The sequence below is a fragment of the Capsicum annuum genome, chromosome 9 (genome assembly GCF_002878395.1).
Source record: "Capsicum annuum cultivar UCD-10X-F1 chromosome 9, UCD10Xv1.1, whole genome shotgun sequence".
NCBI classification, from domain to species: domain Eukaryota; kingdom Viridiplantae; phylum Streptophyta; class Magnoliopsida; order Solanales; family Solanaceae; genus Capsicum; species Capsicum annuum.
Window position 1 is genome coordinate 213,793,374 of NC_061119.1, and position 56,853 is coordinate 213,850,226.

A 56,853-nucleotide genomic window follows, 5' to 3' on the forward strand; every position below is an offset into this window, starting at 1 on the left:
AAAAAAAAAAGGTTTTGTCCGCCCCTCCAAACCAACACGATCTACTTAATAGGTAGAAGCGCTCTCAAGAAGTTTCTCCCAGAATTCATTCGGATGGTCACACCCACTTATCAATCCATAGGCTAACACATGCGGAATATCACAAAAAATCTTGAATTTTTGGTATTTCACTCATATGTTTTTAAAAAAACCTCCATCCGCCCCTACAAACCAACACAATCCATTAAATAGCTCGTCAGAGCGTTCCCAAGAAGTTTCTCCCAAAATTCATTCGGACGCTCACACCTACCCATCAATCCATAGGCTAACACACGCGAAAAATTGCAAAAAATTCTCAATTTTTAGTATTTCGCTCATATATCTTTAAAAAAACCTTTGTCTACTTCTCCAAACCAACACAAATCATTTAATAGTTCGACAGGGGAGTGCCCAAGAAGTTTCATGCAAAACCCATTCGTACGCCCAAACCCACCCATCAATCCGTACACTCACATACTGAAAATCACAATAATTTCTCAACATTTAGTATTTCGCTCATATATCTTTATAAAAACCTCTGTTCGCCCATTCAAACCAACATGATTCATTTAATTGATCGATAAGGGTACGCCCAATAAGTTTTGCCCAAAACCTATTCGGACATCCACCCATCAGTCCATAGGCTAACACAAACGAAAAATTACAAAAAAATCCTTAATCTTTAGTATTTTGTTCATACCGCCTCTCCAAACCAACATGATCTATCTAATAGGTCATCAGGGGGGCCGCCCAAGAAATTTTGCCCAAAATCCATTGGAATGTCCACAGTCACCCATCAATTTATAGACTAACACACACGAAAAATCGTAAAATATCCTTAATTTTGAGTATTTCACTCATATGTTTTTCTAAAAAACTTCCGCTCGCCCCTCCAAATCAACATAATCCTTTCTAAAGGTCATCAGGGCGCTCCCAAAAGGTTTCAACAAAAACCCATTCGAACACTCATACCCACTCATCAATCCGTAGGCTAATAAAATATGTTTCCTAAGTCGAGAGTCTTTTTTAGGATGACTCTTGGGCAATATTTGGCTTTAAGAAAGTTCGCAAAAGAGTAGGTTGAGTCCTAAATCTGCACCATCTCTGAATAACCATAGTATTAGCAAATATGTAACAACCTCGATATACGAACGCTCATAATAATAGAAGAAGAATGATTATTGAATTAATAGCCGAAATATTAGTGCAGAAGCCATGATGAGGGAAGTGAAGTTGAGATGGTTTGGACATGTGGGGAACGGATGTCCCAGTGCGGAGGTGTGAGAGGTTAGTTAGGGATAGTTTCAATCGAGGTAGAGGTAGACCAAAGAAATATTAGAGGAAGGTGATTAGACATGACATGGCGCAACTTCAACATCGAGAACATGACCCTAGATAGGAAGTTTTGTGGAGGCGGATTAGGGTAAAAGGTTAGTATTATATTAGGATGTTGTATCAATTATTGTATTATTTGGTGAATCTTGTATATGGTATTATTAGATATGGTGATTTCTATTGTATCTCGTCCTTTTAGAGCAAATGCACTGTTTTCATCCTGAACTATAAACGAAATTGTTGAGACACACCCGAACTTAAAAGGGGTCCTATTACCCCCTTAGTCTAATTAAAACTGTATTTTTGACAACCTTAGTGCCTACGTGGCACATTTATTTATGTGCTTTTGGTCATTACTCGCTTAGTACTTTGTGATATTAACCTATTTGTACTTTATCATACTACATTGTCCCTCTTACTTTGGGTTTTTCCTAACAATGTTTTCAATTTATTTTTTCTTAATGATATTAGAAGTATTTAAAAAGTCATCTCCATAACTCAAACTATTTTATTTTTATAATTTTTATTTAATAATATTCATCAATCTTTGACTTCACATTCCTCATATTCATAACTCCTACTCTTAATAATCTTCATTACTTCTATGTCTCTTCAAGTTCATAACTCCTAAATAATAATTTACTTATAAATTTTAAAACAATAATTTTGTTTAAAGTTTTTTTTTCTTAATTATATTAGGAGTAATTAAAAAGTCATGTCCATAATTCACATCACTTCATTTTCATAACTTTTATTTTAATAATATTCATTAATCTTTAACTCCACTTTCCTCATATTCATAACTCCTACTCCTGATGATCTTCATTTACTTCTATTCTCTTCGAGTTCACAACCCCTAAAAAATAATTTATTTATTATTTTAAAAATATTTCATGCATTTTTATTTGATCACAAGTGTCTCTCCCTCCGCATCTTCATCAGAAACGACACTTGATTCAAAGGCATGTTTCATTTTTTGTTTTCCTTCATACTCTTTAAAATACTCATTAATTTATTTTTATATTTATTTTTATAATATAATAGATAATGTACTTTTACCACATTATTTAGAAACGACTGATCATTATTTCCTAAGTACTTTGTGATATTAACCTGCTTGTACTTTTTCATATTACATTGTCTCTCTTACGTCAGATTTTTCCCAACATTGTTTCAGTTTGTTTTTCTTAATTATATTAGAAATATTTAAAAAGTAATCTCCATAACTCGCACCACTTTATTTTATAACTTTTATTTAATAATATGCATTAATCTTTGATCCACATTCCTCATAGTCATAACTCCTACTCTTAATAATTTTCATTACTTCTATGTCTCTCAAGTTCATAGCTCTTAAATAATAATATTCTATAAATTTTAATACAATAAGTTTATTTAAAGTATTTTTGTTTTTCTTAATTATATTTGGAGCATTTAAAAAGTCATCTCCATAATTCACTCTATTTCATTTTCATAACTTTTTAATAATATTCATTAATCTTTAACTCTACATTCTTCATATTCATTACCCCTACTCCTAATAATCTTCATTTGCTTCTATATCTCTTCAAGTTCATAAACCCTACAAAATAATTTACTTATAAATTTTAATATTTTAACAAAATTTCATACATTTTTATTCGGTCACAAGTGTGTCTCTCTCCGCTTCTTCATTTGAAACGACACGTGATTCAAAGGCATGTTTCACTTTTTGTTCTCCTTCATACACTTTAATATACTCTTTAATTTATTTTTAGATTTATTTTAATAATATGATAGATAATTTATTTTTATCACATTATTTTGAAACGACTGATTTATGAACTTAATTTTTTTCAATGTTTGTGAAAAATAGATCAACGATTGTTATTGTCTGAGAAATTAAGTTGTCAATCTAGCATCCAAAAAATAACAAAATGAAAACGCTGAATATAAGAATTTCAGCAGAAGTACTTTTTTTAGAAAAAAAATGTTAAAAGCTTCAAAGAGAAAGGAAAAAAGAAAACAGGAAAAACAACTACAATTTGAAACATTAGAACTTTAAATGATTGATTACTTGACGTACATAAATACAATATTTTAAAATTAAGAAAGCACGTCCAAATACATAATAATTAAAAAAATGAAAAATAAAATATTTACCTTTATATACTTCTTTTCGTTCACATGTTAGTTAATTTGTAAATCAAAATGATGGGGAACGGAGAATAACTTTGAATGAGAGTCTCCATGAACTACACATAAATTTATATAGGAAAAAAATAAAAACTTTAAACAATAGTTAATTATAAATTAAGAGAAGAAGAATCTTATTATCAACATAAGACAATTAAATTCTTCCTAAACTACGAAGAGAATTAAAGAAAATAAAATAATTAAATTCTCTAAAAACTATAAAGAGAAGCATAGAGAAAAGATCAAATCATTTTTTAAGAAACTATATCATCAAAAACATGAGTCGGAGAGGAAAGAAAAACCTTGTTGTCAACATAACATAATCAAATTTTTTCAAAACTACCCAAAAAAAAAAACAATATTAGTCAAAATCTCTAAAAACTACAAAGAGAAACAAAGAGAAAAATTAATCTATTTTTTAAGAAATCATATCATAACAAATTTAAATATATAATACAACAACGAAAGAGTTGTAATTATATTACGCATATCAATTCATTTTACCTCATAAAATGGAATCATGCAAAAATATCTAGCCATTTTCATTATAAAATCTCCTTGTAATCTGCAAAATCAAATAAAAAAAATTAAAAAGATAATCAACCAAAGAGACAAAAGATTAAGACTACGGAGCAGTGAAAATAGAGTGACCATTATATATAGCTTAAAATATATTTTTATTAGTGTAATTTTAATTTGTCATAAACTTGTATAATAAATAATTGAATGTTATGAATATGAAAGGATTGAAGTGATGAATATCAATTAAGGAAATGACTTTATAAAATTAAATAATTAAAACAAATAAGAAAAATTCAAAAAAAGGAGAAAAAAGATAAATAAGAATGGAGGTCACGGAGAGGCACCACATCACCTCACCTTCCTTTATATTATATACTAGCCAGCTTACGTCATGCTACGCACGACCCAATGTTGATCCTTAAAAATTTTACGTTATGTATAATTCTATCATTTAATTAAAAGTTTTATTTGTTTGGTTGATAAATTCTAAGCTAAACATATAATATTATATTTAGATTGATGAAATTTGCATAGCGATATTTTAAGTTGTTCAAACTTTTGTGACATTGATAGTCAATTATATTTTTTAAATAATTTAAGTTCTTAATTATTGTGATTTATAATTTTTTTTTCTATTCTTTTAATTAAAAGTGACATAGTAAATTATTATAAAAAATACTTGTGATTTTTTTTAAAGTGGCTCCATATAAGACGTCATTTTAATTTGAAACATCAAAAAACAATTTATCATTTTACGTCTATTTTACCCTTTTTATTAAATATTATTAATTTTTTAATACTTAAATTACTTATAATAATTAAATATGGGTAATTTAGTAAAATTACGATTGAAGTAGTTGAAACAGTCAGATCATAAATATAAATTTTAGTTTTTTAATTAAATATTATTAATTTTTTAATATGTAAATGACTTATAATAATTACTTAGGGCGAATATAGTAAATCACGATTGAAACAGCCGAGGCAGACATGTCGAACATGAGCAGCTTGCTTCTGCTTATTGTGACTTCTTATACAGGATACTAATAATATAATTTTTTTAATGCTTAAATAACTATAATAAGTAATTAAGGATGATATAGTAAAATTACGATTGAAGCCGCAAAACAGACATGTATTAAAAGTGATATAACATAATAACTATAAAAAATTACTTGTGAAATTAACCTGAGTGAGCTTCGTATAAGATATCAAGCTAATTTAAAATATCAAGATTTAATTTATTATTTTATATCTATTTTTATTAAATACTATTAATTTTTGAGTACTTAGATGATTTATAATACTTAATTAATTAGGAGTAATATGATAAAATTACGGTTGAAGCAGCTGAAGTAAACAGGTCAGAAATATTTATTTTACTTATTTATAATAAATATTATTAATTTTTTAATGCCATAAATAACTTATACTAACACGATTTATTTATATTAAATATTATTAATTTTTTAATACGTAAATAACTTATAGTAACACGGTTGAAGCAGCTTCAGCACTCAAACTCCCTAAAAAATAAAACATATAGATTATGTTCACTAGCATAATAAAGAGTTTGTTGTTTGTGAGTTAAATTTTCTTTCTACTTAGTTATAATTTACTTCTTTTAGTTCCAGATTTAATTTTGTATTTATACTTAAATTAGGGGCTCTAATAGCATAATGGCTGAACTTGTTATGATTTCCTTGGATTTATTTCCTACGAATTCTCTTTTAATTACTTGTTTGTGGTATTCCAATTGTTTAAGAACATTACATGATGCCTTTAATATTGAACTTATACATGTTATGTGGTCATATCTCATGTGCTTTCTTTAGAAATTTAACTTCCTTTGCGTGTATAGTATTTTACTAATGAAATACCATGATTATCTCAACGATTTCCATGAAAGATTGAGATTTGATTCCAAGGTTAATACATGATTTGTTGGAGTCCCACGTCCGTGGGTTAAAGGATATTTGGTCTCCTTATATGGTTATGGGCGATCCTCCTCTCGCTTTTGAGTTTGAGTTGGCCCAAGGTACATTTCTTTATTATGGTATCAAAGTCAGGTTCACATGCTCCAGATGTTCAATTCCGAGCGTGCGGGGGTGTTGGAGTCGGTCTTGGTCTCCTTATATGGTCTTGGGCATTCCTCCAGATGTCCAGCGGGGTGTTGGAGAAGGCTCCTTGATCTCCTTATATGGTCTTGACCCAGATGTCCAGTCCTGGGTGTGCGAGGGGTGTTGGAGTTCCACATCGGTGGGTTAAAGGTTCCTTGGTTTTTTGAGGCTGAGTTAGGCCTAGGTCCATTTCTTTATCATGATTACCTTTGTGGACTTCTTTTAGCATTCGCTTAAAGTTGTATGTTGCCCTTTTTGAATCAATACTCATTAATAACTAATAGTTCGTTGATCTGTAGCAAATCCGTGGTTTGTTCAATTTCGTTTTAAATGTGAAACTTTGCACTATCTCGCGACTGTTTCATTGCGTTAGATTGAAGCCATTGTTGCATCTTCTTGTTTGTCTCCTTGTTCAAAGGCGATAAATTTTGTAATAGCTGCAAAAAACATGAGTCCCTTAAAGCCTCCTTTCTGCCTGTTGTTTTTGATCTGTGTTTATGAATACTGTTGTCAGTTTTATTTCTCACTTAGAATAATTATGCTCCTTCTCCCCAAATAAATGTTACACCTGCAAGTTCTGTTTTCTTCTATTAAAGGTTAAAATATTGATATCCTTCTCTTTTATGTACTTTTGCCGTGTATAAAGGCCTCGTAATGTTTTTCCAGATTCTTCTCGGAATCATGCATTCTTGAGATTAGATGTCCTATATTTAGAAAATATTACCATCTATAACGATAGAATTTTTTCTTCCAGATCTAACAATTATAATACATGGGCCGAAGCCCAATCCTCGTGATTACCAGTGCCCATCCTTGATAACATCGTTTGAGAGTATACACTTGACTCCATGCAGTTTCAGTGAACCATAGAGATTGTGATGATGCTTCTATTGCCACAAGTATGATAATGGCTGGAGTACCTCTCACTGAACCATATCTTTGGTGTTATTTATCTTCCCTGGCAAAGGAAGAAAGAAATGGGTTAGAATCAGGAAGACTTCCTATCTCTGATACTTTCTATCTGATGGGGACATCTCGTCTGACGGATACTTTAAATCCTCAGGAAGTTTTTGTTGTTCTGTGAGTATACTCTTTAGATGTATTGTATATGATCCTTGTTGTCTATTAGATATGTCCAATAATGGTTAAAGGATAGACTGTTGTCATAAGGTTTCGGATGATCATTATCTCATGAACTAGTTTTTCGGTTGAGTTAGCCCCAAGGTTCATTTTCTTTACACGGTATCAACACTCCTGTAAACCAGGCCGAGGCGTGCAAGGGGTGTTAATTGCCCCACATTGGTTGAGAGAATGAGCCGTTGTCTCCTTATGTGCTGTTTTGGGGTTGAGTTAGGCGCAAGGTCTATTTTCTTTACATTGTCCTATCCCTAGGAAGGATTGGATGCGTTATCTCATTGTGGAAAATCTGGCATTAGATCCCATAACACGACTCTAAAGAAGTTTCGTGAAAGCGGATGCAGGTGCTTGTACCATGCACTAAAAATTTGCACTTTGGTCAAAGATACACTAGCCTCTTTCTGTTGGAATCCATTTCATCAATGCTCATTTGGACAGTAGTCTAGTGAAGAAGTTCAATTAGCCTAAGAATTGTATTGATATGTTTCAGCATGGACACGTTTGTCACTTGTGCATCTTTTTGATACTATGCCTGTATTTTCAACAGTCAAACTGGAAATTTACTATGTAAAACTCCCCCGTTATATGCAGTGAACATGGACAAATATACGGAGAGGTACTAGCATACAGGAATCCTGGGCTTCAGTTTGGTGACATCCACAGACTACTTGCTGTCCCTGTGAAGAACCTCGGAGACATAATTGGAAATGCTAAATATGGTATTTTCTTCTCTACCAAAGATCCAAGATCCGCGGCTAGCCGGCCACTGAAATTGCTAATGGCGATTTTGATTGAGATAAATATTTTGTCTCTCAGAACCCCCTGGTCAACTTTTTCTCTACTACTGGCTAACTTCTCTAGTTTCTTTTCCTAACAATTTAATTGAACTGCCTCAAATTGGTTCTTCATTTGCATTTTGCACTCTACATGTCCAATTAGACTTGATATTGAAACACAAATAAATGAAAAGAAAAACGAACATATTGTGATGTCGTTTCATTTCTTGAATGAATGAAAATACTCAAGGAGTTCCAGCCAATTTAAGCATGTTATGTTGAATGCTTCAGCTGTTAAAATATTACACTGCAAGTACACCATGGAGCCAAATCTATTCAACACCAATGACATTGCATAGGGAGCCCAACAACTTCTCTGCGGAGGAAAGGGATCATGAACTATTTCAGACATTTCTAGAAACTAGGATGCCAAAGTGTGTATTATAATATACTTATCACAGTCTTTATTATAATATCACCTCAGTCTAGAATGCCCTTTTTTGCCTTCCAAAATTAGAATGTCTCTCTGATATTGTCTGAAACATGTCTCCTCGGCTCCATGAAGAGTGCAACATACAGTCCGACTGTCAAAGTTGCTCATACTCAGGAAGTCCTCGAGCTGATGAGCAATGGGTGACTGTGGAATATCTTTTCTGAAAGGCAAGATCCTTGTTGATAAGTTACTTTCATTTGACATGGCTAAACTTCCTGTAATGTCTGTAGATACTGAAATAAATGCTCACGTTGGACAAGAGTTGGTTTACACTTTCAGTATAGCATGACTGACGCTTCTGCTAACTGATACACACTCATGGATAGACTTCTGATATTGACAAAAAACAACTCCTCTGAGAATGAAGAGACGAAGTCCATGAAAGAAAGTTGTTAGAGTTGATTGATTTGTATTATGATGCTACAGATGCCCCAAAAAGTGGGAATAAGGTTATTTTCTTTAACCAGATCTCTAGTTTGACCTCACTTATTAACAATCCTATACTTAATCACTGTGCTCTTTAAGTGAGTGTTTCTACTTTTCTGTTCTCTAAATCTTTTCTATTAGTTTGATGACTCTCTTGCCTGAAAACTTAAGATTCACTATCATGTTGTAAAGAAAAATATGCACATCTAGACCATAAGCGATTGACAATCTACTCTTGATTCCAAAGCTAGCATAGGATTGATAAAATATTTTGTTGTTAAACGGTTTTAATCTTGTATAGCCTCCACGGGGTAGGGGTAAGGTCTGCGTACACTCTACCCTGCCCAGACCCCACTTGTGGGATTACAGTGGGTATGTTTTTGTTGTTTTAATCTTGTTGAGTTATCAAGTTCTTGTCTTACATCTCTTCTAACCACAGGTATTCATCCCAAAGAGATTGAAAGTAGACAGGTTTCCGCATTTCTTACAAAATAAAGAAAGCAATCACTCTACCTCAGTCTTAAGAGAAATTTATGACCGGGTTGATAAATTTAAAGCTGAAGAACCAGCTGTCATAGGCAAGTGTTTGATCCATATACTGATTGAAAATTTTCCATTGCTTAGCTGACCAGGTTATTAAAAAGTACAAACAGGTAAAACCTTCTTCTATCAATCCTAATAAATTTACTTCAATAATATCATTGCAGACAAACACTCAAACTTGGCCTCAGCTGGCAAGTAAGCACTACATCTTTGAAAGTGCACATCTAGACACCTCTACTTGATCTCAACTAGCAACTAAACACTCCAACTCATCTCTATAGTGTCTCGTGGACACCTGACACTGACGTAACACATAAATTTTGGAGTGTTTAACTGACACAGTGGAGATGAGCTGATGTCTCTAGATGTACATGCTCAAAGTTGGAGTTTTAAGTTGTCAGTTGAGGCCAAGTTGAAGTGTCTATTTATACATTATGCCTTCATTGTAAGAGGGTAAAAAGATGAAAAATATCCTGTACTATATGGAATATCCTTGTTATACTTTAGGGGTAATTCATATCGTTATTGTTAGCAGATTGTCTCATATGCCTTGACTCTAAACGGAACTCCAACGTGAATCCTAACTAAAGTATAACTGAAGATAACTCTGTTCACTCTCTCCTTTAATAACGAGAGTGTGAGTATCACAATATACTGGTATCTGTGGGAGCTAACAAGAAAATAATTGTGAGTTCAGTTCTCACTGTCCCTACTCCTCCTTCCTCTCCTCGATTCCCCAGTGTAACAAATTTATTCTTTGAAGCCACCATGAGTGCTCATTCATACCTTGAATTTCAAATTTTCGTGCTGCTACTATATGAAGCGCCGAATATGGAGGAGAGCATATGGAGTAAATCGGACATACTTAACGAAGCACTTGCTATTTATCGCGTGACTTATGTTTATGCAAAAGCTATAGATGACGTCAGAACGTGTGGTTTTGCATGGAAAGTTGTAGGTTCAGCTCTTTGTAGGCTTCATGCTAAAGAACATAACCAAAAAATCGCCGTGTCATCTTCTGTTGTGCACAAATTATTGAATTTGAGGATCAAAGAAGGGTCTAACATGCAAAAATCTGTGTTGATGATGTAGTGTATATATTGCTTTTCTTGTGTTCCTTTATTTTCCTCCCAAATCTTCACATTAGACGACTTTTATAACAACAATAACATACTTGATGTAATTCTACGAGTGAAGTTTGTTAAAAGTTTGGATGGTCTCTCAACTTTGGGTGAGTGGCCATCAATAATCACTCAACTTTGTTTTGTCTTCCAAAAGTTACTCGACTTCGTTGTCTTTCTAAATTACTTAACTTTGCCAACTTAGCTACCTAATAGACGAAAGAGAATACATGCAATTTTTTTTTTCAAAATCTTAAACTGTAAGTGTCTAATTGGTATACTTTAATAGGAATTGAGATATTCAATTGAAACAAGATTTAGTTTGAATATTTAAATGACAAATTTAAAGAGCTAGTTACCATTTCTTTTGCCGGATGTACTGACACGACATATTCAAGGTGAGGTACCATGGTGCATGTTATTTGTTGATGATGTAGTACTAATTTACAAGACCTACATTGGAGTTCAGAGAAACTTTAAAGTCTAAAGGGTTTGAATTGAGTAGGACCAAAACTAACTATGTGAAGTGTAAGTTCAGTGAGGTGTCACAAGAGAGTGACGTGAAAGTGAGACTAGAGACACAAGTCATCCAAGAGAGATAATTTCAAGTATCTTAGGTCTTTTTTTCAGGCAAACGAGGAAATTGATGATGATGTCACACATCGTATTAGTGCAGGATGGGTAAAATGGAGGCTTATAGGATAAAAGATTAAATATGAAGAGCAAGGGCAAGAATGTGAAGATTTACTGGGTAAAACATTTAAAAAGAAAAGTAGGACTCCCGTTGAGTTAAGCAGCCTCTTGTGAGGCTGAAAAAGATAGTTAGGCTTCAACCTATATTGTGCACATGTAACCTGCTTCAACCTTGCATGTCATTTTCTTATAATCGAGAAATCTCTCGAGTACAGTGGTGGACGATTGAAAACTCGTGCATAATGCGTCCACCCCTTTGCTTTTCCACTTAAATGTATGGCTTTTGTTTTCCCGTAGGCTTTAAGCCCGTGACTATAACGGCCCAGTCCACTAGTGATATCATTCGCCCTGGGCCTAGGCCCTCATGGCTCTAAAATTCATCACTAGGGTTTAAGACTTGCTTACTTATATACCCAACATCTATCTTGTGTTTTGCCGAGAAGAGCAAAAGGGTAGAAGTGATTTCGGGGTGCAATTTTCTCTGGTGAATTTTCCGGTGAGACTTAAAAAGGGGGTTGTATCTGCAATCGATAGTATGACAATCAAATGGTAGTGATTTTGAATTTCACTAAAAACATAAAATTATTTGTATATCATGTATGTATATATTCATGTATATAATTTGTTACTTTGTCTTTCGCCAGGTTGTTGTATTGGCTTCCAAATGCAGGCACAACAATCAACAATCAACTACTAACAGAAATATCTCAATGTGCTGAGATAATTAATGGTGTTAAAGAAGGAAGGTGGAAAACCACTCTTAGCTTATATAAACCCATACTCAAAGGTATTTTATTGCCCGATAAACTATAAAACAATGATTTATTTTATCTGGTTTCGTTAAAATGATTGCTTTTTTGGGAAAATTGTATTATCTTTGCATTGTTTGTTTATATCTGCGATTCGCTATAAGAGCATTGGTCATGGTTTGAACTCAATGGAGCACATTTTCCTAATTTAAAGATTGTAGTTTTAGAGTTTCCTCTTATGTAAGGTAAATTATATATAAGCGAAGTAATAAGGAATGATTTTGGTCAAAAAGAGAGCAAAATAGTTGTGGAGGATTCGTCTAGCTGGCCCCACTTTGTATAGTTAATTGATTAATTGGTCCTTTTTGGTGAGGCAGCCTTTCGAAAGAGTGGTAAACTCAAATAGGAAATGGTGTCATTTATAGGGTAAATAATTGAATATGAAGATCGACGGAAAGGATGTGAAGATTTACTTAGTAAAACATTTAAAAAGAAAAGTTAGAGAAAAAGGTGTCCAGTCCTTTGGTCTTTTGAGAGAAAGACCCTGATCCGTCTAGGCTATATAACGGATGCGCACATACATTGATGTATGTTAGTAATAACTTTAAGCTATTCATTTACAACTAGTTAGGCTTGATAGTACATTTATGCAAACGTGAACTTGCTTCAACCTCACATGTCATGTTCTTAACCTTCCCACAACGAAACCATCCTGTCGAGTCATGATTAGATCGACCAATAATTGACCACTATTGCAGAAAAATTGGAAGCCATAGACGCTTTGGCTTCTGATGTGGCTGCATTAAAATCACAAAACTATCAGAATCGGAAAGAAAAGTCTGAAATTTTACGAAAAGAGGTCGAAGTTGATAGCACTTGGAAGAATCAAGAAACTTGTAAGTTGTTAGTTCTGGTACCAAAAATGTACATTTTATTCATCTGTAGCGGTACAAATATATAGTAGAGAAAAACAAACAAACTAGTCATCATATCCCTTGATTAGGTGATCTAAGAATAAACGAATGATTTTATTTGATCTAATTTCCTAAACTATTTAGTAGTAAGTCAGATCTGATTTTTATCAAATTAATTAAGATCCTACAAAATCAGACCCTATCATAGTTGGATATTCACAAATCAACAACACCCACCCACCCACCCCACCCTCCCCAAGTTGACATGTAAATCTGTCATGCATAACTTGCTTACAAGAATTTCAAATTTTGGTTTAAACAAGCCTTTTGTAAAAATATCCGCGATTTGTTGGGACGAAGGGCATGCATACACTTCCTTCTTCAATCTTCTCTTTTATGAAGTGTATATCCACTTAAACATGCTTTGTCCTATCGTGTTGAACTGGATTGTGAGCAATACTTATGGGGGACTTCTTGTCACTCTACAACTTCATTGGTAGAGTAAATGGGCTTATCAGACTTTCCATCATCCTCTTGAGCCAAAACATTTCACATATCCCATGAGCCATAGACCGGTATTTAGCTTCACCACTGCTACAGGCTACATCATTCTGCTTTTTATTGCTCCAAGTCACAAGATTTCCCATATAAATGTACAATATCTGGACATAGACCTTCTGTCAGTAGTAGAACCTGTCCAATCTGTATCTGTAAAGCTTTCAATGCCCCTATGTTGACTCTTTTGAAAAACATTCCTTTACCTGGTGAATTTTTTAGATATTTTAGAATCCCGTAGATTGCTTCTTGGTTCTCTTCCTTCAGAGAGTGCATAAAGAGAGTGCATAAATTGACTGACTAAGCTTACAACAAAAGCTATATCAGGTCGAGTGTGTGACAAGTAGATCAACTTCCCTACTAGTCTCTGATATTGACTTTGGTCAACTGAATTTCCTTCTTTATTTGTGAATTTTATATTCGGATCAATAGGTGTTTCAGTCGGACGACAACCACTCATCCCTATCTCCTCTTTTAAAAGATCAAATACATGCTTCCTCCACAATGCCTTCTTTTGATCTCACTACTTCCATGCCAAGAAAATATTTCAACTAACCCAAATCTTTGATCTTGAACTCTAAGGCCAACTGTTCTTTTAAATTTTTCATTTCGGACAAGTCACCTCGTTTAAGTATGAGATCATCAACATACACGATCAGGATAGTCGTCTTTTCTCAAGAGAATGTCAAAAAAACATAGTGTGATCTGTTGCCCTTGAGTGTACCCTTGTCTTTTTACAAACTGAGTAAACCTCTCAAACTAAGCTTTTGGAGATTGTTTGAGCCCGTAGAGAGATTTCTTTAGCTTGCACACACTAGTTCCATACCTTTCTTCAAAACCCAGAGGAGGATCCATGTAGACTTCCTTGCACTTTATTTAACCAGTAAAGTTTCATTCTCATCTCTTCTTCATCCTAGATTCTCTCACAGGCTTTGAGCCCTTGCCGTATGTCTTAACTCATACATCATGTGTTTCCCTCTTAGCACTAGATCAGAACCCTGGGGCAACCTTGCATGTCATTTTTGTGAGTACATCTGCACCTTTATGGGAGAACTGATGAATTTATTTTCTTCTCTTTGTAGAAAAATCAGATGCATCGGAGTTACCCCAAGAGTATTTGGGGATTTTGCTTCATGAACAGCCCAACAAGTATTACATGGTAATTAGAGGGCAACGGTTGATCATGGAAGCAGAGTCATCAATGCAGACGATAATGGAGAAATTGCAGTCTCACCAACTGAGGGTTGGCTTTAAGTTTGAGGTTTGTATTACTGAGATCTGCAAATTATTGTTCTTACTGAATGAGGATGATTATCTTATTTAGCACTATCCAGTCTTGGCTTTGTAAAATTTAAGCGTATTGGCCAACTATTCTTTTCAAACAAGATTCATTCATTTGAACTGCCCAAGCTTGTTCCTTGCAATACCAAAAGCATTATATGTTTCCGATGAAGTTCTTTTTCTGGTAAATAAATGATGTTATTTAACCAAGGAACGATTACAGCACAAGGAGAGTGAGAAACACTAGCCTCCACTCTAAAAGCATAAGAAAGCAACTATTACGACTGAACTTTTGTAAGCACTGCTACATTGGATTAAAATTGAGGGATTGCAACTTGGATGCTATCCTTAGCATCAGCTGACCTCTAAAGAATATCTCTTGGGCAATGATTCTGCATAAGGTCTTTACGGTCCCGTTCTTGTGTTGAAATATCCTCCAATTCCTTTCTTTCCATGTATGGAAGATACAAGATGCTGTAACCATTCGGAATACGAGTGCAGCAGCAAATTTGCCTTTATATTACTTGTGACCCATGCCAACTCCTCTCTCCATGTTAAGGTCTGTCTGGATATCCCTTGCCAGGTTAATAGTTTACTCCACCATTCAGCGGACAAGGGCACTCAAATAACAGATGTGGAACCGAGCCCAGCCTTCTGAAAAAATATGCATTAAAAGCATCACAACCTGTAAGCTGCTGTTGTTTAGTCAGGCAATTCATTACGTGTAGTATTCTAGGATTAACAACAGGAAGTTGGGGTTCTGAGGTTCCCAATAAGGTTCTATAAACTGAATTACTTCCTATTCAGTATCATACTCCGCGTGCAATAGGTTGCCATCTGAATCCAGTGGTGATCTGATTTGGTTCTGATTCTGTCTGTGTTTCATGCTAGCGTAGAAATATTTTGAATTGGGATCACCAACTTGCAACCAGTGGATTCTTGACTTCTGCTTGAGGATGCTTTCCTCTATCAAACTCCTGTTCTCCAGTTCCTTGTCGTGGGACTCTTATGGTATTTTGCGATTTATCTAATTGTTCCCTTAATCTTTCAATACCAGATAACTCCTTCAACTTCATCTAAATTTTTTGTATGTCATATCCTGGTGTATATGTCTCCTATGGGAGCTTCATAATTTCTTGGAATTTGGCATGGCCAGCTAGGGCAGCCCGGTGCACTATAGTTCCTGCGGGGTCCGGGGAAGGGACGGGTCCACAAGGGTCTATTGCATGCAGCCTCACCTTACATTTCTGCAAGGGGCTATTTCCATGGCTTGAACCCGTGACCTCATGGTCAACTAAGCAATTTAAAATCTAAATGGTCTACACTTGTTATCTGAGGCAATAGCAAAATTGATTGCAATTGGAGAATGACCAGAGAAACTAGGGTCCATGACACAGGCCTCTAAATGAGGATGAACACACAGCCATTCAACATTGACAATAGCCCTGACAGTTTTACTAAGGACATGTCTGTTGGACCAAGTAAAGTTCCTATCCACAGGCTTGAGCTCAGTCATATCCTATCACCTCGTAACTGGTGTATGAACCCCAGTTACTATTCCACTTCCTTGTGCACAACTGGCAGGGCTTTGCAGAAGGGGGCTTGAGACCTTAGGCGCAGGGATGCGCTACTTCACCACAAGGCTTGGCCCCCCAATCACTAATTCCACCAGAACTAGCAGATCCAAAATTAGGGGACGGTTGCTTGTCCCTACCCTTCATTGTTTGGACCTATTAGCAGTGACCTCTCAGGCCGTCTCTGTGCTAGCAGGGTCAATCCTCCTTGGATCCGCTTCACCAAGTTTCATTTTGTCCTTCCATGGGCGACCTTGTGCCATCTTCGGCTGCCATCGTAGGTTAGCAGGTCACACTAAACATACGCCGATAGACGAGATAATCAAGTCTTGAGGTTGAGTTTAATTGCTACTAAATTACACTCTCTGACGAAGACAAACTGTGTTGTTGGTGAAGGTCTTCTATTCTTTATGGTGATTCTTAGAAGATATTTTTCCATAATTTCCATTGTTTGCCTTGTTTTGGTTTATCCTTCAGAAGTCTGAAGAAAGACTTACTTAGCACCACTTCATAATGCTCATTAAATTATTTGACTTATACAGGGATTCCAGTATCAACTTGGTGAATTCCGGTTGCGAGTAGGCAAAGTTGTTCCATTTGGTTCTGAGAGCTTGAGGGGAATAGTCATGGAGGTATGAAATACTTTTCTCAGTTGAATGCCTGTTATGTGGATAAGCCTTTTTCTCTCTGTTATTCTTCATGGAGATGAGTTGATCTGTTGTCTGTTGGTCACATGAACACATTTTCACTTGAGACCTCAATGGGGCTTAAGTTGTTTCAAACATTTTTTTTGCATTCGATACTTTCAGAGCAGATGCATGTTGAGAGCAGATTCGTACGAAATCATCTGTCTACTTCTGTTGGTAGGTTTTTCCAGGTTGATCTTATTTAAGGTAGAATGAGGAGACGATGAAAGAGAAAATAAGATGATAAACCTTTACCTGAACACCATTATTTTATAAACCAAATATAAAAAGATGGATGTTTGTTTCTTTCCTGTCCTCTCATTTTCTTCAGCATAATCTTCTGCCTTTTGTTTTTCTTGATAAAGGTAAAAACATATTAATTGAGAAAGTGGAACCAATATTTAGAGAGCAAAAAAAAGAACAGAGGATCCTAAAAGGTCTTTACTAGAGTGATAGCATCAGGTGTCTGAGCTAGAGTGAATAGGACGGTGAATCGCTCCCTTAAAGTTTCTTTCTTCTCATCAGATTATATGTTAACTTGGTGTTTTTTAACTTGCCAGTGCTTTTCTCCACCTTGTCGTTGCATTGGAACGGTACTCCACAAATTTTAAGTAGTTTCTTTTGCAAGCATGTTGGCCTGACAAGATGTTTGTTTCTTTTGTAGATGGAGTATCTTCCAATTTCCTCAGTGGAGATATCACAGCTGATTATGAGTGAACTCTTCGACATATGGAAGGAAGCTCTTGAAAAAAGATCATTACCCGGTCATTTTGTGCGCGTTGAACCAAAATTTTCAGAGTATGGCCTCTCTGATCAGTACACTTCACAGCACACAGCTTTACAATATGCTGACTCCCTGGCTCACATGGTACCAGTAGATTCATCATCAAAAACAATGAGAAATTAGAATCTAGCATAGTGTTCTGTTGACAAGTTAAGATTTTAGCCTCGGTAACTGTCGTATTCTCAATACAAATACATTAGAAGAAACTAAAGTGTTTTGAAAACCTGGTCATTATGATGTTGCTACTGCTGCCTTATATAGAAAAGCGACGTTAAAGACAGATAAAGTGAATTCGTCGTTTTTAACCTTGGCTTCATGCAGCATTGAGATTACTGATATCCAGGAGTAGCACTTCCTATAAATTCTGCTGTACTCTTTATGTTGAGAAACAGATTGGGAATATGCAGGTAAAGCGTGATATCGATAGATAGCTACTTCTTATTTACTCTCTGCAGAGCCAAAATGTCAATACAGATCAAGCTTAGAGATTCACTGAGCTTGAATATATTTGCTTGAAAGGATAGAACTCCGGTTTGTTGTGCATATCGGGGGTCTATCGGAAACAGCCTCTCTACTTCTTCCGAGGTAGTGGTATGGACTGCGTACACTTTACTTCTTCTGAGAATATGGATTCGAGTCGTGAAAATCAATAATTGACACCTTTTACAGAAATGAAGCCAATTTACAGCTCGTTATATATTTATAATTGCTTCCAATAATTATGAATCTATAGTGAATTTTTTGAGAAAGACGCTATTGGTGTCAGATTATAATACACATCACACACTCTTGGGCCGAGTTTGAAGTATCTAGATGTGCACTCTCAAAGTTGAAGTGCTTACTTGCCAGCGGAGGCCGAGTTGAGTGTTTGCTTACGTACTATGCCTAATACTATTGTTTTAGTTGGTAAGGTAGGGAAGAGTGTTTTGTTTGTATTTGTGTTTGTAGTTTCTTGTTCGTGATGTTTATGATTTTGAATAGCTAGTTTATAGTATTAACTTGGAGGTGTCTTGTTTCCTTTATTATCTAGCGGTTTGATATCCCTATCTATTGTTTGCTTTTATGTTTTTGTTTGTTATACTGTTATCTGCTCTGAGCCGAGGGTCTATTGGGAACAACCTTGCTACTTCATTTGAGGTAATGGTATGGACTGCGTATGGTTTATCCTCTCAAGCCCCCACTGTGTGGGAATACACTGGGTATGTTGTTGCAGAGTGCTCCTAGTTCTACATCTTCAGTGTCAAGGGCACGCATGTTAGTGATGCATTTGCAACTTTTAGATAGTGAGAAAACAATAGCTTGATTGACCCTTGCGATTGAATCTGGCTAGGGGCGCCCTTGTAAAAACTAAAACCTCGTTACACTGAAAATAGTAGAGATGCGACAACGCGTTGGTGGAGTATAGAAATGCAGAATCTCCTTTGGAGAGAGGCACCTACTTTGACCTCTGACCTCTTCATCATCATGAATGTATCGAAAACTAATTATGTATTTTGATAGATTTAAAATTAGAAATTTCAGTAATTACATAGAATGTTAAATTTTTTTATAATTAAACTCCAAAATTTATGTTGGTCATCAAAGTCTTCTGAAGGCAATGGCAATGTTTTTGTTAATAAGCTACATCCACTAATAGAAATACTCTCCTATTTATACTATGTTAGAAATATTCACTAATATATTCTTTTACCTAAATTACCTAAAGACTTAACTTCTAAAATAACTACTTTACCAAATTGACATTTCTCCATCACAATTTATGTAAAAGTGTTTAATTAAGCACACGGTCTAAGAGAAAAAAAAAACTTTTAAAATTTGTAATTTAAAGTAAGATACATAAATTTTTGTGACTATAGATAAAATGAGTGTATTAAAGTCAAGAGTATTATAAATGTGGAAATAATTCTTTTTTCTTTAACTAACTTAAAAGTAAAGATTGACTTAAATTGAGATTTAAGAGGGACATTAATTGAGACGGCAAAAATAATAAGCAATTTTAATTAAAAAAAAAAAGTTTTCTTCTTTGTTCAATTAATGACAAAGACAAATATAAAAGACTTTTTAACATCGAGGTCAGAGGTATGATAAAACGACAATTTGACGTATTCAGTTTTGCTATATGCAAATTCAAGAAAAGACCTATTTATGATATTTATTTTTTACTCAGTATTTAATATAAAAATATAATTATTTAACTAAATTTTAATTCATGATATATCCAATAATTTTCGAACCTAAAATCTCTAATTAAAACCCAAAAACACCTATTATTTCATGACAATCCTGGATAGTAATTTGATCTTTTTTCCTTACATTAATAATTTCGAATCTCAAGAAGAAGAAAAAAAGATTTTTTCTTTATTTGTGAAAATAATAATTCTCAACTTTTTTTTCTTTTTGGTTGTTAAATTTTTCTTTATTTGTAAAAATAATAATCCTCCACTTCTTTTTTCTTTTTGGTTGTTAAATTTTTCTTTATTTGTAAAAATAATAATCCTCCACTTTTTTTCTTTTTGGTTGTTAAATTTTTCTTTATTTGTAAAAATAACAATCTTCCACTTTTTTTTCTTTTTGGTTGTTAAAAATTTGCATTATTCATAAGTTGCTATTAACTTTGACTCGTGCACTAAGACCATTATCACGTGACCCGCCGCCTTCACATTGGTCAAATCCATAATTGATTCATTCAATAAAAAAATAAAATAAGAAATCCTTTATTATCCCTTCGATTTCAAAATAATAAATGTCATATTAATTCATTTTATTTCATTTTAAAAGTATTTTTTAAACATGTCAACTGTATTAAGACACAATTTTTTAGCAAATATATCAATTATTTTGAGACAAAAAGAATACTTTAATAATACTTATCCACTTTACTAAAAATAAATATTTAATAATAATTATTTAATTTAAAAAAATTAATAAATAATTTACCTCTTTCTACTTATTTTACTTCTTCTATTAAATAATATTCTTCACTTAATATATTATAAGAGTAAAACATCTATTTTTTTTAATTATGACCAAATTTACTACAATACTATTAATTTAAACTCAATTTTAATATATTTTTATCATCATTTTTAACTAATATGACATTTTTTAGCTGATATGACCTTATTTTTATGTAATAAATATATAATGTCAGTATAAAAGTGTGTCAAAAATATGATATAATTAAATTCAAAGGGAGTAATATATGAAATTGAAGTATATCATTGACATAATTTCAAAAGCCATAATTCGAAAAGGTACTGGATATTTATCTCTAGGGTTGGGAATAAAATATCAAAAATTAAATTACCGAATTGAAACGAAAAATTTGGTAATTGGTATTCGCTAATTTGATATGGTATTTGAGAGTAAAATTTTAATATTTTGGTATTTGAGATTGGGTTTGGTGCAACATATTAATATCGTTTGGTATTTGATATTTACCGAATATATATATATATATATATATATATATATATATATATCCAATAGACAATAATATTAGTCATCTCAAAGAATCTCTTGGACCTTGGTAATATATTCGTAAAAAACAATAAAAAGAATACTAAATAAGATTTCTATTAAAGATACTTTTTGAATTTTAAACGTACATTTGCACATCTCCAACTTTAATATGGTATTATCAAATATCGTACCAAACTGAAGTTTAATTTACCGAATACCAAACTAATAATTATAAGTATGGTATATAATATCTATATTTAAATATCAATTACCAAATTATTGAATTTGAATTTTAAAAATACTAAATAGAATACCACACGTCCAACCCTGTTTATCTCTGTATATTATGATAAAAAATAAAATTACTCAATAAATATTATTGTCTAATAAATGAAATAGGGACGACTGGCGAGTATGGTTGTTGGATGGAGGGACCAATTATAAAATATACTCTCTCCGTTCTATTTTATTTGTCTCAAATTAGTTAAGTTGATGTCCATTTTATTTGTCTAATTTTACTTATTTATAAATTTTTCTTTCCATGTTGCCTTTTTTTAAAATTAAAATATAAATATATTTAACATGAATACTTTGATAAACTAATTATGTTATTTATTATTTTTTTAATTATTGTGCATATAATTTTGGACTAGTAAAATAGGACGAGGGAGTAGTTACTAATTTTTGTCTTTTAACTAACGTTACACTTTAGCTAAATAAAATACTCCCACTTATTCTCGGAAGCAGTATTATTTATTCAATTGGTGTTTGTTGAAATTTCAGATTTGAACTTTGAATTTTTTCTTAATTTTATTTTGAGCTGTAAAAATGGCGGAACCGAAAGTTACGATGGATGTCGGAAACGACGGCGTTGCGATTATCAAATTCTCTAATCCTCCTGTGAATGCTCTTGCTATTCAAAGTAAGCTTGTAGTAATTTATTTATGTTATTTACTTATTTTTTATTCATTTTTTAATAACGGAAGTAATTTTGATTTAAGCTTATTTTGATTTGTTTTTAGTAAAATAAAGTATAATTTTGATTTGTTTTTAGCAAAATATAATTTTTATTTAAGCTTATTTTGAATTTTTTTTTTTTATCAAAATATAATTTTTATTTAAGCTTATTTTGATTTGTTTTTATCAAAATGGAATTTTGATTTAAGCTTGAAATTCATTTCTATGTAGTTATTTTTGATTTGTTTTTTATCAAAGCTTGAAATTTATTTCCATATGTAGTTGTTAATTTGATTTGTTTTTATCAAAATAGAACCTTATTTTAAGCTTGATATTCATCTCTGTATATGTATTAGTTTTGATTTGTTTATAGAAATGGAATTTAGATTTAAGCTTGAAATTCATCTTTCTATGTACTTATTTTGATTAGTTTTGGAATTTTTATTTAAGCTTGAAGTTCATCTCTCTATGTAGTTATTTTTGATTCGTTTATCGAAATGGAATTTTGATTTAGAATCTTATTTGGTTGTAGTTTTCGCCGGATTAAAGGAGAAATGGAATGAGGCAGCCAGGAGAAATGATGTCAAAGCTATTGTTTTGACTGGTAAATGTCTCGATCTTTTGTATATTTGATTGATTTTTCGTCTTTGTATTTTAAAAAAAAATAATTAATTTTTCATTTGTGATCGGTGAAGTTGCCTCAATGTGACTAGGAGGTCACGTGTTCGAGCTATGAAACAATGTCTTGAAGAAATGCAGTGTAAGATTGCGTACGATAGATCCTCGTGGTCCGGCCCTTCCCCAGACCTGCACAGAGGACTGTCCCATTTTTTTGTTATGTTTGATTTTGGATAGAAGCTAGTTTCAGTAAATAGTGATTAGTTTAGGAGTTAAAGTTGGATTTTCTGAATTACCAATTGCGAAGCTGACATTTAGTTGAATTTCAGTTATGATTGTAAAATGAAATCTACTTCTGTATATATTGAAATTTTCTATGATATATTTGAGTCAATGTGGAGTTAGCTAATTTCAGTTTTTGTTTTCAAAAAAATAAATTCTTTGTTTGATCTGTTTGATTTTTGATAGAATTTAGTATTAGTAAATAGTGATGAATTTAGGAATTTAGGAATTTAGTTGAACTTTCTGAATTACGAATTGCAAAGCGGATGTTTCATTGAATTTCAGTTATGATTGCTAGTAAAAGCTACTTTTGTGTTTAATGAAATTTCTTAATATATATTTGAGTCAATGTCGAAGGGGCGCCTTGGAGTAATTGGTAAAGTTGTCGTCATGTGACCAGGAGGTCACGGATTCAAGCCTTGGAAACAACCTCTTGTAGAAATGCAAGGTAAGGCTGCATACAATAAACCCTTGTGGTGGGGCCGTTCTTTGGACCATGCATATAGCGGGAGCTTTAGTACATCGGGCTGCCCTTTTTAGATATATATTTGAGTCATTGTGGGGTTAGCTAATGCAGGCTTAGCTAAGAACCTAACATACAAATGATTTACCAGTATTGGAATGAATTGGGTCTGATTAGCGGGCCCTGATTGGGTAGGTAGGTGTAATAGTTGTTGCTGTTGTGTTGTTTCTCCTTTGGACAAGCTACAGGAAAGTGTTAATTTCCTTTTCTGTACGTTATTTTTTAAAAGAAGTGTTAATATCCCTTTTCTGCTTCATGACATGTCCTTTTGTATGTGGGTCTTCCCTCCTCCTTTTGTTATTGTTTTACTGCAGGAAGTGGTGGGAGGTTTTCTGGTGGTTTTGACATCAATGTTTTCGAGAAGGTTCATAAAACAAGTAGGATTACTTTCATTTTGTCTTTGTGCAATTTATTGTGTCCCCTTGAACCTTCTTTTAAGAATTGGAATTTGATGGGTTGCAGATGATGTTACTCTATTGCCTGATGTTTCTGTTGATCTCGTGACGAACACTATGGAAGGTAAGAGCACTGTTAGTCCGAATTAGGATTTCAAATCTTTAAGATGGCATACTGTAGCGTCTCATTGGGGTTCTTCGTTTCATTTTGGTATCACTTGTTATTTATACTTTTGTGGGTCCTTTTATTTTGTAACTTTAGATGGAAAGAAGCCTGCAGTGGCTGCCGTGGAAGGACTTTGTCTTGGAGGTGGCTTCGAATTGGCATTGGTTTGTGGTCTCTATAAAATGTGCTTGTCTATATGCTTAACTTTTTCCTGGTGATTAAATTATGTAATGCATGCTTTTGGTAGGCATGCCATGCACGCATTGCTGCGCCAAGAACACAACTTGGGTTGCCAGAGCTTAGCCTTGGAGTTCTTCCTGGCTCTGGAGGTAACTTTGCCACTTACTGCTCATTGAAGTCTCGTTTAGGTTAAATTTTCTTTTCATTCATCTATAGATTTCACTGAGCATAGAAATAATGTTTCTTCTCAAGGTACACAACGTCTTCCAAGGCTTGTAGGATTATCAAAGTCCGTCGAAATGATGATGGTAAGTTATTCATCTTCCTGGATAAAAGAACTGAAAATTGTGACAAGGTGTCTTGGTGGGTGGGGTGAATTTTTTTTTTTCTGTTTGGATAATCGTGGTGTCCGGGCTAGTTTTTGTGTACCTCGATTTAATCCACGGGACACCTTTTACCCCCCACCAGTTGGGGTTCGAACTCGAGACCTCAAGTTCTCAACCCACTTCATTGACCACTAGGCCCCACCCTTGGGTGCAACTTTCTTTAGATCCTTATGTTAACTATTGGCAATTAGTTCATTCCTAAATTAACTGTTGGAAAAATAATAATTCGTTTACCGGGTGCATCATCCTAAACAGAAAATTTTAGTCATTCTCAGCATTAGATGGTGCTGATTCTGGACTACATTTGTGATAGCAACCAAGAAGGATAAGAAATAAGAAGGAACAAAGTACTACTCCCTCCGTCCCATTTTATGTGTCACCCTTTCTTTTTAGTCCACCCAAGAAAGAATGTCACCTTAGTATAATTCGAAAAAAGGTAACTTTAAAATTCTCATTTTACCCTTGATGAAATGATTTACAACCCACACAAATATTCAAGGATTATTTTAAACCACAAGTTTCAAAAGTCTTCTTTTTTTCTTAAAACACTGTGCCAAGTCAAAGGGTGACACATAAAATGGGACGGAGGGAGTACATCCTTATTACATGTACTAGTTCAAGCTCTGCTTTTTCTCTGATTGTGAATGCTGTGTTTAACTTTAATAAGTTGTCCACATATTATCCTCCTTTGATTTTGCTGTACATGCAGAACTATTGAGTTGCTTCTTACTCAAATTTGTAAATCAATTTAAAGACATTAATTTTGTGGTGGCAATTGTTTTTGTAGACATCCAAACCAATAATGTCAGAAGAAGGGGAAAAGCTTGGCGTTATTGATGCTGTTGTCCCTTCCACAGAGTTGGTAAAAGTAGCTAGACAGTGGGCACTTGATATTGCAGAAAGGCGCAAACCTTGGGTGCGTTCCCTCCACAGGACTGAAAAAATTGGTTCCATTTCAGAAGCACATGAAGTTCTGAAGTTGGCTAGGCAACAAGTGAAGCAAACAGCTCGGAATATGCCTCAGCACCTGGCATGCCTTGATGTAATTGAAGAAGGCATAATCCATGGTGGATATAAAGGGATTATCAAGGTATATATGTTTCTTCGTCAATTAATATCTATGTTCTATATACATTTCTCCTCAAAAAGGACAACACTCTAGTTTACCTATCTTTTGTTAACAAAATCCAGAAGATCGCAAGTAGTGTCATGGTAGGTAGCTAATGTCTCATTTGTTTTGGATTTAATGAAGATCTTCATCTTAGTGATTCAAATCTTAAACATTACGTGTGTTTGTCCTTTTATGTTACAATCACTTAATGTGTCTAAATACATTTGAATGATTACGATTTGTAAGAAAGTTTTAATGTCATTTAAGATGTCTATTTTTTCACCTCATCGCTACCGTCATCACCACCAGTTTCAACTACCACCCATTACCCACAAACACCATCCTCACCCATAACAACTGCCGTTGCCAATCACTACAATGAGTTGTCACCACCTCTAGCTACCATTTACCATCATCACCACTAACCGCCATTTCTACAACCACCAATCACTACTGATAATCCCCACCATCAGTTACCATTGTATATCGCCAACCACCGTCATCATTCACCACCACCATTAACTATCACTATTATCCACCACAATTATCAGCATCCACCACCATCACCCCTAGCTACTACACACAACAACAACACCATTAGCTGACACCATTCTTAACTGGCACCACAACCACCAGGACTACCAACCACCGTATAGTTTTTTAAAACTATTTTGTTGACATATTTATTAGATTAGTTAAGTATTTTATTAAATTTATATTTATTAATTCTTAAATAAAGACAAGTTTTTTATATCCAGATGTTAAAAAATCAAACAATCAAACAGTTGATTATTTGGTATTTATAATAACACAACATCTTAATATTCAGATATCTATTCAGATTCAGACATCTAAATCACAATGCACATATTAATATTCAGATGTGTAATAATCAGATTCTGACGTCTTAATGTTAATAAAAACAAATGAGACCTTAACTCAGTCTTTATCCATGTAGCTAACTCAGTCTTTTGCCATTTGTGACAAATGGATCAAGATGGATTAACGAGTTTGTTTTGAGTCTTTTGCAGGAAGCTAAAGTATTTCAGGACCTTGTACTATCAGATACATCAAGAGGTCTTGTTCATGTATTTTTTGCCCAACGAGCTACATCAAAGGTATATTCTGTGCTTCACCTGGAGAACATTGTTGTATGCTGATGCTATCTTGAAACTTAAAATCCTTTGGAAGTATCTTTGTTGAGCATACTAAACTTGATTCAGGCTCTTGAAAATATAATTTTCAGCACAGTAAACTTAATTACAGATTCTCTCTTATTATTACCTAATCTTATGTTAAAACTTGAGTCTATTAACTGTTTGTGTGCAAACTGTCTTGTCTTAATGCAAAGCTTCTCATTGATAAGAATGATGACATGATTGAGAAGCAAGTAGGGATCTGGTGTTTCTTTATAACTCAAGATTGATTTGGTGTGTTTCATACTTGAGGTTTCACTCTGGGATGGCTCTACTTGATGTGAAGCAGCTATTAAAAGTTCGTTATCAGTATGACTTCATGAATGAGAAGTAACATGGAGTCTGGATCTCTTGTATATAATTAAGTATTTCATACTTGTTATGATAGATTTATTTCTGATCACTTCCGTGGTTTTTGTGCTCCTGCTCTAAGGCTAGTTTGTCTTTATTAAGAAAGTTGCTTGGATATCTGCTTCCCCCTAGGACAATCAATTCTATCATATTTCTGAATTATATTTTGTTCCTAAATGGCTCAGGTACCGAATGTAACTGATGTCGGTCTGAAACCAAGGCCGATAAAGAAAGTTGCCATTATAGGTGGAGGGTTAATGGGTTCAGGCATAGCTACCTCTCTTGTTCTGAGCAACATATTTGTTATTGTGAAGGAAATTAATCACGAGTATCTTCAGAAGGGGCTTAAAACAGTTGAAGGTTTGATATATTCTTTCGGCGGGATTTTATTATATCTTAGCATTTGACAACCTGATAATATGTTATGATATATTGCAAATTATGATGCCCTTTGACCATTCATAACTGTCTTGTCATCATATGGTCTTGGAAGTTAGAAATTTACGTGGAGTACCTTATGTTACAGCAAATATCCGAGGTTTGGTAGCGAGAAAGAAGCTGCAGCAGGACAAAGCAAACAAAGCTTTCTCAATGCTTAAAGGTGCACTGGATTACTCAGAATTTAAGGACGTGGATATGGTCATTGAGGTAAATACTGAACCTATATTTTATTCAAGTAATGTTCCGCAGAATTGTTTCTTCTTTCCCTTCTTGCTTCTTCACTTGGCTTCTCTATTTTGCTGGTGCTATAAAAAGGTCAATGACTAGAATTCTACTATTCTAATCTATTGAAACTTTGTTGTTTTATTTGAAACAGTTCGTCTTGTTTGTGGACTGGCATTGAAAATATTCCGCTAAAAAAGGCCAATGACCAGAATTCTACTATTCTAATCTGTTGAAATATTGTTGTTTATTTGAAACAGTTTCGTCTTTTTTGTAGGCTGTCATTGAAAATATTCCGCTAAAACAACAAATCTTCGCTGATTTAGAGAAGGCTTGTCCTCCCCACTGTATTTTGGCATCCAATACATCTACTATTGACCTCAACATAATTGGGCAAAAGACGAGATCTCAAGATCGGATTATAGGGGCCCACTTTTTCAGGTTACAATTCTTGCCCTGCAACTTTAGTTCTATAATGAAGGTTACCATACTAATCTAGAGAAATTGATCTCTATGAATATGTACAACTGATTTCAAGTCTGAAAGTTATACATACTTCGTCTTTTATTGATGGGAATATGATCACTACATAAAAGAGAAGAGTCGATATAATCTGGATAATAGAATAATGTGGAATAAACTGTTATATGGGATGTGATGAGATTATCTTTCACGTGTCTTTATATAGTTTCTATTTTGTACTCCCTCTATTTCTATTTGTTTGTCTTACTTTCCTTTTTAGTCCATTACAAAAAGAATGCCACTTTCCTTTTTTGGCATCTCTTTGACTAATAACTTTCGACATGGCATAAGAAAAAAAAAATCCACATGGCATGTTTAAGACCATAAGATTAAAGGGCATTTTGGTACATTCCATATCTCTTTAGTTTAAGACCATAAGATTAAATACTTTCTTAAACTCCGTGTCAAGTCAAAATCAAAGAAACAAATTGAAATGGAGGGAGTACTTTTTAAAGTGAAATCAGGGACATATAAAGTGAAAGCCATTTGTGCTATTGTCTAGCAATCTAGAACACAGCAGGGAGAACATAGCTATGAAAATCCGCAACCTCCAACTATAAGTTTGGGGAGTGTGACCAATGGAGCAATTTGTGAAAGGGCCATTATGAACACCTGAGTTTGTGGCAGAGAACAAGCTAATTGCTCCTTTTTTTTCTTTCTTTGACATACAACATTCTTGTGATGATTCCGTTGGAGCACTTATTTTGTTGCAAGTACTAATTGATTTTTTGCTCTGGTCAGTCCTGCTCATGTGATGCCTCTGCTGGAGATAGTGCGGACAACAAAGACATCTGCGCAAACAATTCTTGACCTCATGGCTGTTGGCAAAACAATAAAGAAAGTACCTGTTGTAGTGGGAAACTGTACTGGTTTTGCTGTCAATAGGACATTCTTTCCATACGCCCAGAGTGCACATTTTCTCGCAAATCTTGGAGTGGATGTCTACAGGATTGATGCACAAATCACTAGCTTTGGTCTCCCTATCGGTCCATTCCAGTAAGTCTCTTCCACAAAGTTAAATCATTTTTTCACGTGAGAGAGAGAAAACTAGTCAGCAGTTCTTTGCAGTCTGCAAATGTGATTCTTCACGGTTCTTTGGCTTAGACAGCTTTAAGACGATCAATGTAATTAAATGATTCAAACTTTTAAATGCACCTAGATATCTGTGATGATACATTCAGAAGATGAAATTACAAATGTATGAAAGTAGTAGAATGCTGGCGTGCAAATTTTGGTATTGTTGGAGCGTTTGCTGACTGATGTTCAGATTGAGTGTTGTGGCACCTGGCTATGGTATTGGGCGGCCTACATGTGGAAAGTGATGCACATGTTGACGAGTAAATAAATAAGGAATCGAAGAAAACGAAGTTGTGTTCAGAGGGAGAAATTGGAGTCCGTTCTCTCACAGTCCCACGAAAAAGAACACAATAATTAAGAGAGAGATAGGAGAGATTGAAAGAGTGATGCATCATATCTAGGAGATTTGGATATAATGCATACTAAATATCCTGTCCCTTTCACTTTTGTCGGAGGTACCATAATCTTATTTATTCTCCTGGAAGTAAAAGCAGCTGTGAGGTAAAATAACATGTAGATTTCGGGTAGAATCAACAATCTAAAAGGTTTTCTTTCCACATACAGGCTACAGCAGCACGCATGTTGCAAGCAAGAGTTATGTTAGTAGGGATGTAAAGTTATTTGCTTATTCATTTTGCAGGCTTCAGGATTTAGCTGGATATGGAGTAGCTGTTGCAGTAGGGAAAGAGTATCTTTCGGCTTTTTCTGATAGAGTATTTACCTCTCCATTGCTTGACCTTCTAATCAAAAGTGGGCGAAATGGTAATAATGCAAGTGTCATCCTCTATTTTATTGCTTTCTAGATATTGTTTTTCCTACTGACACTGGTGCTGCAGGTAAAAATAATGGAAAAGGATATTACATTTACAGAAAGGGAGAGAAGCCAAAACCTGATCCTACAGTGCTTCCCATTATCGAGGAGTCCAGAAGGCTCACCAATATTATGCCTGGAGGAAAGGTATCACTGGCTAACAAAAGCAAATCTCAAATGATCACTTGATTTTTGATCCTGAAGTGTGAGTCAAATTCTAAATCCCCTCGCAATAACTAGTTTCTTTGTTTTCCATTTGTGGCAGCCAATATCTATAACTGATCAAGAAATTGTTGAGATGATTCTCTTTCCTGTTGTGAATGAGGCATGTCGTGTTTTGGATGATGGTATCGTAGTCCGAGCAGCGGACCTTGACGTAGCTTCTGTACTTGGGATGAGTTTCCCGTCTTACAGGTTGATACTCTACTGTTAAATCACCTTCTGACGATAAGTCAAATATTTACTCCTCGCTAGCTCATGATAACTACTGATTCTGAAGTGTGAACAACGGGAGCCAAACACAAAATAACTTCTGTTTGGCTTGGTATGGAAGGGGGTGTAATCTTGCATGCTTAATAAAGAACTGTATTCCCAAAAGACAATAAGGTGAAGCGGAATGGAAAATGATAAAAGGGAATAGACAGTCTACAACTGCAAGTTATCAAAATCATTGCATTTACGGAAGAATAAAAATTACCAGCTTTTCTAACCTTTTTGCTGCATTTTGCTACTACTTTTTTTTAAAAAAAAATTTCCACCAGAAATTAGGGCACATTTTCTCACAAGTCTTTCTAACAATGATTTTCTTCTTGCAGAGGTGGTATTGTTTTCTGGGCAGATACTGTTGGGGCTGGTCATATATATAAAAGTCTTCGCAAGTGGTCAGAATTATATGGTAATTTCTTCAAGCCATCGAAGTTTTTGGAAGAGAGAGCAACAAAAGGCATTCCCTTGGTAAGAATTTGATCTTATTGATCTACGATGCAATATAGGAACTTTTTACCTGTCCCTTTTATCTTAAGCAAGGCAATTTGGTCACTAATTTATGGTATTAGTGTTTTTTGGGAAGTATAGATTTTTTTATTTACCAAGAATGATAACTATAAAGCAAAAAACTAGCAGAGTTGAATACCCCCAAACCTGCATGCAACTGATCACCCTTTACAACCATTGCTATTTGTTACAACTCATTTTAAACAAATACTATGGTAGTATTACGTCTTAAGGATAATAGTTCGAACTAGCTAACTTCCTCTGTAATCTGCTATGTACTGCTCTTCTAATATGAACATCCTGAACCACCTGCTTCACTATCACATTTGCCTCGATTCTTTTTTGTTGGAATATCCTCATGTTCCTTTCGTGCCACAAAGCATAGTCACTGAGCACCTGAGGCAGTCTGAAGACATCTGCACCTGCGCTCTTTCCTCTAGCATGATTAGTGACCCAATTAAGTTCCTCGGGCCGGTCCATAGATCTTCTGCTTCTCCATTGCCATCTTAACGCTTCCTCCCACATAGCAGTTGAATAAGAACTCTTACAGAGTAGGTATTCTAATGATTCATTATCTTTTTTAAAAAGAATAAATTCAAAGGACCCAATGGATTCGATATTATTAAGATGAAAACTAATTATGAGAAGTGGGCTAGTCCAAGTGCCAAGGCCCGCCGAAGTCAGCAACAAAAAACAAAAACATCAGTTCCACACATGAGCTCTTCAAATCATCAATCGCCATCCACCTTGCCAGCCTGTCGTCTCTTGTGAGTAACCTGTTGTTAACAGCAAGGTATAAGGATAAAACACTATTTAGGTGCTCCCAGGTTATTATAGAGTCCAATGGACTTTTGGATAATCGCCCCTAACTTCCCATATAGTCTCGTAATAGAGAAAGTATTCATCTGTATTACTTAGTGAAGCAGCAAATGTTTCTTTAACCTCGAGGATCTTCTGGACTATTCATGAGGCTTGAGGCACCTTCAATTCCGATGTTCCTTCCCCTTTTTTCATGTAGTAGCTATGTACTCATTGGGACCCACTACTTTTCCTTCTTGCATAGCTTCCATTACATCTTTGCAATAGCAGCTCTATTCTAATAGCCTGGGAAGTCTTATGTTGGCCTAGTAATAATCAATATGCACATCCAGTTGAAGTTCCAATAAGTAATGATCATGGCAGTTGTAACTATTAATTACTTTGTTAGATTATTCAATGCGTAAATAATAGGAAATTCATCAACCATAATTGCGAGCGTCCACTTTCAGCAAACCACGTAAAGCATAGATGTTAGTCATGGCTCCATGGTTTCTACCATCTTAATTCTAGTTCAGTTTGTGGGTGAAGAAAGAACAAAGGGAGATAATGATATTGTTGTCCACGGTCACGGAGCTGCTTATGTCAGAACTTCAACTCCGTCTTACACCAAAGTCATGTCAACTGGATCAAGAAAATATGGGTAGGCATTATGTTGCTCGGACTCTCTAAAAAGGTTGCTGCACCCGTGTCGAATCCTTCAAAAATGCACTACTTTTGAAGGATCTGACACTCACCCGATTACATTTTTGGAGAGCCCGAGCAACATCTATTATTTCTGTGATGATTGAAAGAGGGAACCAACTACAACATGGAAATTGGAATAACAGATGATACATGAGGAATTCTTTTATCGCAGTTCTTTATCGGTCACCTTAATCAGCTATCTGCTCAACTTGAGACAACTTATAACTGCCTGTTTGGTGTGCACATTTTGAACTTCGATCACTTGCTATTTACGCTACGTGCATGTATCATCAACTGTTTACTTGATAATATCATTTCTTATTCTGCAGAGCGCGCCTGCTTCTACGTCTTCAGGATCAAGGTCACGCATGTAGAATAACCAATGCATTCGCGACTTCTGATACTGTGGAAATAGTAAGTCGTTCAATATGGCCCCTCCTCTGACCTCTCCGTCGTTATGGTCATATGTTCTAGTGGTGCCATGTATAAGGACTGTTAGAAGTCTTAGAACAGTTCAATTTCTAGTCTTTTTAAGTTACAGTGGTGTTGGCTTATTGACAAGGATGTTTTGAATTTGCTTAATTTCTTGAATAATGTTGGAAAACATTCCAACTGTTATTTCTTGTAGGTGGAATTGTTTGACAAACACATCTATGACATTCCGTTTTGACATCCCGATCATCCTACTTTTACGAAGTTTAAACTAGACACTTATGACGTTCAGTTTTGACTTCCCGATCATCCTACTTTTACGAAGTTTAAACTAGACACGTATGACATTCAGTTTTGACTTCCCGATCACCCTACTTCACGAAGTTTAACTAGAGTCGTTTGAAACTCCCGTTTGATTGAGTTCATAGCGTTGAGAGTTTCACTAAGCAAACATATAGGAAGTTTATCTCATACTCCCTTCGTCTCATTTTAGTTGGGCACATTTCATTTTACACGGTGATTAAGAAAGTTGTTGTCATGTGATCAGAAGGTCAGGGGTTTAAGCCTTAAAACAACCTCTCATAGAAATGCAAGTTAAGATTGCGTATAATACACCCTTGTGGTGGGGCTCTTCCTCGGACCCTGTGCATAACGGAAGTTTCAGTGCACTGGACTTGATTTTTTGTCTTTTTTTTTCCAAGAAATCATATTTTAAATAATGAATATTTTAACCCATATTTTTAATGATATTCATTGGGCATTGGAATTTAATTGTTCACATTTAATGTATACTATTAATTGTAGGGGTTTGAAAAAGAAAACTAAATAATTTTATCCTGATTTAGTAAGTGATCAACTAATCTAGGATATTTATTTTTAGTAAGATGTTCATACTAAATGGAATGAAGTGTGTGTTTTTGCCTCATAAAGATAAATAGTAAGGTTTGCGTACATCTTATCCTCCCCTAACTCTACTTGTAGGGTCGTTCTGGGTCGTGAAATAGTACATTTCTTTGTACAATTTCATTTATAAGCAAATTGGGGCAACACTACAACACACCCATGTATAATCCAACAAGCGGGTTTGGGGAGGAGCAGGGCGGAGCTACCCCTCAGCTATGAACCCCTTCGAAGAAAAGTTATGCTATATATACATGGTTAAAATTATATATATATATATATATATATATATATATATATATATATATATTAGATGTTGAATCCCTTTCGGTTAGTTCGCATGTTCACTTATGAATGTCCTTAGTGAAAATTCTAGCTCCGCCACTGGGAAGGAGGGTAGGATGTGCGTAGATCTTACTCGTGCCTTTGTGGGATAGCGAGACTATTTCCAATAGACGATCAACAAATTGTGTCAATATTTATTACTAATGATTAATCATTGATTTTGCAATCTTAGCAACTGCTAGAATCACTTAACTTTATAATATTAAAAAAGCCTTAAACATACTCATGCAAATACATGCTTGAACGATGAATCTTAGAACATTTTTATTACTAATTTAAATGATGGATGTAGACACTAAGGTTACGAAATAAACAAATAATTATATGAAAAAACCACATCATAACACTACTAAACTTAGAATAGTTACTTAAAATTTCAATCCTTTTAAATAACTATATTTAGTTAAAAGTTTGGATACATCACAAAAGAATGTGATATATTCACGTAAAATCAAGTGATGTATCCGTATTAAATTAAGTGATGTATCCGAAAGACTATAATGTATCCATGTGGAATGTGATGTATATGTGTAAAATTAAGTGATGTATTCATAAAATTAAAAGAGTATCTGAAAGACTATAATGTATCCATTTGAAATGTAAACGTGTAAAATTAGGTGACGCGTCCATATAAAATAAAAAAGATGTATCTAGGAGAATGTGATGTCTACGCAGATTGAATCAAAGATTTTTAATAATATTGAAAAGAACTAAAATAGGGAGTATTTAGCTTCAAAAGGGTTGGGATGTATGTTGTTCTTACATTTTATATCGGTGGTTTTTCTGGCTCAAGTTTTCGCAGAGTCCAATAGCCAAAAACATCGCTAAACTTAGGTCCTTATATATCCAACATCTCCCCGATTTGCCTAAGGTATCACAATTTGATTGCAAATTGACCAAAGTGAAACTCGCAGCCTGCACCGAAACAGTGCTTTACCCCTAGAACCGCTCTCGCAGCCCGCACCGAAATAGTGCTTTACCCCAAGATGTCCAGTCAACTGTTGCGCCTGAATGCATTTCACAAAGAACCAGCTAGCTTTGGGTTCGGACCCCCCCACCCCACACCCAAAAAAAAAAAAAAAAGAAGTTGAACAAAATGCAATTTTGATTAAAATTGCAGTAAAATAAATTGTGCTAGAAGTTACAAGGCTTGTTAGTTGTAACAAATGGTGCTTTCAATCAATTTTGCTGCTACATCAAAGAAAAGATTTAATGATGAATAGCCTAATATTACAAAGATGCAGCAGTTAGCAGGCAATATCTCATATTCTAAAGCTAACTATAATTTTTTTTTTTTTCTTTCAGACTTTTGGCTTGACATCTCCATTCTCATCTGGACGATGAACTTTAGAAAGCGCGGTATTATTAGCAGTAGTTACTAAGGCACTGAACATCTGAGTTGTTGTTCTTGACTGAGGAAGAGAAGACCTGGAAACACCATTGTTAAAGGAATCATGTTGATTCCTCGTTTCAGCCGTAGTAAAAACATTACCGGTCATACCTTGTTGATCAACCGAGTCAGTACCTCGCACCATTGATGAACATTTTGTTTCTGTAATTTGAAATCGATTGTTAGTAACAGAAGGTGATTTCGAATGAAACACACAGTAAGCAACAGAATGGTAACTAAGTACATCACAAATAGTTCTAACAAACCTTAACCAGAGGTCTCGGGTTCGAGTTCAGGGAATAGAGTCACCTTTGATAAGGAGCACTAAAAGCCCTAATCACTTAAGACCCCATCGTGGGCTTTCTATGGTTCGAATCTAGATTACTCGAGCCAATGTGTTCCAGATATCGGATGGTTATAACAAAAAAATTGCAAGGACTGAAGAATATTTAAATCTAAGTTGCACCGATTCTTCATTTTTGATGCCGTACCCGTGTCGGATTCTCCAAACATACACTAGTTTTGGAGATCCGATAAGCACCCATTGACATTTGAAGAGTCCGAGCAACATTAGATTAAACAATTAGCCACCTAAGGAATAACATGAGAAAGTAGTACATGCAGGTTATGTGAGCATTCATAGCTAATGCAATGCATCCTTTCCTATTTGTTTCGAGGAGCCAGGTAAATAATTTCTATAAAAGAGAAGAACGAAGCACGTGTTCTAATTTACCATAACCGTGCAAGTGTGGTCAAGGGAAATTGATCCGACGCACAAAAGAAAAATGGCAAGATGGTGATGGTAGTAATACCTAGAGCACTGCAGATTTATTTTTGATGAGGATTCCAAATCAACATAATCAAACAACAATCAACTTAGCCTCAACCTTGAGTCAGTTTGCGTCAACATTATGAATACTCCAAGTCAATAGCATTCGATTCAGGTCCATTTCGATCCACTAGTAAATTATTTATCATTCTACGGCATGTTATGGACTACAACTAAGCCTCCATCAAATGTGATCACTCCTGATCTATTCTAGTTAAAATCAGTAGTCTTTTCTATGATATTCATCTGGAAGGTATGTTGAGTGTTTCAGACCCAACTGTCTCTCGTATAGTTATTTGATTATTTACCCTTAGGCACCACAATCAGTCTAATCTTACTTCACCTTCAATCTTCTTACGGGAGCTGAGAATAATAAATGATTCTTTGATTGCACAAAATTTCTGTCCTTGCAACTAGTAAATGGTTCATTAAGCTTTAAGCAGGTTGTAAGAGTACGTGAAAACTACATGAGATAGATACAGTTGGGAGGGAGACAAAAGGGCAGCGTAGATACAAATGGGAGGGAGACAAAAGGGCAGCGTAGACAAACGGGCAGCTTCTCGCTATTTTCTATTTACTTTAGAATAGTTTCAAAGGAATAAGGAAGCTGAATTTGCTAGCTTACACAGAAGAGAAGACTACTGTGCATAGTTTGCTGCATGGCAGACAGGGAGAGACGATCCGTCCCTTGCTCCTTCACTGTGAAGTAGCTAAAAGTATGTATGTGTTCCTTCAAAGCATCTCCAAAAGTATTTCTATGTTGAAAGGAACAAAGTCCCAATCAGTAAGAGAATTTTGAGATAAAACTGCCGATTACATACTGTGGTCATTCCCGAGAGAAGGAAACAGGAGACACTTTGAAAGAAAAAGATCTTGCTTTATAGACTAAAGCATAGATGCACAAATACTTTATTCTTTTGGGGTAAACAGAAAGATGTAAATATTTTGAACAATGCCATGAGTTGTTGGGAGGTCCATTTACCAGTTACCAGGTGTTGAGCGGAAGTGAACAGTGGATTTTTCCTAGAAAAAAGCAACTCAGCTTACCATGCAAATTTAGGAGAAGGGATAACTTCACTTCAAAGGATTACTGAGCAATGGAGTCCCCCAAATTTCCACTCCTTTACATCAATAATTTGTGGTATACATGGAGTCTGGTCGTGGGTTATTATAAACTATGTGAAGTACACAAATTGTGTCGGCTATATTTACCTGTATGGAATGAGTAATTATATGGATTTGAGCATTTCACACTGATCCTTCAAAATACATTAAAAACCGACTAAACTCTAAAACTTGAATGTCCATGCACCTTATCAACAACAACAACAAACCCAGTGTATTCCCACATAGTGGGGTCTGGGGGGTAAGATGTACGCAGTCCATACCACTACTTCAAGAGAAGTAGAAAGGTTGTTTCCGATAGACCCCCGGCTCAAGACAAGGAATAATAGACAAATACTTAATAAAGCATGGAACAAGATGTCAAGACAAAAATATGCCACCCACAAGGGATAATAAACAAAGAATAGTAAACACATTCGTAATAAAACATACAACAAAGTGTCCTAGCAAGAATAATACATCTACCAAGTAATGTCCTACCCCAACGACTCAAACTGGCACTAGCCTTCTATCCTAATCCGCGCCCTCCAGATCTTCCTATCTAGGGTCATGTCCTCAGTGAGCTGTAACTGCTCCATGTCCCGCCTGATCACCTCTCTCCAGTATTTCTTCGGCCTACCCCTACCCCGCCTGAAACCATCCAAACCAAGCTTCTCATACCTACGAACTGGGGCATCCCTCCTTATCACATGCCCGAACCATCTCAATCGGACTTCCCGCACCTTGTCCTACACCGAAACCACTCCAACCTCTTCCTGAATAGTCTCATTTCGAACTCTATCACCCCTATTAAGCCCACACATCCAACGTAACACCCGCATTTCCTCCACCTTCAATTTTTGAATGTGAGAGCTCTTGACTGGCCAACATTCCGCTCCGTACAACATGGCCGGCCGAACTGCCACGCTGTAGAATTTACCTTTAAGCTTGGGCGGCACCTTCCTATTACACAACACCCCCGAGGCGAGCTTCCACTTCATCCATCCCGCTCCAATACGATGGGAGTCATCCTCGTCAATCTCATCATTCCCCTAAATCATGGACCCCAGATACTTGAAACTATCCCTCTTACACATCGTTTGGGAATCCAACCTTACTACCACCTCGTCTTTTTGCCTCACGTCATTAAACTTGCATTCCAAATATTCTGTCTTGCTCCTGCTCAACCTGAACCCTTTAGACTCAAGGGTCCGTCTCCACACCTCTAATTTATCATTCACACCCCCCCTAGTCTCATCAATCAAAACTACATCATCTGCAAAAGCATACACCAAGGCACCTCTCCTTGAATACGCCGCGTCAACACATCCATCACCAAAGCAAACAAAAACGGGCTAAGAGTGGAACCCTGATGCAACCCCGTCAAGACAGGGAAATGCTCTGAGTCTCCTCCCGCCTCCTCACCTGAGTCTTAGCTCCATTATACATGTCCTTAATTTCTCTAATATACGCCACCGGTACCCCACTCACCTCTAAGCATCTCCAAAACACCTCCCTAGGGACTTTGTCGTACGCCTTCTCCAAGTCGCTAAACACCATGTGCAAATCTCTTTTCCTTTCCCTATACTGTTCCACCAGTCTCCGCACCAGGTGAATTGCCTCCGTCGTCGAGCGCCCGGGTATAAATCCAAACTGATTTTTCGAGATAGCCACTATCCTCCACAACCTCAACTCGACCACTCTCTCCCAAATCTTCATAGTGTGGCTCAATAACTTAATACCTCTATAGTTATTGCAACTCTGAATGTCCCCCTTATTCTTATAAAGAGGGATCATGGTACTCCATCTCCAAGCCTCGGACATTTTCGCCGACTTGAAAATGTTGTTAAATAATTCAGTCAACCAACTTAAACCAGCCTCCCCAGAGAACTTTCAAAAATCCGCAGGGATCTCATCAGGCCCCGTCGCCTTACCCCTACGCATCCTGCGAATAGCCTCTCTGACCTCTTCTACCTTAAAACGTCTACAATAACTAAAATCACGACACTCCTTTGCGTGCTCCAGCTCCCCTAAAACAATAACTCTATCCCCTTCTTCATTCAATAACCTATCGAAGTACGAATGTCATCTCTTCTTAATGTAACCTATCCATGCACCTTATCCATTTTCATATTTGATAATTGTATTTCTCAGAACGCCATACACTACAAAAGTAAACATGTACAACATTATACAATGTACCTCAGTTAAGCTGGCCAGGATACTTGCATATATTAATTATTTCAAGAGAAGATAGATCACAGTAAATTTCTTTGGGTTAATACTTGGGAATTCGTGAATTGCAGTTATCAGCTACCATCAATATTTCAGGTCATTATGTAGTTTCATTCACGCTAATACTTCATTTCTCGTGCCTAACAGAGGAATCTAACATGAAATTATCCCCCTTTGCATTAAAAAAACAACAGTTTAAACAGACGCCATTGAGTGTATCATAGTGCGGTATTTTGGGACTTATGTATGGCTTCACCGATGCAGTTAAATTTGGCAACAGCTACTTATTCAGTGGATCAGGACCAGATTTGGACAGAAATAAAAGAGAAATTTACCTTTTATTTCGCCTAGAGTGATAAGCCTATTAAGACAATCACGAAATTTTGTCAACACGATCCTTTCCTGTTCCCCGTATGTCTCTGTCACGCCTTGCCCATGGGGCAATTGAGAAGATGTATTACTGCTAAGAGTTGCTAGGTCATTAGGGGAAGTAACGGCAGCTGCAAACATGGCGTCCGATTCATCACACATTAGTGCTAACGTCCCAGGCGACATTGGCCTTCTTTTTGATACATCTGCTCCATCCAAACTAGACTCTTCCATGCTGATTTTCTCACCCTGGTCCCCACTTGAACAGCAATCATGCATATCCTTATCAGTACCTGAATCTTTCTGGTTTTGTACTCGCTCCTGCGTTGATGAAGCAAGGGAAGCTTCTGTCTGACCCTCAGCCTGTTTTTGTGAAGCGTCCTTTTCATCTGAAAGCATTAGTAAACAGTAAAATGATTGTAGACCATATACAGAAAACGTGTAATAAAATCACCAAAAAAAAAAGACATGGTTGAACCACCAGATAAAAAGATATTAAGTTCCCCAAAATAGACTCTGACTTGTGCAATCAATCCATGCTCACCATATAACTCCACCTATGCAAGCTTAGCATCTGACATGAACTCACATGACCTGTCCAAAGTCTATAAACAAGAGATTCGTGGTAGGTTGACGGTCTATGTAGATCTAATCCATTTACAATGAATCCTCATTATACCTAATTTATGATGTTAAAATTCTACAATCTAAAAAGAAGCTCCTCACTCATGTTTCATCCAGTGTAGTCAAAGGAGTGCTTAAGCCCCGAAACGAGGCGCAAAACATGTTGAGCTCTTGGCCTCACTCTATGGGCGCTTCAGTGTCATCATCAAGGCTCTAAGGAATACTTTTCCTAGCCAATGAGCGTAATCCTGAAGATGTGACACTAAACCATTGATATTTCACATTATTGTAATTTTTTTCAGTTTCTTTATCCATATAATTGTTATTCATGCTTATGGTTATTGATCTTGGACAACATACAAATTTGTGTTTTTTTCTCCATTTGCACATTTTTTTCATTAAAGCCATGTTTTATTTGTGCTTAAATCCCCAAAGGACCTTAGAGCTTTTTGCGCTTTCACTTTTGATAGCACTGATTTCTTCTAGAAGGTCCATTTGTGAAAACATTATTTAAATATAAAACTGATAAACAAAAATTTAATGTTCTTCATAAATTCCTTTTGCTCCAAATCGACATAGCTAAAAGTCATGCTAAATTCATATATCTGCTGTCATCTACTGGATACGCAAGGAGGCACAGCAGATTGGATTGATATGCACAAATACCGGAGCCCTGTAGTCTCCCTGTAACAGATTGGAATAGATCTGACCAAAACTTTCTCTCTCTAGTTAGGAACATTTTGGTTTATTTTTAGATAAGGTACCACAATGCATGTCCGATAACTGTAGAGCCTAAATGCAGCTTATGCTTAATCCTAATTGCGGAAAATCAAATAATTTTGCTTTAAATCTAATAGATACTCCAAAGTGAAAAACATGTATAATAACATAAGAGCCTCCACTTAAACACTAGGTGGGAGAGGAAGAAAGAAATGGGTTTCATTTCAATGAGCACATAAGGGTGTTGCTTAGTAGTCAATGAAGTGAAAAAAGCTATGGGAGACCGCAGTTCAAATATCAGCAAAGACAAAAAAACAGGCGATCTATTCCATCAGAAACAATTTGTTAACTTCGTTTACAGTCAGTTCAGAGGCAAAAAGTTTATATTGGCTAAACAATTTCTTAATTAGAAAACAACAATAACATATCAAGTGTAATCCCATACGTTGAGTCTAGGGAGGGTAGAGTATACGCAGACCTTACCCCTACCTCATGCAGGTAAAGAGGCTGTTTCTGAAAGACCCTCGGCTCAAGTGTAGCAAAAATAACCTATAATTATTTTTGAAAAACAATATTCATCCCAAAGCTGCCCTTTATGTTTTCCAAGAATCAAGAAGGAAAAGCCTCATCTAAGTAGTAAGATAGAGAAAAATATGCCAGAAAAAAATTCTTAGTAACTCATACTTTCCAACGGAAGCTCAATTTATGATTTTAAAGGAAACAACAAGATGGAATCAATATAACAAAATAAGATGCACCAAAAGTGTTGATCATACAAGTAATCAGAAGTACTTAGAAGACATCCATTTATACCTGCCAGCATTTTCGCTGCTTCTCCTGAATATACAACTAAAACTGAGCAAAGCTCCTTCAAGTCCTGTGGTTGGATGAGGTCTGCCAATAGAGACCTTCAACATGACATGACAATTAGTTTGCTGAATGAACAGTAAAGGTTAATTTCATAGGGACAGTTATTGCTACCTGTAAGTAAACTTGGAAGGACCCACTGTTGCAGCATTTGAAACACATGGACCAGGAATTGAAGATAATGAAGGTAAGGCAGAAGATTTAATATGGTTCCCCTGTACAATACAGTATGTTATTTCACTCATCAATTATTTTCTAAAAAGAATTAAAGCATAGGCAACTGCAAATTGTCACTCCTGCTTATTTTAAGCAAAAATATAAATCGACGAGAGTACATCCCAAAAAAAAAATGTAGTTGTTAAATGCCTTTTCTCTGATGAAACTACGCCTTGGTGCAATCAACTATTATCAGCAATGCAGTGTTGCCCAGTGGATTATACTATGAGAAGGAATTCAAACATTCTTCACTAATTAAACAGTTGAAAATGCATTGATTCAATGGTGAAATAATATAATTTACCTGTTGGAGTTGTCCATGCCTGTGGACAGGGTCCTTGAGTGTTGACCCAAAGAACAGTTCCTGGGCCTTTCTTTTCTTGGTCACTGGAGGAGATCCATAACCAGAGGATCCAATGGCACCCGTGATAGCAGCATTTGCCGCCTGTTGGAGATATGCCATATTGTTTGCATGATCTCCATGGAAAAGAGCCTGTCTCTCTTCACTTCCTTCAAAATTTTTGCAGTCCATGCATTTACAATTTTCAGAGCAAAGAATATTGGCTTGGAAGCACTCACAGTACTTCTTGAGGCAACCTGATTTCTTGCAGTGGCATCCTTTGTTATGCTTTGCCAAGACTAAGCCATCCCCGGTTTCCTCCTAAAAAGATTTGGGTGCAGTTCAAAAGTTATCAAATAGATTAAGAAACAAAAAATGGAGCTACTTTGATTTACTTCAAACTTCAACTTTGCAACGTTCATCCTTATATGCACAAGTGGTTCTAGAAATCGAGCAAAATTTAACAACGGAGAATAAATTCTTATGGCATCATTATTCAAACTGCCTTTGCTTCCTCTGGAATGATACACCACCACATTGAGTTCACGAAGTTGATCGCAATTAGATTGACCCCTTCGTGGAGCCATATTATTTCTCTAAGTTAAATTTTTATAGTAATAGGCACTTGATTAATCTCTTTGCCTTTCATTCTTCAAGATTGTGATTATTGACTAGACTACTATGTGGCTCTTTATTGCTTCAGTGGACAATTGTCCCGTTTTTTCCAACAATGATCAGCAATTTTCAATAACTAGATTGTTAGCCGTCAAACGTACAAAACAACCAAATAGTTGAGGAGAACTCCTTTGACAGATTTTGGATCATTTAATTTAGTCAAACACAGTGCGTACCAGATTTATTAAGTTTTTTCTTTCTGATAATATTTTTCCTTTCTTCTTTTCTTCCCAGAAGGAAAAAGATGATTGAAAAAGAAAATATTATTCCTTTGTCCCAGTTTATATGACACCCTCCTCATTTTGGGTCATCCCAAAATGCTTGACATCTTACCTTTATATAACTTTCAAACTTTCAAGAATTTAAATTTGGTAAACTATTCAAATCCAAACTTTCATGTGAATGTGATGCTTTCTGTATCGAACTAATATTCAAAGGGTGCATTGTTATGAGAATACCTAGCATAGAAGCACCTTTTCTTACTCCTACATGTGATGTAGTACATGGAATATAGATAGAGAAGGTATGGAACTACAGACTGTAAGATTGAGTCAACATTTCACTATTCAAATACAAGCTTGAATAACCAAAGGCATTTACATTTACAAGCTCAATTCGAGCTCAAAATCAAAGGAAAATGATCCTTATTGACTTCTCAAGCTTGAAAAGTTCAAGCATATATTGATTATATTGCATTTCCTACTTTTTCATATTGAAATTTTTAACTAGGTTATTCCTAAAGAGAGATTGTGATAAACCAGTAGTATCTTAGACCACTAGGACATCAGCGAGAATAGGAAATATTTAAACCGTAACACATTTTTATTTTCAATAATTCAAATTTTAAAAAAGCATCATCTATGGACTATGAATCGACTTAATTTTAGAAGTACCTTATTATCTCGAGCTCCATGTGGACTGCTGGCAATTTTAGGCCTGAATGCATGTGGATTACGCTCTAAAGTAGCTTCAACTGCTTCGCGCCTAGCAGGCTCATTTTCAACATTGTTGTGACAATTGTTACAATTGCACCCATCACAGTATATTCCAGATGCAAAGCATTCACAATACCTGACCCAAAGAATAGAAAGAATGCAAAGTAAAAATTCCATTGTATAAGGTCTAACACTCTGTTGATCATTCAAATACGATCAGCAAAGCATCCAACAAAGATCGCATAAGTGATGGACTAGGCTTTAATCTTATTATTATCCTTCCTTTTACAAATTTACCAATAAACCTTAGGATATAGTAAATAGCTTCTTTAGGACAGGGATTAAACATATGGAATGTGCATATTTTCCATTTCTTAATCCTTCCTGTTGGGAATTGGTTTAGTGGACAATATTATGACGACTTTTGTTTGGAAAATGAAATATGTAAATTTCAATATACACAATATTTCTCAAAGAACAATCAAGTGCCCTCAAATATATGGTTCACAACAGAAAAAGAAATTTCTACACTGATTTCGCAGCACTTCTTTGGTTGGATCACCTTGACGATAGTTTTTTCCTAGGCAAATCATGATTATTTGATACTTGAACACCTTGAAAATAGGTTTTCTTCTTGAAATCATCAGGACTTGCTATTTTTCTTTCATTTCCTATTCTAAAATTTAGAAAGAGGTATTAAGTTAACATATAGCTCTTCTTCGTTAATCTGTTTCCTCCTCTGGAAATATCCTTCCTGGTGGTTACTGAAGCATTGGAAGTTGTATTTAAAAAAAAGCATTGGACGTTGTCTTCTTGATTTGTGATAAATCTATGCTTTTGTGTTCAAATATTGAGAAGTCCATCATACTCCGAAGAGTACGGTGTTAAAACTTTTTAGGGTTTTCTAATGGTCATTACCTCATGTATAACCCTTCCAACAAATGTTTTGCTAGCAAGAAGCGAAAAATTGGAAATTTCAGAGCTTATCAGTGCCAAAAGGACAACAGAAGAAGAGTCATTAGAGCTTATCAATGTCACCTTCATGTATTTTCCATCACTTGTATGATTGTAGTTATTTTGAGGTTTTTGACATAATTTCTGTACGAGAAGGAAGTTGTACTTACAACTTCAAACATCGAGAGTGCTTGCAGTTACACTGCTTTTGCTTTTTAGGAGTACCATCTTTTACTTCACTAGTACCTTGCCTTGAACGTGCTCTTGGAGAGTCTGGTTTCCTGAAAACAGTGGGTATTAGCATCATATAGATCACATAAAGTCTAAGCTAACATAAAAGTGCACCCTGTCACAATGAAACATGGCCAAAAACCCACTTAAATCTTAGGTAACGTTTGGCCATGAAAACGTTTGAACATTGGAGTTGTGACATGAGCTAAAAGACATTACTTTTTTCATTTGAATGAACCATAGATACTTGATGGGGTCAAGAAACAAAATTTATTTCTCTCCTTATCATCTGACGCTAATCTACACATCAAAATTAATGATTAATTATCAATCCAAGTTCCACCAGTAAATCTTGACTTACCCTTAGTAACCGTCCCTAATTATTGTGAAAGGAATCTTAAATTGTGAGTTTCTTTTACGGATAGCCAAGAAATCTGCCCTCTATCCTCTCCATTTGATTCACCAGCATGATTTGAACTCGTGGCATGGGCCTACCATAAATTCAAACCATAAATCCCTACAGATATCTCATATTCTCTTCCTACATCCTCAAAGAAACAATCTTTAGCAGATAACAAACAAATTTATGGAGTTAATAACAATCTCCCAATCACCATTTCCTCTAATCCTGTCAAATGAAGAGTTAGATGGTGTACTACCTATCTAATAAAAGGTCTTTTGAGTCTAGTTTCCAGCAAAACAACTGCTCATCAAATGAGTTCTATATCAAGAGTTATCCTTTTCCAAAAAAGACGATGTCGACAAGATTTCTACCTACAGCAAAGTCACGTGTACACGATTAAGTTAACATTGACAAGATTACACTTATGTCCTGTTTACCCTCTCCATTTAGTTCACTAACGTGATTTGAACTCGTGGAGTGGGCCTACCATAAATCCAAAATATAAATCCCTAGACGTATCTCATTAAAAACACAATCTTTAGCAGATAACAAACAAATTAATAGAATTTATAACAAACTTCCAACCACTATTTCCTCTAATCCACTCAAATTTCAGTAACATGGGCTCAACGGAAACTTTTTTAAAAGAAAAAAATTCAAATACTTAAATCCATATATAAAGCCCTGGAGGTGGTATATAATATTCTCTTCCTACATGTTCAAAGGCGCAATCTTCAGCAGATAACAAACAAATTTATAGAGCTTATAACAACAAAATTCCGACCACCATTTCCTCTAATCCTGTCAAATTTCAGCAACTTGAGCTCAAAAGAGATGTTCTTTAATGAAATTTGAATGAACCATCGATACTTATGGAGGTCGTATCTACATTCTACCCTCTCCATTCAATTCATCAGCATGATTTGAACTCGTGGCGTGAATCTACCATGAATCTAGACTCTTGAACCAAAGCCCGATACATATCTCAAATTCTCTTCCTACATACTCAAAGACGCAATCTTTAGCATGCGACAAACATATTAATAGAGCTTATAACAAACTTCCAACCACCATTTCCTCCAATCCTGTCAAATTTCACAACATGAGCTCAAAAGAAATGTTCTTTAATGAAATTTGAATGAACCATCGATACTTATGGAGGTCGTATCTACACTCCACCCTCTCCATTTAATTCATCAGAATGATTTGAACTCGTGGCGGTTGGACATACCATAAATCTAGACTCTAATTCTCTTCCTACATACTCAAAGACGCAATCTTTAGCATACAACAAACAAATTAATAGAGTTTATAACAAACTTCCAACCACCATTTCCTCTAATCCTATCAAATTTCAGTTACATGAGCTCAAAAAAACACATTTTTTTCCTTCATTTCAATGTACCACAGATACTTACGGAGGTCGAATTGAAGGATGAGTAGTAGGAGGCGCCGCAGCCGCCGTTCCTTTCATCGGCATCAACAACACATGTTGCTGCTGCTGCTGTTGCGGCTGAGTCTGTGACTGTTGTTGTTGCTGTGGTTGTAGCTGTAATTGTGGCCTTATTACCGGCGTTAGCTTCACCGGTACAACTTGTGCACCTGACGTCATTACTACCGGCTGATTTTGCTCTGTCACAGACGTAACCGCCGCCGCTGGAGATTGACTAAACACCGTAAAATCCAGCTGCCTTGCCAGCTTCTTCGCCGGAAAATCCACTCCCGCCGTCGCCGCCGTCGTTACGGCAGAGTTAACCACCTCCGATTCCACCTTTTTCGCCGGAAAATCTCCTCCCTCACTTTTCTCCATTCAAAAAAAACACAAAAAACTCACAAAAAAAAATTCAAAATTCACCAAAAATCCCCAAAAAATTCAAAATTCACTTATATTCCACTAACAATACCATAAAATCCATCAAATTAAACAAAAAAAAAACGCAAAAATTCAAAATTCATTCAACGTAACTCAAGCATTACTCAATCAGATTCAAATTTCAAAAAAAATCGACCGAAAATCACACGAAATCAACGAATTATTCGTTAAATTCAACGAAAAATCGATCGAAAACACACAGTAAAAGGTGTCTCTGTGTGAAAAAGAAGGGATTTTGTTTTTTCAAATAAGCCTTTGTGTTTTTTTGCTGCTCCTCCCTCTAGCTTTTGAAATTCAATTTTGTAAATAATGGACGGTCTGATTTTGGTAAGGATGTTGATCAAACGGTGGATAATGAGTGAGTTGATCTAACGGTTTACATTCATAGGAGAGGTGTAAGATTGTATCTGAACTGTTGATCATAAGAGCACTAGAATGCCGTGTTTGTTTTTTCCACTAGCTCCTTCATCATCTAAATAAGATGACAATTTAGTTCGGTAATTTTAAAAATAATTATTTTTAATTTAAAAATTATTCTATAATTATTTTTAATTTAAAAATTATTCTTTCTCATTTATGCTAAATAGTTACTTTCTCCGTTCGTTTTGACTAGTAAATTCATTAAGAAAAATAATTAATGACGGGACTATTTTATTATACTATTTATATTAAATGATGTTTACTATTATATCTTGAAATAAATTTGGTAAGAAAAACAATTTGTGCTAAGGATAAAATAGAAAATAAAAGTTATCTTTTTTTTAAATGTCAAAAATGATAAGTAAAAATGAAAATTCAATTAAAAAATGAGTGACAAGTAATAGCGAACAGAGAAAGTATTAGTTTTAAGATTATAAATACCTCGATTATTGGTGATGTTATGATTATTCAAATATTAATGAACGATAAAATAATTAAAAATTGTTTCTAATTAATATCTTTTTAAAGAATGCGTAAAAGAAAATCACGACTAATATTTTGAACCGAATGGAGTGTTTGACAAAAAGTAAAATTCAAATTTTCTTTCTAATTTATCAAAAATATTAATTATTTAAAGTTGGAATTTTGGGTGTGTTCTTGTGGAGAAATATGATTATTCAAAGAATAAGTGGATTTATAATAATTAGTATGTTTGATTAGTTGGAAACAATGTTATTTTCGAACATACAACAACAACAAACATGTTTTAACAAACACTTCAATTTAATAGTTAAATTCGAGAATAAGTATTGTTTTTGATATACCATCAATTTAAAAAAAAAATTTGAAGAAGGATTGGAAGAAAAATATGATGATAAAATAACTTGATGTAAAGCAAAAATAACACTTCCTTTGTTCGATTTTATTTGTTACATTTTGAGTTGGCACACTTATTAAGAAAAATAAATAATAATATGATTATTTTTATCATAATATCCTTATTAAATGATGCTTACATTGTATCTTGATATATCATATATCTCTTAGCATACCACACATGCATCCATACGAACATTCTCATCTGTCATTTTCGATATCTTTATCTTCTGAACGTGCAACTGACTAGCACTCGATTTCATACAAGAATATTGATCGAATCACCATTAATCCATTATGTAAAATTTACCTTTAATCCTTGATGACATATTTTTGTCGCACAATCACAAAAGAGTTCAGCGTCATATTCCAATACAATATGTGACATCATCATTCAAACAAATATTATCAACGATTAATAAATATCAACAATCGGCTTACGTAATTGATCGAATCAGATAGCCCTTCCTTCGGGCAAACAATCAAACCCGACACATCCAATTCCATTCCGATCAACAACCTGGAGGTATGACTGAGTGGCTTAAGGCATTGGTTTGCTAAATCGACATATAAGAAGATTGTATCATGGGTTTGAATCTCATTTCCTTCGGTCGATGGCTTGGGAGTACCTACTGATGGAAGGGGGACTCTAAGCAATCACGAGCGAAGACGTATGGAAGTGAAAGCCCCTGAGATTAGTGAACGTAAATCAGTGCATCACGAGCCTGTCCCATTCTAACTAAGGATTCTTGTTGTTCCGGAGGATCCAACTACAAGAGAATCAGGAACGGAGGGCTTTCTCCCTTTCTTTTTGGTTATCTTGTAGGAGCCTTTCGATTTTCCGCTGAACTTGAGCTGCGACTTCACCTACGGGTACTTCTACATGTACAATTTTTTTACAGTACTTTTTAAAAAGTAAAAAAAGAAGTTAGTTAAAACAAGTTATGTGGAGGTTGTTGTAAAGAAAAATAAAAACATCACAAGTGAAAGAATTTCATTTTTTTATTTTTCTGAAAATTATTTTTTTGAAGAATATATTCCTAATACTATTTTGGTTTGGTCAAAAATCAAGTTAATACTACATCACTAGAAAACAATTTCAAATAAAATATTTCCACAATACAAGACACACCAAAAATTATTAACATTTTACTTTTAAAAAGGGAATAAAATACTTCCCCTATACCAAACACACTAAAATTATTAAGCACTTTATTTTATTTTAAGTGATACTCTTTTTTATTATTAGTAGCTAGTAATACAATCTCATTATTATAAAAGTATGATATATTTTTATAATCATGATAATTTCATAGTAACAATATGAAAATCATAAGTTACGTGAGCATTTTAAGTAACAACAACACTTATTAAGTGTCGGTGTCATTTTGTGATTAATTATATGGATTCTTAATTTTTTAAATTTTAATTTATTTTTATATCCTCGTCATTATCTTAAATAAAATAAAAATAAGAGCACTTTTAATATGTTACAAAAAATCATTTCTTTTTTATTAATTCTATTTCAGTAAACATAGACAACTCTTTTTAGGAGTTTTTTTTTTTGGTGTAGATTAATAATAATAATAATAATAATAATAATAATAATAATAATAATAATAATAATAAACTTGCTGCATTTTCTTGAATGCACGAGTTCAATTCGAAAAATCGAACCACTTGTAAAAATATAAAATAAGACTACATACAATAAATAATTATGATTCATTCTTTTTTTGAATCCACGTATATAGTGGGAGCTTTAGTGCGACTATTCAAATTTGTATTGTCTTGAGATGATGAAGACAAGTTTAAACCGTGGAAACAAACTCTTACAAAAATTTGAAATAAACTGCATAAAATAAATCTTTATAGTTTGATACTTTTCGAAATCTTTGTATGGCAGAAGTCAATGCGGACCCAAAATTTAAGGATCGTGGGAGTTCGGGAGGTCCGAACACACATATTGAGGATGAAAGCTTTACATTAAGTTTTGCATTTGAAAACTAAAACACTCATCTGTCTTCACGGTCTACTGAGTGTTTTTCTATGCCTTATACCAATTTTAATATATTTTTTATATAATTATACCTAATTTACGTCGAATTTAACGGATGTCGGAGCACCCAAAATTTAGCCTTAGGTCCGCCCCTGATGGAAGCTTTAATGCGCCTATTCAAATCTGTATTGTCTTGAAATGATGAAGCAAGTTTAAGCCGTCGAAACAAACTCTTAAAACACTACAATATGTGTGGAAAATAAGTTATCCCGAAATTATTAATCTCGAGATTAGTTATCCCGAGATTAATTATTCCGTCCTCAATGAGAGATAAGAAAAACACTACAATCTCGAGATAACTAATCGCAGTATAAGTTATCCCATGCATTTTGTTCCAACTAAATACGAGATAAACTCTTCTTCTAAATTAATCCCAAATTAATTATCCTTATCCTTCCTAGCAAACGATTCCGAATTATTCAAATAGGGACAAAATTATTTTCCCTCCCCAACTTTGTCTTTAAAATCAAACTCCCCCCTCAACTTTGAACAATAATCATACTCTCTCCCCCACCCTCCCCCATTTATCCTAATCGACTTTTTAAAATTCCTATTTTACCCTTTATCATCAATTTTTTTTTTTTAACTTCTTTAAAATCATTATATTTTTATTTTTAAAAAAAATCATATAACAAAATTTTCATAAAAACATAAATATTACATCTTCTAGGAAAAAAGTAAGAAATACTAATTAAGTATATAAGCTAGTGATGATCTTTATGAAGTAAATTAGCATGATAAGAAAATTAGTTTTATTAATAATAACCAAAACTATAATATTTATTTTACAAGTGAAAATAATAAGTAATACTAATTTTATAAACATATTTTAATGCAGAAAATACAAACAATAAATTAAAGCGATAAGCCTCTAGTACTATCCTGAACTATGGTAAAAGTTGTTACGACACACTCCAACTTCACAGGGGTCCTACTATCCTCTGAACTCAAATTTAGCGTAATTTTGTCATTTTTTGTGCTAATGTGGCACCTTTATAACATAAAATGGAACCCACATCAAAGATGTCACGTCATCTAAAATGATTGACAAAAGGTATTACGTTAGCTAAAAAGATTGACAAAAATACGCTAAAATTTAGTTTAAGGGGTAATAGGATCCCCGTAAAGTTGACGTATGTCGTAGCAAATTTAGTTATAGTTCGGGGGTACTAGATGTTTTTCTAGAATAAAAATAAGGTCAAATTTTAAGGATTATATTTATTTATATAAATTATAAAAAATGTAATACTCTATTAATGACAATCACAACTTATTTTCTGATATAGACAATAGACAATATCATTTCTTATCACTTGATTCACATACTAAAAATAGATGTTTTAATTTATCTGCTTAATTTGTGAAATCAAGAGAATTGTATTATATTTTTTTTTCTACCCTTTAGTGTTAAATAACTATATAAGGTAACAGTATAGATAAATTTAAAGTTTCAAATTATCATTAATAAGGTTAATTTAGCAAAATATACCTCTAAGTAAAATTTTCTTAAGGATTGTGTTATATCAACAAAAAATTAAGTAATGTGAAACGAATTTAGTAAGAGAGTGATAAAATACGAAAATATACCCATATGCATGTACATACATATGTATATATACACACACTTAGGAGTGAGTTGTTTGGAAATAAGTTATTCCGAAATTAGTTATCACAAAATAAGTTGTACTAAAATGTATGTGTGATAACTTATATCATCACTGTGGTATAAATGGTGCTACAAATAATTTTGAGACTACTTAATACATCTAATTAAATGCAGGATAAATAATCATGAATTTTATCTCTGAATTATTATAATTATATCTCACACTAAATGACTCTTTAATACATATAATACTAAAATAATAATCTTAAAAAATAACATTGAATTTTGTGATAAATTTATAAAACGTATTCATTTTCTTATAAATTTAATAAACTTAAATAAAATGTTATAAATATTCATGTTAAAAAATATTCATTACATATAATATGAAAAGATATTACATAAATATAGAATTAAAATTAAAATTATAAGGATAAAATAGATATTGCATGAAATAAAGGGGAGAATATGATTATTATTTAAGTTTAATTTTTTAATTAAAATTGGGGTGTGAAAATCACCCAATTCAAATATGTATTGTCTTGAAAATTGAAATTGATGAAGAGAGAAGCTTTATATAAGCCGACATTGCATTTATTTATGAAATGTAGGTAGCCAATAGGAATTTGACACGTGTCATGAAATTAGCGGGAAACCTGGTGGGCTCGACAAGCACGTGATTTACATCCCATTATATTTTAGCACACTGGAAAAATGTTGACTTTCCAAAGTTTGATTATTGTAATTTGTATGAGACTTAATTTTGGAAATTTGATATTTGATGTATTTATATTTAATTATTGATTATCGAAATTGAACTTCGAGAATTTCAAATTGAACAACGAACATTCATCCCTCATAAATTGTTTATCATATACAGGGGCGAGCTATCCTTAGATCAGGGGTTCATCTGAACTTCCTTCGATGGAAAACTATAGTGTTTATATATAGTTAAAATTATTTTTTTATGTATGTATAGTATATGTTGAACTTCGGTTAGTTTGTATGCTTACTTTTAAATTCTCTTAATGAAATATTTTGGCCCCGCCACTAATCATATATATGGATAACATTTATGAGTGATTTGAATGTGTTGACGGACAGAGGCGGAGCCAGCCCTCTTTAGGGGATTCGTCCGAACTCCATTCGACGAAAAAATATACTATTTATACATGATTAAAATTATTTTTTTATGTGGTTATAGTAGGTGTTGAACGCCCCTTCGACTTAATTTTCTTTGAATGTTGAATCCCCTTATTTGAAATCCTGGCTCCGCCTCTGTTGATGGACTTACGCCAACAAATTCACAAGGTCAAAGTTTAAGAGTGGAGATTGAACTTCTATATGTGATTTCTCTAAAAGATGGAAAAATTCTGAACAAGTCTTTTCCTTCAATATGTTATTACCCCAATTATATTACCCCAATTATGAGAATCGAACCTTGAAAGTACCGAATTGAATGAGCCCAAGGGTGTGATCAAGTGATTAATGAAGTGGATGAGAATCATAAGATCTATCCAAGCGGAGACAAAAACGCCAGCTGATTTCTTTCCAAATCTCCTGGTCTTAATCAATAGAGTTACATGGTACCTATTATTATTGAAAGATGACTGATATCTCGTGAAATTAGTGGGCAGGACAAGCTGGCTAAGCAAAAATATGTGACAAGTTTGAAGGTCTGGGAGGGAAGGTTTGCCTATTAATTTGAAATCATCCAGGACCTGTGGCCAAATACTTGTGAATAGCTGGACAAGGAACAAATATGTAAATCTTGTGTTAATTTCAAATCACCTGCTTTTTCACCATAAGTATTTGATATCATCTTTAACAATGATTGAAGGGGAAAAAGTGATTTGCAGAAAACAATGTCCTTTCCCTGTTTCAAATTTTGAGAGGTTAAAATTATTCTTTTCTCTATAGTGCTTGAGACTAAATAGAAAGTTATGGAGGAGGCGGATTAGGGTAGAAGGTTAGTATTATTTCAGAATGTTATACCTCATGATCCTAAATAGAAAGTTATGGAGGAGACGGATTAGGGTAGAAGGTTAGTATTATTTCAGAATGTTATATCATTTGATGTATTACTTGTTAAATCTTGTCTATGGTATTATTGAGTATGGTAATTTCTATTCCCTCTTATCCTTTTACTATTCCTTATCGAGATTGTTTTATCTTGGGCTAAGGGTCTATCAGAAACAACCTCTGTATCTCATGTCTGAGGTAATGATATGGACTTCCCAGACCCTCACTTTATGGGAATATACTGGATCTGTTGTTGTTGTGCTTTAGAAGCTGCAAGCAAAGGCACTAACTATGTTGTTCGAGCTCTTCAAAAATGTCATCAAGTGCATGTCGGATCGTGCATTGTGGAGGATCAAACACAAGAGTGCGCCAACAGTTTTGGAGTCCAAGCAACACACATATACTGAAAACATTGAGGAGAATTTAATACCTAAAGATTTGGGAAATGAAATGCCCTTGAATCAAGTAGAGGGTAGCACAACCTAAGAAGTTCCCTTCATCAACAAAGCAATGTATTATATATATATATATATGTATATATTCGTAAGTATAACTATGTCTCTCCATTGGTGTTCCAATATTGGAAACCACAATTGTTACAACTTGCAAAACCTTGAGAATCTCTCCAACAAAATACATGAAGTGCTGCAAAGTTAAATCGTCTGCAGCAAAAGGCGATGGTTGATCATCGCGTGTTAGTCTGGAACTCAACCATTCTGTAATGAATTGTTTCCAAACTGTGACAGTTTAGATCACAAAACCTTGGTCAAAAAGAGAACAGATTATAGAAAATACTGGACTTTTTAGCTCAAGAAAACTGAATTGAGAAACCATGTTCTGTGGTTGACACTTTGGTTGGGCCAAAATCATCAAAGTCTGAGTCGGAGTTTGGATCTCTACGACCACTCAGTTCATCAAGTGAATCCTCATCCTGATCAGAGCTATGTTTGGAGGGGATCCTCAATTCAGACGGTGGGACTGGCAAAGGATCTTCATTCAGATACTTGTCGTGGAGTAATTCCATTGCAGTAGCTCTACCAGCCGGGTCAAAACATAGCAACTTTTTAATGAGAAGAATTTCGTCAGTTGACCTGTTGGGTAGACATGCTTCTAGGCCAATCGACTTTTCTACTTTGCCAAATGAGATTATCTTGTAATCAGGAAGATCTGCACAACCAGGCCAGACTTCTTCAGTTAAGTTCCCGAGAACATTTAAAATTCTGCCTAGTTGATCAATGTCGGCATTTCCAGGAAAAAGTGGCTCCAAACGCAAAAGCTCTGCGAAAATACAACCTAGTGACCACAAATCAATCTCTGGCCCATAACTTGT

General features: G+C 34.7%; 4 protein-coding genes across 12 annotated transcripts in view; 2 read left to right on the top strand and 2 right to left on the bottom strand.

Moving 5' to 3' along the window:
• The first annotated feature begins 5,615 nt into the window (after nucleotides 1–5,615).
• On the top strand, nucleotides 5,616–18,258 carry LOC107841026 (mediator of RNA polymerase II transcription subunit 20a). Of its 8 annotated transcripts, none has more exons than XM_047396542.1 (7): nucleotides 5,658–7,250; nucleotides 7,899–8,132; nucleotides 8,807–9,025; nucleotides 12,004–12,146; nucleotides 14,660–14,838; nucleotides 16,975–17,064; nucleotides 17,783–18,258. In XM_047396542.1, exons 3-7 carry the CDS (start codon nucleotides 8,991–8,993, stop codon nucleotides 18,023–18,025), a joined length of 690 nt encoding a protein of 229 aa, XP_047252498.1. In that variant the 5' UTR covers nucleotides 5,658–7,250; nucleotides 7,899–8,132; nucleotides 8,807–8,990; the 3' UTR covers nucleotides 18,026–18,258. The 8 variants fall into 8 exon arrangements, with proteins under 8 accessions (XP_016540515.1, XP_047252498.1, XP_047252499.1 ...); XM_047396543.1 differs by having other exon boundaries at nucleotides 5,658–6,354; nucleotides 6,925–7,250; nucleotides 7,899–9,025; XM_016685024.2 differs by having other exon boundaries at nucleotides 5,658–6,309; nucleotides 6,925–7,250; nucleotides 7,899–9,025.
• A 3,497-nt stretch (nucleotides 18,259–21,755) lies between these two features.
• On the top strand, nucleotides 21,756–33,770 carry LOC107841025 (peroxisomal fatty acid beta-oxidation multifunctional protein AIM1). Its single transcript, XM_016685023.2, has 18 exons — nucleotides 21,756–22,286; nucleotides 22,854–22,925; nucleotides 24,059–24,121; nucleotides 24,207–24,263; nucleotides 24,402–24,469; nucleotides 24,553–24,634; nucleotides 24,738–24,793; nucleotides 25,659–25,961; nucleotides 27,014–27,100; nucleotides 27,715–27,889; nucleotides 28,056–28,177; nucleotides 28,470–28,633; nucleotides 29,456–29,710; nucleotides 30,432–30,553; nucleotides 30,628–30,749; nucleotides 30,868–31,016; nucleotides 31,418–31,556; nucleotides 33,428–33,770. Exons 1-18 carry the CDS (start codon nucleotides 22,193–22,195, stop codon nucleotides 33,470–33,472), a joined length of 2,175 nt encoding a protein of 724 aa, XP_016540509.1. The 5' UTR covers nucleotides 21,756–22,192; the 3' UTR covers nucleotides 33,473–33,770.
• Nucleotides 33,771–35,862: 2,092 nt separating this feature from the next.
• LOC107841024 (protein tesmin/TSO1-like CXC 5) lies at nucleotides 35,863–48,814 on the bottom strand. Of its 2 annotated transcripts, XM_016685022.2 has the most exons (9): nucleotides 48,086–48,810; nucleotides 46,204–46,314; nucleotides 45,038–45,215; nucleotides 43,434–43,790; nucleotides 43,028–43,128; nucleotides 42,860–42,954; nucleotides 40,669–41,091; nucleotides 36,277–36,327; nucleotides 35,863–36,203 (listed from the first exon to the last, which is right to left on the bottom strand). In XM_016685022.2, exons 1-9 carry the CDS (start codon nucleotides 48,475–48,477, stop codon nucleotides 36,154–36,156), a joined length of 1,758 nt encoding a protein of 585 aa, XP_016540508.2. In that variant the 5' UTR covers nucleotides 48,478–48,810; the 3' UTR covers nucleotides 35,863–36,153. The 2 variants fall into 2 exon arrangements, with proteins under 2 accessions (XP_016540508.2, XP_016540506.2); XM_016685020.2 differs by having other exon boundaries at nucleotides 35,863–36,327; nucleotides 48,086–48,814.
• A 7,204-nt stretch (nucleotides 48,815–56,018) lies between these two features.
• Nucleotides 56,019–56,853, bottom strand: part of LOC107841022 (cyclin-dependent kinase F-1) — a gene marked incomplete in the record, with an annotated part of 4,315 nt that continues 3,480 nt past the window's right edge. Inside the window, 1 exon segment of the mRNA XM_047396546.1 lies at nucleotides 56,019–56,853. Within this exon segment, the coding sequence (XP_047252502.1) occupies nucleotides 56,332–56,853 (522 nt within the window).

Bases quoted from the DNA above. Each gene is read 5' to 3' on its own strand.
- LOC107841026 (XM_016685029.2), top strand. From the start codon at position 8,991: ATGATGCTACAGATGCCCCAAAAAGTGGGAATAAG. The intron at 12,147-14,659 runs GTATTTTATTGC...TTCTCTTTGTAG, and splicing joins ATATAAACCCATACTCAAAG to AAAAATCAGATGCATCGGAG. The intron at 14,839-16,974 runs GTTTGTATTACT...TGACTTATACAG, and splicing joins GGGTTGGCTTTAAGTTTGAG to GGATTCCAGTATCAACTTGG.
- LOC107841025 (XM_016685023.2), top strand. From the start codon at position 22,193: ATGGCGGAACCGAAAGTTACGATGGATGTCGGAAACGACGGCGTTGCG. The intron at 22,926-24,058 runs GTAAATGTCTCG...GTTTTACTGCAG, and splicing joins CAAAGCTATTGTTTTGACTG to GAAGTGGTGGGAGGTTTTCT. The intron at 24,122-24,206 runs GTAGGATTACTT...GATGGGTTGCAG, and splicing joins CGAGAAGGTTCATAAAACAA to ATGATGTTACTCTATTGCCT.
- LOC107841024 (XM_016685020.2), bottom strand. From the start codon at position 48,477: ATGGAGAAAAGTGAGGGAGGAGATTTTCCGGCGAAAAAGGTGGAATCG. The intron at 46,315-48,085 runs GTAAGTATCTGT...CACTGTTTTCAG, and splicing joins CATCCTTCAATTCGACCTCC to GAAACCAGACTCTCCAAGAG. The intron at 45,216-46,203 runs GTAAGTACAACT...TCTTTGGGTCAG, and splicing joins CACTCTCGATGTTTGAAGTT to GTATTGTGAATGCTTTGCAT.